Source organism: Cavia porcellus, unplaced genomic scaffold, assembly GCF_034190915.1.
Source record: "Cavia porcellus strain 051 isolate PalLab524CR breed Dunkin Hartley unplaced genomic scaffold, mCavPor4.1 scaffold_16, whole genome shotgun sequence".
NCBI classification, from domain to species: Eukaryota; Metazoa; Chordata; class Mammalia; order Rodentia; family Caviidae; genus Cavia; species Cavia porcellus.
In genome coordinates this window covers 34,353,988-34,424,853 of record NW_026947499.1, presented here as the reverse complement: position 1 = coordinate 34,424,853, position 70,866 = coordinate 34,353,988, and the positions used below count along the sequence as shown (strand labels likewise).

Genomic DNA, 70,866 nt, shown 5'->3' with positions numbered 1-70,866 from the left:
CACATCAAACAAGGGCCTCATAAATAGTTCCTTTTAAAGAGTTACAATTTGGTTAGAATCTTCAGAAGAAGAATTTATGCTCTATCAAAACATTAGGACAATCAGTTACTAGAGTTTAACAGCTAATGTGTTACACTCAGGAAAAGAGTATAAAAGAGCCCTTCCAAGCTCAAGTTCATCCCAGGGTGGTTATGGGCGTGCCCTAAGTACACTTCCAAGAGGAACAACGTCAGACAACGTCAACATTGTTCTTGTGAAAGTTGGAGGAAAGGACATCACTAAAATAATCCAGTCATCACTGAATAAATAAGCAAATAAGAAGAGCAAATTCCATAGGGAAGGGAACCAGTACCCAGAGAGGCTATATTTTCTAAAATCTCCATTTTACAACAAAATAAAAATGGAAGGCTCCTAAAGAAACAGGAAATTGTGACCTACATATCAGAAGCAGAATAGCTAGTAAGAAACAGCCTGAGAAGGATCAGATGTCAGACATAACAACAATATTTGAAAGTAGCCATTATGAAATGTTCACAGAAATAAAAGATAGCTGATTAAATAATGAAAGGAGGAAGACACTACCACACCAAACTGAGAAGAAAATGTGTTGGGCAATAAAAATAAGTAAAACTCTTGAAGACACGGGCATAGGCAAGGACTGTCTGAACAGAATCCCAAAGGCACAACAAATAATACCCAGAATCAACACATGGGATCATACCAAGTTAAAAAGATTCTGCACAACAAAAGAAACAACTGACAGAATGAAGAGAATGGGAAAAATTTGCCAGCTATTTATTGGACAGATTAATATCTAGAATATATAGAGGACTCAAAAAAATTAGACCTCCAACCAAAAACCAAAAGAGCCAATCAAAATATGGGCAACTAAAATGAAAGTCACTTCTTAGAACAAGTACATACTAGTGGCCCAGACATGAAAACATTTCAGCACCACTAGCCAGTAGAGAAATGCAAATTAAAACAACATCGAGATAGCATCTTACTCCAGAGAGAATGTTCATCATTAAGAAAATAATAACAACAAATTCCGGCAAGCCTGAGGGAAAATAGAAACTTCCTTACTGGGGATGGGAATGTAAACTAGTACACGCACTATAGAGATTCCTTAAAAAACTAAAAATAGAAATTCTATTTGACCCAGTTATTCTCCTTCTGGGTATCTTTCTGAGAGAGTTAAAGTTATGATGTTACAGTGATACATGCATACCCATGTTTATAACATTATTAATAATAGCTAAATTGGGGCTGGGGATTTAGCTCAGCGGCATAAAAGCCTGCCTTACAAGCAGGCAGTCGTGAGTTCTGGTACAGATAAAAAAGAAAAAGACAAAAAAAAATAATAGCTAAATCTTGGAAATGGCCTATATGGCCATCAAGAGATAAAAAGTAAAGAATAAGTGAATTTATACACAATTTAGTTCTATTCTGCCATAAAGAAAGATAAACTTGAGACGTTGATAGATAACTGGATGCACCTTAACGCCGTAATATGAAATGAAATAAGTCAGATGCAGAATATTGCATGGTTTCTCTTATATGAGAAACCCAAATATAGAGAGTGGAAGTAAAATAAAAGATAAATAGGAATAGAGATATCTTTTTCAAATGGATGGAAGAACAAGAGATGAAGGGAAGGGGAGAAAGGAGAAGGAAAGGAATGAAGAAGAAAGAATTGTAAGAAAAATGAAATAGGAAGCAGACCAAGAATTGGAAGGAGCACGGAAGGATGAAAGAGTTAGAATTAAGGGGGGTTATGCACATCTACCAATCCTCATGGTAAGTGTGATAATAATTATGTACTGCAAACATGTACTGGGGAAAGAAAGAAAGAAAGAAAGAAAGAAAGAAAGAAAGAAAGAAAGAAAGAAAGAAAGAAAGAAAGAAAGAAGCTAAATGGAAATTCTGGAGTTGGAAAAGTCAACAAATGAAAAGTTCATTATTAGAGATTCAGCACTCTTGAACTGGTGAAAGAATCAGCAAGATTGAAGGTGCAGTGATAGAGTTTAGGCAAATAGAAGAAGAGAGGGGAAAATACAATAAAGAGAAATAAAGAGACTTAAAGAAATGTGGGCAGTATTAAGTGCACCCAATATATGTAATAAAATATTAAAAGGAAAGCAAGGAAGGGAGAGAGACAGACGTATTTGAATAAACTATGGTTTAAACTGGCTCAAATTTATTTTTAAAAGCTACAACCCATATATCCAGGTTGTATTTTAAAATAATCAACTTCAAGTAATATAACCACAATGAAACCCACAAATAGCTACATCATAGTAAAAACGCTGACAAGTCAAAGACAAGAAAAAATCAGTTCATATATGTGCCAACTTTTTATTCACCATGGTAATTTCAAAAGATGCTTTAAAGCATATTTATAAACAGTAAATTTCCTTTATGTTGATTCAGAAAAAAAATCACTAGTAAGTAGAAATATATAAGGATGTTAAAATAAAATTGTAGAAAGTATGTAGTAACTTGGAAAAGCTTTATTATAAAATAAAAGTTCAAAAGCGGAATATAAATCACTAGCTAAGTAAAAAAACTGCATATATTGATATGAATGGAATAGAAAATGAAAAAAGGTATTTAAAAGGCACAATTGATTGACATGGCCAGACACTGACATTGTGGAAGACGTTTGTTTCTTATTTAACTTACCCGTATTTCTACTGCAATGTAAGGCTAGACAGGAAGATAAAAGAAATTAGGTAAAATGACTAGAAGAATTAGAATTTCCTAAAGCTCAAAACAAACACTTCCTCTCTTGCCTCATTACCAGTCTGACTTCCCACTGGATGTACTTAGATCTAAGTCTCTGTGAGAAAAAGTAAACAACTCAAACATCTGGGATAGTCGGCCTGGCCCTCACAGCTACCAGTCTTGGTGATCTTCCAAGGGGCACACAGAATTCCACAGAACATCAACATCAAATAAAGTCACCGTGACTGTGATACAGCAAGACAAATTAAGACCAATCTGTAGTCACCAAGGAACACAAATACTGTCTTAGCCACAAACGTGGCCAAGTACCCCCTACAATGGCTGATATGTGTAGCTTAACTTCTTTGCCAATCACAGCTCTAGCTTCGGTCCATTCTTCCTTCCTTCCAGATGAGATACATTAACATATTCAAAAGTATCCCACCGAGAACAAGACTCACTACCTCTCCAACATCATGTCACACAAAACCCAGGGCTTACAATAAATCCTTAAGCACACTTTTAGTGAGAGTCTTCACTATTTCGCAAAGGTGCACATTTTCCTTTGTTGTAATGAGTAATGAACCCAACACTTTCAGCAACAGTTATGTTTCCAGTGGGTTTTTGCAGAAGGATACTGATAATTAGAACAGTAGTTTGATCAAAGGGGCTCTTTGCACCCTTAACCTAAAGAGTCCATGTGAAGGATTTTACTCTCCCAGGACAGATACTAGACATTTCTTTTTACAAAAGATAAATGCTAATTTTCACGTGGTAGAAAAAACCAAAAGGATTTTCTGGAGAATTAGTTTTATCTTCCATGGTTTTGCTAGCCTAAATCACTATTAAATAGATAAAAATTTTATGGTAATGACTTTTCCAAGAGCCCCTTTCATATCCTTGTTCCTTAGGCTGTAGATGAAAGGATTTAGCATGGGAGTCACCACTGTGTACATCATGGCAACTGCAGTATCTTTCTCAGCTGAGTGAGAGGATATGGGGTTGAAATATAGAGATATGATGGTGCCATAAAAGAGAAAAACTACAGCCAGGTGGGAGCCACAAGTGGAGAAAGCTTTCCATCTTCTTCTCCTTGATGAGATCCTCAGGACAGCACAAACTATAAACATATATGACACTAGAATACAAATAAATGGGGCTATCACTATCAGCCCTGCTTCAAAAAGAATCATCATTTCATTGAGATATGTGTCTGAGCAGGAGAGTCTCAGGAGCGGGGTCACATCACAGAAAAAGTGGGGGATCACATTGTCTGCACAGAATGAGAGTCGAGCCATTAGCAAAGTGTGCAACAAAGCATTCAGATTGGCGACAACCCAAGATACAGCCACCAGCAAAACACAGAGCTGAGGAGTCATCTTTGCTGTGTAGTGTAAGGGGTGGCAGATGGCAACAAAGCGGTCATAGGCCATCACAGCCAGGAGGAAATTGTCCATCTCAGCAAACACACAGAGAAAATAAATTTGCATGAGGCAACCAGAGAAGGAGATGGTCTGGCTGCCAAGCAGATGATTGGCCAGCACCTTGGGGACAGTGGTGGAGGAGAAGCAGATGTCCATGAAGGACAGGTTACTGAGGAAGAAGTACATGGGGGTGTGTAGGCGAGAGTCAGTACTGATGGCCAGGATGATGAGCAGGTTCCCCAGGACAGTGGCCAGGTACATGGTGAGGAAGAACAGGAAGAGGAGCTGCTGCTGATGGGGCTGCCTGGAGAGGCCCAGGAGGAGGAACTCGGAGATGCTGGACTGATTGAGGCTTCTCATAATCTAAGTCCAGCTGCAAAGAAGAGAGGTTGAGGTCAGAAATGCAGAAACTGCATACTTAAATGGAACAAGTCACTCTCTAGCCATGGCCATGTTAGCCAAACCTTCATTAGAGTTGCAAGTCTTCTGTCACCTCTCAGTGCTGGATGATGATGGTCCCACTGGGCTCATTCTTTTGCTTTTACAAGACATGATGCTAAGACAACATATAGGAACACCCACAGCCTTTCACTGCAATTATGTAGATCTTTGTTATATTGATCTCTGAAAAGCTTTCTCCCACTTTTTGGCAGCTCACAGGGACAAGAGAAACAACTGATTATTGCTGTGTTTATTTTAAGTACTGGCAGATGGATTCACAAACCTTGCTATTGCTCCCTGGGTCCAAAGGATAAGCAAAGGTGGTTCCTCAGAGAACACCCCCCTTAGTAAAAAAGTATTGGTATCTCCAATATGATAGGACCTGGAGAGGCCAGTGCTGGTGTTGTAATGTGCCCTTCGCATTGGAGTTGTTGGTCAATTCTCTTTGTTCTGAGGATTGGAAAGTCTCAGACACACAAGTTCTGAGCCAGAGAAGAGCAGATAGTCACGTCCTTACCATTCTCCGCAACAAGGATGTTTGGGGAATCAGATAGTTATTGACAGTAGCATCCATAGCCACTGGGACTAGATCCCCGAGAGCCTCATTAGAGGCTTTGTGTTTACAAACACAAAGTAATTATTTCACCTTTTTCCTGATCCTTGTGGACCAACAATGGTCACAAAGCTTATCAACTAATTCCTGGGTCAGAACTTGCAATCTGATGAGAGACTTCTCTCAGCTAATATATCCTTAGACCTCAAAGTTGCATGGCTTACTGATCTCAGATTACATTTATGGGCTTGGATAGCCAACTTTTTTTTTTTTTTTTTTTTTTTGGTACCGGGGATAGAACTCATGACTGCACGCTTGCAGGGCAGGCGCTTATGCCACTTAAATCCTCGGCCCGGATAGTCAACTATTAAAAGATCTTTTTTCTTATTTTCCTTAGCCAAGAGACTGGGACTACTCCTTATGTTATCTGAGTAAACCACTCCACCTTGTTTCTTGTATCTTGTCATTTACTGCATAGTCGGAACCACATTTGCAGATGGGAGTTGGGAGGGGAAAAGTGAGAAAAGGGTAACGGTACAAGTTCAGCTTGGTTCTTTAAAGCATCTGATGTAAAGGGTGATCTTTCTATAATTAGATAGGGAGAGATATTAAGGAGTGCAGGGTGTGCCATGATTGAAGAACTCCACGCTCCTAGAGTAGACTTCTGGAATGTCTTCCCAGCTTGTGGTGGCTCACCTTTCTCTGCAGATGGCCCCACAATCTATAAACTCTAAAGTGCGGGGACTCTAGTCACCCAATTTATACTCTATTGCTCCCTTCCCAATGAGGGGTGCATTTTTGTTGTGTTTTTCACTGTGTTTGTTTGTTTGTTGCACAAGGGATGGAAACTGGAACCTTTGCATCAGGGCACATCCCCAGCCCTTTTATTTATTTTTCTTACTAAGTCATTAAATTGCCCAGGCTGGGCTTGAATTTGTGATTCCCCTGGCTCATTCTCCCAGAGTTCTGGGATTACAGGTCTCACCACACCCGGGCCCATTGGGAATTTGTGATTGGAGTAGAAACCTGGAGCTCAAACTGAAGGCTAGGAAAGCATTCTCAGTACGTCTTGGTTGATACATGTAAATCCAGAGGCTTGCAGTTTTCTCCTGAGTGACTCACAGATGAAGAAGCAAAAGTCTGTATATAAGAGAAAAAATGTGTTCATACAGGGAAAAGTAGAGATGAGCTAGAGAAAGGACTGCTGGCTGCCCAGCTCAGGGTTCAAGACATTTTCTGATGACTGACTAGAATCTAGCTTTGTTCACAATTTTATTTGCAAATAACAAAAGTCAAGTATTTGTCAGTCAGGCCACAAAAAAGTTTTATGGGAATGATAAAGGATATCTTTTTTTAAAAAAAAAAGTTGTTGGAGAACCAACATCAGAAAACCAGAAAAGCACACAGCAGCCACAGTGACCCACATCATGGCACAAACTGTTCTGTGCTGTAATGGAGGCTGCTGCCAGAAAAGTTCCTCTTGGTCTTACCACAAACTCTTGGTGGACATCAGTAGGTTTCCAAGATCTAATTCATACCAGTTGTGGTAGCACATGCCTGTAATTCCAGCTATTTGAAGGTTGAGGCAGCAAGACTGAAAGTTTGAGGCAAACCTGGCAGCACAGCAACTTAGCAAGACATGCTCAAAATAAAAAATAAAAGACTCTGGTATATAATTCAGTGTAAAGCCACTGGGTTCAGTCCTCAGTACAAAAAAATCTCATTCATGTTCCCTCTGTCTGTCACTGGTATCTCAACTGTTCTGTGTTGTTGGGGACTGGGAGTTGACCTGATACAGTAACCCCAAACTTTCATATCAGACATTCAATTTCCTTACAGTCCTACTGTATAACACTGTTCTCAGTTTTCATTAACTGCCATCACTGGACATAGCAGAAAGTCCAGAGTCCTCTGTCTGTAATTCTCTCTGCTATCTTTGTGAGCAGCAACACTATTTTCTATTGGTAGTCAAAGTCATGTGACATCAGAATCCTAGAAACACCTGTTTGATCAGTTTATCCAGTAACAAATAGAGCAGAAATTGGTCAGCAAGAAGCCTTTGCAGAACCCAGTGTTTCTAGGATGAGAAATAAAATTTTGTAAGTATTATGAGCTTTTTCTTCCTATCGTTTTTTTCTAGCTCAATAAATATTTGGATGGAAGAAATTTTAGCATGTATTTCCACTGGTATGGATCTCACACTATAGCACGTAAACAATACCCTAAACCTATAGGCTAGCCTCAAATGATACCAAAACTGAGCCTTTAAAAGGGCATTCCACTGTTACACAAGGTCAGCTGCTTCTGGTGACAATATACAAATAAATAACAATAATTCAATGGACACCAACCTCAATTCTTGTTTTATCTTTTTTTTTTTTTTTTGAGACAGTCTTACTATGTTGCCCAGGCTGGACTTAAATTCCTCTGAACTCAGCCTCCAGGGTGCTAAGATTATAGGTATGAGATACCATGCCTGCCAATTATCTATTATCAAAATAACAAATTATTCTAAAACATAGAAACTTTGAGTACTAAGCATTCGTCTCACATAGATGCTGTGATTCAGGGATCTGACGGTGGTTTAGCTGAATGGTTCTGGATGAAGGTGTCTCAGGAGGTTGTAATTGAGTTGTCATCAGAGGCTCAGTCATATTAAGACTTGCTTGAAGCTGGAGAATAAGCTCCCAAGATGGCATCTTCACATTTCTCTTGGCAGGCAACCTCAGGGCCTTACGTGGACCTCTCCATAGGGTTAGGGATTTGTTCTCACAAGGGATAGTTCACGCCCCACCTCCACAGCAAGTGATTCAAGAAAGCAAGAATGAAGACATAAAACCTTCTACAACCTAGCTCCAGAAGTCATAAACTATCATTTTGTTGTTTCTGTTATACTTGCCATGTTTATTGAACTATCACTTAGATTAAAAAGTGCATAGAGATGCCTCAAAAAAGGAGGGCTACAGGTCCCATTCAGCCTAGCTATTCCCCTTCTGTGTATTTTCCCAAAAGAATTAAAAACATCACACCACAGTGATATATGTGCACCCATGTTCAAAGCAGCACAATTTGCAATAGCCAGATCTTGGAAACAACCCAAATACCCATCAGCTGAGGAATGGATAAAAAAGATGTGGTTGACAGACTTTGGAGAACATGGCGGACAGATAGCAGCAGCTACGGAGGCTCTCTGAAAGACCCAGCTTAGAATTCAGGAATGGTGCGGAGTAAGGAATCATAAGCAAGAAGAGATATGCCCTGCTGACCCAAGAACGAACTGGGCTGAGAGAAACCAACTGGGAATGCAATCCTGGTGCTATAACAGGAATAGAAAAGCCTCAGTATGGAAGCTGGAGCCCGGGCCATTGGAAGCCGCGATTTGGGTTTCCCGCTGCCACTGCTGCATCTACATCAGCTCAGCAGGGAGAGAGACGCGTGAAAGCTCTAAGAACGGGAATCGGTGAGCAGAGTTGAAAGCAGGATGGACAGGGAGCTGTGCATTGACCTGCGGTGAGTGAGAGAAAATGGGACTCTTCCACGGTCTAGGAGACTCCAACAGAGGACATTCTGGGACCAGGCAGACTTGCGGGAACAGGGTGCTGCAGTGACTTCAGTCACGTATCCCCCTCTCAAGCGGGATTGGTGAGCAGTGCCTAGCCTATGTGAAGCTGCTGGCTGAGACCCAGTAGGCTAGCACAGCCCAGGTCCCAGCGCCTGAAGGTGACCTGGAGGGGCGGCCCTGCATAGGCTGCCTGGTCTGCAACTTCCTGGTGCGCTGCAGTGGGCGGTAACACCTAGCCGGCGCAATTCAATCAGACTGTGGCCAACAGGGAAGGAAGCTGGGCCTCCTATATACACTTGCATATATAAGGAACAAAGAATATGGGAAGAGGCAGCAACAAGAAAGGGTCCTCAGCCCCTAATCCTGAGAAAGAGGCAATAGCAGACACAGTACCAATAGATATAAATCACTATCTTGAGAGCCTCATAGACAAGTTCAGGAATGAAGTTGTTAATGACCTGAAGCTAGACATAAGCAGAATAGTTAGAGAAATGCTAAGCACCACCCAAGAAAAAACAGATGGTGGAATGGAAGAACAGAAAAAGAGGGGTAAATTGTTTGATGGAGAAAATAGAGAAAGCATAGAATACATGAAGCAGGTTCAAAGAGATTACCAGGAAACTAAAAACTCTATTGAAAACTGGCATAACAGCTTGAAAGAAACTAAGGATAGATTATCAGAACTGGAGGACAGATTTGTAAAGTGGGAGCATGAAATGAAAAACTTCTTAAAAATAACAAGAAAACAAACAGCAATAATACAAAGACTAGAAGATGATAAGAGGATCTATAACTTAAGAATTAAGAACATAAAAGAAGAAGTAGGGACACAAACAAATGAACTACAAAAGCTACTCACAGAAATAATCCAGGAGAATTTTCCTAATTTAGCAAAAGGTAAAGATACTCAGTTGTATGAAGCATTCAGGACCCCAGCCACCTACAACCCAAACAGAACAACACCCAGACATATAATCATCAAAATACCAGAAATCCAATATAAGAACAGAATATTAAAAGCCATCAGAGACAAGAAACAGATCACTTATAAGGGAACACCCATCAGAATTACAGCAGACTTCTCGGTACAAACCATCAAATCATGAAGAGCGTGGGGGGAAATAATTCAAGCTTTGAAAGATAATAATCTCCAGCCAAGATTGATATATCCTGCACAACTATCCCTGGAAATTGATGGAAAAACAAGGTGCTTCCAGGATAAAGAGGAACTAGGGGATGCAACCACCAATTCAACTCTACAGAGAATACTGCAAGATATTCTAAAAAAGAAAAATATGAAGAATCCAGAAATAGTGGCAGAGAGGCCACAATGAATGGAGCAGAAAACAAAGTGAAGAAGACAAACTGACAACTAGTGACAGAAAAAGAGCTCAACAGAAATGAGGCAGAGAAGATTGGATGATAGGAACAGCTATTTTGGAGAAAATGACATCTTAATAGGTAATACTGATTTAGTATCATCCTGTTTTGAAGTCTCATCAAGCTTTTGTTCTTCTGTCTCCATTGGTCTAAACAGGTTGTATCTTATTGGATTTTATTATATATGATAGTATAAGCAAAAACTTTTATAGACAAGGAGATTATACAGAAACCATTGTTCATTTTCTGTTAGTTGATTCTAAATACCCTGTAATACTGTCATTCTCTTAAATGGTTTTACATTGTTTTGATATGTTTGATGCTACAGCATACGAAGCTATACTCAAAGATTTCAAGGAAAGAGACAATATGGTAACTACTTTTATGTTGGGATTATCTTGTGGTGAAACACTATTTTGCTTAAATGGTTATGTTTTGATCTGCGCTGTTTTGCTGTTATGCCCTCTTTTATCTCAATCTCCATTTTATTATTTACTTTTTTATTTTTATCCTTTTAATTAAGGGAAAAATAAAAAATAGCAGGATATAGTATAGTAACCCACTTTGACTTTCCATTATCTTGATTTTAAGCCCTGTATTGCTCTCACCATCTTGTTTTGACTGATGTTCCTCTATTCTGTTTTGCTTGATAGTATCAGTTTCGAAAGTTTAGGCAACAGCTGTGAAGATAGTGGGATTCATTATGACGCCTATTCTGGTTGACTATTATCTACTTTTGAAGACCTATAATGTCTCCAATGTTTTGGTTTTGTTCTTTACTGTTTTGTTCAATTTTATTATAACTAATGATATAGGCAATTCTATTAGAGATAGCGGGAGGCATTATGGTAACCATTGTTGATCACCTAGTATTATGCTTTTACATTATCTATTACGTCCACCTTTTTAATTTGACTGACTGTTCTGTTATGTCACATTTGGTTCTATTCTCTTCCAAAAAAGTAATAAGAACTGTGGGAGCAACAAAACCCAAAATGTGTAATTGTCATTGTACAAAAAGAGAGGAAAAGAAAGTGCTCTAAACGATATAACTGCATGTATATTTAAGTGTATAAGATAGATAATGATATTACTGAGTTTTGTTAGATCATTGAACAGAACTGTTTGCAGTCTCACTGTTGGAATGTCCACTTTATAAGCTGTAATTTTGTAACTTGAACAATTATTTCTAAGATGACAATATGTAATCCATTAACTAGTGATTTCCTACTGTTTATTTTTTTCTGTAAATCTGTATAACTTGTACCCTTTCCCTGATTTTTTTTTCTCCTTAAATAAAATTTTTTAAAAATATCAAAAAAAGTATCAGAGTATAGGCAACTACTTTGAAGGCAATAAGATTCACTTGATGCCCATTCTGGTTTAACTATCATCCTCCTTTGAAGTTCTGTAAGGTTTACAACGTTTAGGTTTTATTAGACTTGTTCTCTACTGTTTTGTTCAACTTTATAATACCTAATGAGATGGACAATTCTTCTTAAGGAAGCAAGAGGCATTATGGTAACCATTGTTGATAACCTTGTACGCTGTTTTTACATCATGTGCTATGTTTATCCTTGGTTTTGCCTGACAGCTTTGTTTTATCATGTTTGATTTTATTCTCTTACAAAAAAAAAGTAATAAAATCTATGGGAGCAATAAAACCCAAAATGTGTAAATTTTGTTATAATAAAGAGAGGGGAAAAAATGACCAAAAGGATACAACAGCAAGTATGTTTAGGTGTGTTAAATAGATGACCATATTAATATTTTTGATTGGATCATTGAACACAACTATTTGCAGTCTCACTATTTGAATGTTCACTTTGTATGCTTTGATCCTGTGACCTGAATCACTGTTTCAAAGATAATAGTGTGTAATCTATTAACTGGTGACATCTTACTGTTTTTTTTTCTTTCTGTAGTTCTGTATTACTTGTACCCTTACACTGTTGTGTTTTGTTCTTTTTTTTCTCTTTTTCCTTTTAAGTTAAAAAAAAAAGAAGGAAAGAAAAAAAAAGATGTGGTCTTTTTATACAATGGAATACTACTCAGCCATAAAGGATAAACTTACAACCTCACACTTAACCAGGCAGGCACTATGTCACAGAGCTGTATCCCTAGCCAACATGATAAAGTTTTTTTAATTAGTTAAATTTATTGGTACATTTTAGGTACACATAATGATCACATTTATCATAGATAATTTGTACCTACACATAATACAACTTGGATTTTTCCCCATTCCCCTCCCCTCCTTTAGTTCCTCTTCCCCTCCTTATTTACAGAAGCTTCGCTTCTACTTTTTCCATCTTTTGTCATCTTTCTCCTTCCATGATAAAGTTTTAAAGAAATGTCATTTCTAGAAAAAAAGTTTGTCATCTGTTGATCTCTTGAAATAATTGTTCAACTATCTGTATTTATTAAAGAGATTGTTAAAAATTCAGTAAAAGAAATGAGTAGGCTGAGTAGGATGGTGCACACCTGTAATCCCAGTACTCGAGAGGCTGAGGCAGGAGGATTTCTGTGAGTTTGAGGCCAGCCTGGGCTTCAAAACCAGCCTAAACTGCATAGCAAAACTCTACCTTAAAAAGGCAGAAAGAAAGAAAAAAGGAAAGGAAGGAAGGAAGGAAGGAAGAAAACAAAAAAGAAAGGGAGACCACAAATTTATTTTCTTGGTTGAAAGAACTAGGGTACCTCACAACAAGATATCAGAAAGCACAGAACACAATTTCTCCTAAATGCAGGACACACCATCATTTCTTAACACACAATCACTTACACAGCATCCCAATTAGATGTGGGAAGAGAATACACCAGGCTAGGATCATGGAGAGACATCTAAGCCACTGGCTACCATGTCCATTTTAAAGTGAGTTCCACAGCTACAGACAGTGTTTGAGATGCCAAGTTATAAATAAATCCGTCACTACTAACCCACCTTCAGTCGGTGTTTCCCCCTCAGGTTGACTGAGATCCACCCTCGGTACATTAGGTCCCCTTTCTCCCTGCTTCTATGTAGTCTCAGGTACTGAGGTCACCATGGGACACCATGGTCCTAAACTGCCACTTTTGTTCTATCATCCTAATTAAGTGAAAAGGGATGCCTACGATGTCATAAAGACCTTGTACATGACTCACAAAACACAAACTTTAGTATCTCCACTAGGTTTGCAGGATAGGCTACTGCTTCTAAATACAAACACAAGCATAAGCATCGTCTCCTAGACTACAAACCTTGAAAAACTTAAAGTAGCAATGTGGAATCATTAACATGCACAGAAAACACCTGGCAATGTTGTTAAAATGAAGTTTCTGATTCAGGAGATCTGGGAGAGAGACCAAGATTATGAATTTCTAACAATCATCAGAGAAATGCCTGTCCTTGAGCCTTACTTTGAGTTGCTTAATCTGCTTTGCTTTTCTATAACATAATGTCTGATGCCACAGAAAGTCCAAAGAAAATGGGTTTATTTTGCTCAGCAACCAGAAAGTTCAAAACGCATGGTGCTGCCATCTAGTGAAGAACCCTGGCTGCATCATAAAACGGCTGACCGCACCGTGGAGACTGTGCACAAACGCGATAAGCAGCACGTGCAAAAGAACTCGTGTAGCAAGAAAGGGAGCGAGACACCCTGTAAGAGTCTGGTCCTGGTTCCTATCTGAATGTCAACTTCCTTCACCATTGCAGGTGGCTGGGCCTGAAGCTAGCAGAAGAAGGAGTCAACTTGCTGGAATGTTGCAGGTCTGTTCTGAGCGCTGCTCAACGTTTAAAGAAAAAGTAGGAGGTAGAAACTGACTTCCTACTAAGAGTTATTCTAGTTTCTGAAATGAAGTAATTATTATGTCTCACAAACTTATACTAATAAGAAAGAATTTTTTTAAAAGAAACCTCTTCTTTCCAAGAGACAACTTTGAATCAATTCTTCCTTTTAACCCAAGTAGACACAGAAAAGTCATTGAAAGAAGCCTCTAACACTAAGCACAAGACCAACTGATCAAGTCATACAGCTCAGACCATGTTGGACAGAACAGGCAGGAATATACCTGAGGAAACCAAACTGAAGGACCCCCATGTGTGACTTTCTTATTGAACATTTACAATTAAAACCAAAAAAATAATTAAAAGGACAGCTATACTATGTGTACAGCCCACAAATGAATATATGACACTCACGAGCCTCAGGCATAGATGATTCAGTTGGATAAGTGAGTTTTGGGATTCTCTGTCAACAAGCAGGAAACATAGGACTCAATGATAATAAAGGTCAGCTCAACAGGGCAGATATAACTAGACAGCGAACTCCTGTCCAGCCCTGCTGTTGAAGCACTACCACTGGTATCTACAGAAATGCTAATGGATGCAAATTTCCGTGAGCCTGATGTCTGCTGCTCTGTAGGGGTTATTGTTATGGGAAGTTCAACCCACTCAAAGTTAAGAATAAATCATAATCCATATCATCTGTACTGTGGAATATCAGACAGTCAGACACATTATAAGGTATTTGCAGACATGGGAAATGGTAGGTGGGAAAATCAAAAAGTGTAAAGACAACTTAAAGTCAATTTTGGTTAAAATTATTTTCATATATTTAGCAATAATTTTACATGATACTTTAATTTTCTTCCTTATATTTTGTGAAATTGTTTACAATGTGCAAATATCCTATTGTGATTCATGAAATATAATTTTTAAAACCTGTCACCCAATCAAGTGTGTCAAATTGAAAGATAGTGTTCATGCACTTACTTATTGGCTAGAAGTGGGTCACATGTGTAATTTGTTGGGAGTCAGGCTTTGCATAGGACACTCAAGGTATACAGCATCTGTCTGCAAGTCCTGAGCATCTTACATCTGCAGAAAATGAAACAGGAGTGGGGACGGATTAGGAGTGACAATTAGACTAGACAATCTCACATATACAGTGTGACTCAAAGAGGAATTTTCTTGGGGAACACAAGACAGGGATTGGAAATCTCAGCCTAGAAAAACTGACAAAGTCCTCAAAGAACAGGAGCCATTGACTTAAGTCAATGGCCATTGACTTAAGGATTCAAAGAGGCTTTGCTTCCCAGACAGAGAAAGACAAGGCCTGCTTGACAGACAGAATAGCAAATGTGGATCTTTTCCTTGAAAATCAAGGGCACATCTTATGCTAAATATACTGCCCTACAGCTAGGGAGACAAATTGGAGGATGAGGCACTAAAAATTATGATTCCGTATGAAGCTCAAGAATGCGAATTCTGGCCAAAGGACCAACCTGCTCAGCACAAGGCTTTAGCCCGAAGGAAGCTTCCAGTAGCTATTTCTCATGCACACTGGTTTTATTCACATTGGGCCTCAGATTCCTTGAGGGTTTCTAGGCTCACTCTTCATCATGAGCCATAAAGAGGGCATCCAAGAATAGGATGATCAGCTCAGCAAGTACATTAGAACCATGAGAAACTTAATGGGAAAAATAGCAATGCCTAAATCCCACAAAGAAATTGGTATAACAGGCCAAAATTTGGCCACGCATCCATATAGACAGTTTCAAATGTCCCCACGTGATACAAACAAGTATCCAGGATTGAAAAATAATGCTGCCAATTCTGAGAACATTTATTAAAGGGAAAGTGCAAAATATTTGTGACATGCAGACTTCCAAAGTGGTCAAAGAAAAAACTTGACTCTTCCATAAAGGTTTTTAATATACAGGAATTTTAAACAAATATCATCACATATTTAGATGGGCAGGGTCATAGTTAAAATTCATGTATAAGTACATGCAGAGGGTACTTATTCCGAGTTCCGTGAAGAAACTTCAACAAATAGATCACTACAATTCAGTGAGTTGGCAAAGATTTCTTTGCCTGCGAATGACTGGTCCATGGCACCTTCATCAGTAAGAGAACGTATTTCTAATGATCAGTTTTCTTAGAGCCTCTTTCAGGTCTCTGTTCCTCAGGCTGTAGATGCAAGGGTTTAGCATGGGGGTCACCACTGTGTACAGCACAGTCGCTGCAGTGTCCTTCTCAGCTGAGTGAGAGGATACAGGGTTGAAATACACAGCAATGATGGTGCCATAGAAGAGAGAGACCACAGCCAGGTGGGAGCCACAGGTGGAGAAGGCTTTCCACCGTCCCCTTGTGGAGGGAACCCTCAGGACAGCACAAACGATGCACAGGTAGGAAGCCAGGATGCAGACAAATGGGGCGATCATGATCAGCGCACCCTCTGTAAGGATCATCATTTCATTGAGGTATGTGTCTGAGCAAGAGAGTCTCAGGAGCGGGGTCACATCACAGAAGAAGTGGGGGATCACATTGTCTGCACAGAATGAGAGTCGAGCCATTAGCAAAGTGTGCAACAAAGCATTCAGATTGGCGACAACCCAAGATACAGCCACCAGCAAAACACAGAGCTGAGGAGTCATCTTTGCTGTGTAGTGTAAGGGGTGGCAGATGGCAACAAAGCGGTCATAGGCCATCACAGCCAGGAGGAAATTGTCCATGTCAGTAAGCTCAAAGAGAAAATACATCTGTGTGAGACAGCCAGAGAAGGAGATGGCCTGGCTGCCAAACATATAATTGGCCAGCACCTTGGGGACAGTGGTGGAGGAGAAGCAGATGTCCACGAAGGACAGGTTGCTGAGGAAGAAGTACATGGGGGTGTGTAGGCGAGAGTCAGTACTGATGGCCAGGACGATGAGCAGGTTCCCCAGGACAGTGGCCAGGTACATGGTGAGGAAGAGCAGGAAGAGGAGCTGCTGCTGTTGGGGCTGCCTGGAGAGGCCCAGGAGGAGGAACTCGGAGATGCTGGACTGGTTTGGGCCTCCCATGGAACTGAGCCCAGGTGAATAGAAGACAGAGAATTCAAAACCCAGATAGGATGGTTAGGATATGATCTGGCTCCAGGAAGTATCACATTTGCAAGTCTGTTGACAGATTTGCTAAAGAGATTATAGCCACTCCACCCACATAAGTCTACCACTTAGTTTTGATGCTTTTCTTACTTGAATATATGTCTCCACTTATACCTCTCTCATCTCCCTCCACCTCAGATCTCTCTGACCCCTTAACCGCTCATAAAAAGATAGGAAAAATGGTTGATTATTACTGGGTTTATCACAATGACAACCAATGGTTTCATGACTCCCAGTGTTACTTACCAAATTTGAAAGATATAGCAAAAGAGGTTCCTTTTTTTTTGTCTTTTTCGGTACCAGGGATCAAACTCATGACTGCCTGCTTGCAAGGCAGGTGCTTATGCCGCTGAGCTAAATCCCCAGCCCCTATTTTTATTTTCTTATTTATTTATTTATTTATTTATTTATTTTTGCAAAAGAGGTTCCTATAAAAGAACTTCACATCAACTATTTATGTCTGCACTTGATATAACCATACCTGAGGAGGCTGGCACTTTCACTGTTCATGGCTCTTTACTATTGCACACTTGGCCAGTGCTTCTCTATTGCAGCATTAGGCTGACTTGGAAACACGGGCAGGTCCTGAGTGAATGAATGAGAAGCGGGTGATTGCAGTCTTAATGTTCTGTGTAAGAAGGATATTTGGCACAATAAGGAGCAGGCAAGAACAGGAGCCTCTTTGGCCACTGGGACCAGACTCCCTAAGAGCCTCATTATAGGCAAAGAGAATAATTTTTAACTACATTTTTGGCCCCTTTGGACCATACGGTGATGACAAAGAATATCATCAAAGTTCAGATCTAACTCTTAGGTCAAAATTTAAAGCTATTAGAAATAAATCTATATTAAGAGAGGCAAATCCTGAATAAAATCTCTTGGGACTTCGAGTCTCGTCACCTTAGTGATCTGGCCCTGTATCCATGTGTATGGAAATGCAGTTATTATTTCCACTTTCTTTGTTTAGATCAGAGAGTACTCTGTTTTCTGTGTAATCTTTGCTTTCTTATATCTGGTCATCTTCAGAGAAGATCAGGGATGCATATATTCTCTAGTGTACAGGTAGGAATGTTAACAGTATGTGATGGGCTTAATTCATGAACGTGTTTGGGATAAAAGGTGGCCAAATTCTAAGGGAGGTTTGCCATGACCCATGTGGCTCTAAAGGTTCTTGGGGTGAAGGACCATGAGAGGATGAGAAAATAAAAAAGAAACAAAGCTGGAGTCAGCTGGAGCCCTTACCCTCCTGATCCGAAGAAAGGAACTGCTCAATCACTAAGCACATTTACTTATATGCAACATACATTCCTGAAAAAGAGTGTCAATGTCAACCCCACTTCCTAGCAACTTGTTTGCCTGACTCTCCTGGGCCCCTTGCCTTTGGTGCTGGAATAGCTTGTTTACATAGCTTGTTTTGGTCTGTCTTTTTTTTCTGAGCAGGCTTTGCTTTAGTCCCACTCATGTGATCAATATCCAGCTGCAAGGGCTCCCTACAGAGAATGGCTCCAGAACAGCCTGAGGTGCTGTGGTTTACAAATTCCAGCCCACTAGGGTGGGTACCTTTCGGAATGTCTCTTCAACACTTTTGGCATGGAAGCTCCTACCGCACATGGCCTTTATGTGGTGGGGCCCAAGGAAGCACTTTTTACTACGTCTCATCCTCCTAATTGCAGCCAGTTGGACAAGATTATTTGGATGTAGGATCAGAGAACAGCCAGCTCATATTACTACGTGGCTTGGACAAAATGTGTAAACCCAACACTCTTCTGCTTTCCCCTTCTTATCTGAGAAGCAAGAAGGGGTTAAAGAAGCAAGCAAAGAAAGGAGAAAGTATTATTTGGAGAAAGTCATGGTTTCCCACTTCTGGCTTTCAGTCATTTCCTGATGACTGGCTGCATTCCATCATGTTTCACTCAGGTTCTCAGCTGCAAATAAAGAAACAAGTGTGGCGAATTTTAGTAGACAAAAAGTTGTACTAAAAGCATATTGAAGCTGAGCTTGGTGATACAAACTTCTGAGGCAACAGGAATCTTGAGTTTGACCCCAGCCTAGATCACTCAGTAAAACTCTTGTCTCAAACAAACAAATGAATGAAAAGAATATTGAGTCTTCCATGGATGAGTAGATAAACAAATTGTACAGTTGGGGCATAGTCAGCAGTGATGTCCATGATAGCTGCATCAGAAATGTAACCTACATCTCCTTGTGCTTGGTGACCACAGCACCAATGTCCTCACTAGAAGGTGCTAAGGTACAATTACAGGTCTAGACCAGATGAAGGGTCTTCTTAGATTGAATTTCTTAGATCTCCAGATAAACAGAACCAACAGAATATACATATTCAACAGAATATAACTGTGTGTGTGTGTGTGTGTGTGTGTGTGTGTGTGTGTGTGTGTAGCTTTGCATTACTCTAATGAAATACTGAGGCAACTAACTTTCTCAATATAAATAAAAGGTTTAGGAGGTTCAAAGTGCAAGACTGGAGGAGCCCCACTGATTTGCCTTCTAGTGAGGCCAGTGGGTGGTGATGGCAGGAGCACATCAGAGCAACCAGTCATATCGTGAGACAGGAACCGGAGACAGTGAAAAAATGAGGTCTCACAATGCTGTTGAAGGCCATGTCCTCAATGGATTAAGGACCACGATGAGGCCCCATCCCTTCAAGTTCCACCTCATCTCCCAATAGCCCTATTCTGAGGCCAAACCTATAACATATGGACTTTTGGAGGACACTATTCATAGTCAAACTGTTATTGGAATCTCCTGGCTTTTGAGTCTCCCGTATGGCTACCAAAAGGTTATCAGGTAGCTCCTTCTAAAAATGGCTCACCAATTACCACGTTCTGGCTTGCTCCCCTCTCCTTCTGGACTTGGATTCCAGTTTCTTCTCATCTCAAACAAAGACTGAACAAAACTAGCAAAAATCAGTAGCAAATTTTATTTGAAAAATTAAAAGTGAAGAATGAGGGCAAAACTGGCTCTGCAGAGTGAGCTTGGGCTGAGTAAAAGAGGGAAAAAGTAAGTTAAAAGAACACTGTAGTGAGCCAGGAGGAAAACCAAGAAGCCAACCTGTACCCTCCCATGAGCCCAGGCCAGGAGATAAGAAGAGCCCTCCCTCCTCTAGAAACAGTCAATTGATTTAGAAGAACAGAGGCTGAGGTGATAGCAAATGAAGTTTTAAAAAATGCTTGAATTGTTTTACTGATTTTGCAGACCTAAAGCTAATAATCTGAACATCTATTTAAAGGTCAACAATATGCAATCAGCAACTATGGGGAATTTCCTTCTGTCTTGTTTTTGAAATCAATATTGTTCTTACTATTTAGTTTTGTTCCATTCTGTTCTTTTGTTTTATTCCCTTAAAAAAAAGAACACTGTGGAAGAATCAGGGCTTGTTACAGTGAAGAATGTCAAATAGCAAGCTCCTCTTGGAGTCTGTGTCCTTTTATACTATCCAAATCTCAAGGAAATCCATGGGAATTTATATATGTGGGTCCTGAGAGGCAATGCTGGGATCCCACACCTCAGACTAGGATCAGGTCTAGGTGATCCTACTGAAAACTTGTTCAAGTTCTCACAAGAAGTCCATGTGCAAGACTTTGGGAACTATTCTGTGCACGCATTCCTGTATCGTTCTAATTAACAGGTCATGCCTACTTCCCCAACTAGCTTTACCATGTCCTAATCTCCTATATCAAAAGCACTGGGTAGGGAAAAAAGGAGGAGACAGAAAGACAGACAGAGATTGAGTTTATATTCTGAAGAATTTGCTCATGTAATTGTGGAAGCTTGGCAAGTCCAAAATCTGCAGTAAACCAGCAGACTAGCAACCCAAGAAAGATACCCAAACTGATACTGCAGTTTGAGTCCAAAGGCAACCTGCTGGCAGAACTCCCTCTTGCCCAACAAGTGGATATTTTCAAATGATTGGATAAGGCCCACCTACATTATGGAGGGTAAACTGCTTTACTAAAGAGCTACTGACTTAAATGTTAATCAACTTGCTACCACCCATCCTCCTGCATCCCAGAAATCTCTCTCTCTGTGTTTGCCCAACAATGGAAACAGTTCTGTGGTTGGTCTCCCTTTCTCTGTGTCAAAGGATAGAGCAAAGGTGTATCTAACGAGGACAACTTGTCATTTCTCTTGTTCTAGCTGAAAGAGGATTTCGGAGCAGGTGTCTGATGTATTTACTTCTACAGTGGAAAGTAGTCTCTCTTCCCAACAAAAGCCATAGAGTGGATAATTCATAAACATTGGTAGTGGGTTCACTGACATCATCATCTGGTTTCGAATATTAACATAAACAACTCATCCCACTGAAAAAATACCCTCCTGAAGAAAGTCTGCCGTGCACTAAGATAATGAAAGTATCTGCCACAACACTGAAAGCCCCACTCGCCCATGTTCAAGGGAGGGCTCCTTTCAAAATCTCTGAAAGGTATCCTGCCAGGTCCTACTTCAGAACCTCCCTTACTCACATCCAGTCCTGACTTCACATTCTGTCCTCTCTGAACAAAACTTCAAAGTCATCCACTATCAGCATAGCCTATGTTAAACAGAGAAAGGAAGATGAAAATTAAGTGATACATACATACATGGCATTACAAGGACAAAATGTGGAAAGATAGACAAAAAATTAAAAAATTTCAAATGATGATGAGTTACTTCTGATGCTGCCTTAAGGAAGTAAATCCCAGAGATGATATGGATCTTGAGACAATGGGGCTTTGTATATGGTCCTTAACCCATTGGGGACACGCCTTTGAAAGTGCAGAGACAGTTGAAAGGAGAGATAAGCAGGTATATAGAGCATGAAGTGGCCGACATGGCGTAGTTGACATACATGGCAGACTGTTATAGAAAAGACCACCTACTTACTAGTAATTGCCTTTTGTGAATCTTTGCAGGTATGGAGCAATTACTTTTAGGGATCAGCTTACATGGATTTATAGAAATCCCCTACATCCCCATGATCCTTAGCTCACCCAAGCAACAGCTCACCTCAGCAACAAAGGCAAGACTCTGATTGGCATAGAAGCCTTATAAAAATGAGCAGAGCAAAGAACTTGTTTTGAGAAGCTTGAGCTCTCCCTGACAAACTGCTTGCTGTTCAGTAGGTTTTTTTCCATGTTTGTCATCGTATGAATAAACCTGTCACATAACTGTCATTCTGAATTCTTCATTCTCTGCTTGGGGAATCTTCAGCTCTGAGTCAGCCTAGCCACATTCTTGCATTCCTTGCTGGAGTGAGGGCACAAAGTCAAGAAATGGGGACCATGTCAAGGGAAACCCTTAGGTCCCCAGACCCCCGCTGTGACATTACAAAAGAGATTGTGGAACCCCATTTTTGCTCTCTCTCATTCAGCAGACATTGGAACCGTGTGTACAGCCAAATGCTGTTGCTGAACATATACAAATACGGTTTTCTTTGCAGGTTGGCTTCCATTCAAATAGGGCTTCTGAAAAAAAAAAAAAAAAAACAAATAGGGCTTCTGGAATGGAGATTGGCTTGTGACACCTTTATTAGGAAGAGTTCTTGCAAGCAACAAGAAGAGGAAAAAGAAAGTTGGGGCAGAAGGTGGCTACCATACGTCCACTCACTCTCTGGGGGCAACAAAGCTAAAATGCACTTGCATTGCTCGGCTGGGTCGTGGGACCTGGGCAGATCACCCCTTGCTCAATCACTCAATCACTCGTTGGGGAAGAACATGTGACATTAGATTAACAAAGACAATATCCAGACTAGCCTGAAAGTTGAGGATCTTCTACCAGCAACTATCCCAGCAGCCAAGGAAAATGTGAAAGAGAATCATGCAAAGGGGCCTTGGTGGCTGTCTCTGCTTCTTCACTGTTACAAAATACCTGAGAAAATCAATGTAAAAAGGAAAGATTTATTTTTGCTTCACATTTTTCAGAAGTTTCAGTCCAGCATGACTTGGCCCTGTCACTTTGGACCTTTGGTGGCCAAACATGATGATGGGGAGCACATAGGGGAGCAAAGCAAAAGATGGGAACAGAGGAAGGAGTGAGGACCCCATTCTCTCTTCAAAGACCTGCCTCTAATGACCTGCCTTCTAACAGATCCCATCTCCTAAAGCTTCTAGTACCTCCCAAAAGCACCATCAGCTAGACCCCAATGCTTCAATAAATGAATCTTTGGGGGACTTTTAGGAACCAACCATAACCAAGGAGCATTACAGTACCCACCACAGTGCCATTTTTCAGAGTATGTCGACCATCTGCTCCCCTTGGGGTACGTGCAAGCAGGTAAGGAAAGATTTGAGTTGGATCTTAAACATTAATAGGTAGTTTCCACAAAGCGGATATGAGAGTGAGGAGGAAAATGTGAGAGGATATTCCATTCAAAGGGAAGTAATTGAGTCCATAAAACACTTGGCTTCTTTGGGAAGAAGTAACCTCTATGTCTGGAATTAAAGCAAAGAGTATAGGACAAGGATGAAAGACAGAGTGACAAAAGGTCCCATTATAGCAACCTGTGGACAGAGCAATCTCACATTCACATTTGCTTAGAATAGTCTTGATTGGTGTCTATTGTCCTAGCATACTTTTAATATCTCCCTCTTTTCTACTCAAAAATATTCTTTTTTTTAAAATTTTATTTAAGGAGAAAAGAAAAAAAAAGCAGAGAAAGGGTACAAGTTATACAGATTTACAGAAAAAAAAATGAACAGTAGGAAATCACTAGTTAATGGATTACATATTGTCATCTTAGAAATAATTGTTCAAGTCACAAAATTAAAGCTTGTAAAGTAGACATTCCATCAATGATACTGCAAACAGTTCTGTTCAATGATCCAATAAAACTCTGTGATATCATTTTCTATCTTATACACTTAAATATACATGCAGTTATATAGTTTAGAGCACTTTCTTTTCCTCTCTTTTGTACCATGACTATTACACATTTTGGGTTTCATTGCTCCCACGGTTCTTATTGCTTTTTAGGAAGAGAGTAAAACCAAATGTGACATAACAGAACAGAATCGGTCAAGTCAAAAAGGTGGACATAATAGATAATGTAAAAACATAATACAAGGTGATCAACAATGGTTACATTAATGCCTCCTACTATCTCTAATGGAATTGCCTATATCGTTAGTTATAATACAATTGAACAAATCAGTAAAGAATAAAACCGACAAAACCAAAACATTGGATGACCGGAGCCGCGGGAGACAGGAGACCAAACTCGAGCAGGATCAGCTCTCAAACTTTATTACGTACAGCGAACCGGACCTGACAAGGTCCGCCACCCTCGGTGTTGATTCCTCTTCCGCCGTTGGGGGCAGGAACAACCTCTTATAAGGGGAAGCAGTATCCAATCACAGAGAAGCGCGCCTAACAAGCTGATAGGCTAGCGTCACGGGTAACTGGGCAGATATGACAATTTGGCGGGCTTGTTCAGGCCGGGAAGAACCCGGAAGCAGGAAATGGGCGCCATTCATAGGCGGCTTCCCACAATTGGAGACATTGTAGGTCTTCAAAAGTAGATAAAAGTCAACGAGAATGGGCGTTATAATGAATCTCATTATCTTCACAGCTGATGCCTAAACCTTCGAACCTGATACTATCCAGCAAAACAGAATAGGGGAACATCAGTTAAAAACCAGATGGTGAGAGTAATACAGGGCTTTACATCGAGGTAATGGAAAGTCAAAGTGGGTTACTATAATACATCCTGCTATTTTTTTCCCTTTAATTAAAAGGATAAAGATAAAAAAGTAAATAATGGAGTGGAGATTGAGATAAAAGAGGGCATAACAACGAAACAACGCAGATCAAAACATAACCATTTAAGCAGAATAGTGTTTCACCACCAGATAATCCTAACCTAAAAGTAGTTACCATATTGTCTCTTTCCTTGAAATCCTTGAGTGGGACTTCATATACTGCAGCATTAAGTATATCAAAACAATGTAAAACCATTTAAGAGAATGACAGCATTACAGAGTATTTAGAATCGACTAACAGAAAATGAACAATGGTTTCTGTATAATCTCCTTGTCTTTAAAAGGTTTTTGCTTATACTATCGTACATAATAAAATCCAATAAGATACAGCCTATTTAGACCATTGGAGACAGAAGGACAAAAGCTAGATGAGACTTCAAAACAAGATGATACTAAATCAGTATTACCTATTAAGATGTCATTTTCTCCAAAATAGCTGTTCCTATCATCCATTCTTCTCTGCCTCATTTCTGTTGAGCTCTTTTTCTGTCAGTAGCTGTCAGTTTGTCTTCTTCATTTTGTTCTCTGCTCCATTCATTGTGGCCTCCCCGCCACTATTTCTGGATTCTTTGTATTTTTCTTTTTTTAGAATATCCTGCAATACTCTCTGTAGAGTTGAATTGGTGGTTGCATATTCCCCTAGTTCCTCTTTATCCTGGAAGCACCTTGTTTTTCCATCAATTTCCAGGGACAGTTGTGCAGGATATCTCAATCTTGGCTGGAGATTATTATCTTTCAAAGCTTGAATTATTTCCCCCCATGCTCTTCATGATTTGATGGTTTGTGCAGAGAAATCTGCTGTAATTTTGATGGGTGTTCCCTGGTAAGTGGTCTGTTTCTTGTCTCTTACAGCTTTTAATATTCTGTTCTTGTATTGAATTTCTGGAATTTTTATTATTATATGCCTGGGTGTTGCTCTGTTTGGTTGTAGATAGCTGGGGTCCTGTATGCCTCATACATCTGAGTATCTTTACCTTTTGCTAAATTAGGACAATTCTCCTGGATTATTTCTGTGATTAGCTTTTGTAGTTCACTTGTTTGTGTCCCTACTTCTTCTTTTATGTTCTTAATCCTTAAGTTATGGATCCTCTTATCATCTTCTTGTCTTTGTATTATTGCTGTTTGTTTCTTTGTTATTTTTAAGAAGTTTTTCATTTTATTCTCCCATATTACAAATCTGCCCTCCAGTTCAGAGAGTCTGTCCTTAGTTTCTTTCAAGCTGTTATGCCAGTCTTTGATAGACTTCTTAGTATCTTGGTAGTCCCTTTGAACCTGCTTCACGTATTCTATGCTTTCTCTGTTTTCTCCATCAAACAATTCTCCCCTCTTTTTCTGTTCTTCCATTCCACCATCTGTTTTTTCTTGGGTGGTGCTTAGCATTTCTCTAACTATTCTGCATACTTCTAGCTTCAGGTCATTGATAACTTCATTCCTGAATTGGTCTATGAGGCTCTCTATATGGTGCTTTATGTCTATTGGTGCAGTGTCCACTATTGCCTGTTTCTCAGAATTGGGGGCCGAGGAGCCTTTCTTGTTGCTGCCTCTTCCCATATTCCCTGTTCCTTATATATGCAAGCTTATACAAGAGGCCCACTTCTCTCCCAGTCAGCCACAGCTTGATCGAATTGCGCCGTCTAGGTGTTCCCACCCACCGCTGTGCACCAGGGAGTTTTGGACCAGGCAGTCTACACGTCACCCCTCCAGGCCACTGTCAGGCTCTGGGATCTGGGTTGGGCCAGCCTACCGGGTCCGCCGGCAGCGTCACGCAGGCCAGGCACTTTTCACCAATCCCGCCCGAGAGGGGAATGTGTGGCTGGAGTCGCCACTGCGCCCTGCTCCCGCAGGACTGCTCGGGCCCAGAAAGTCCTCCACTGGAGTCAAACTGTGGTAGAGTGTCAGTTTCTCTCACTCACCTCACCACAAGTCAGTGCACGCCTCGCTGCCCTTCCTGTTTTCGACTCTGTTCGCAGATTGCTGTTCTCAGAGCTTCCAGGCGTCTCTCTCCTTGCCAAGCCGAAGTAGAGGCAGCCAGCCGCTGCGCAGCGGGAAACCCAAATCGCGGCTTCCAGTGGTGCGGGGTCCAGCCTCCACACCAAGGCTTTTCTGTTCCTGTTTTAGCACCAGGACTGCATTCCAAGTTGGTTTCTCTCAGCCCAGTTCGTTCCTGAGTCAGCAGAGCATATCTCCACCTGCTTATATCTCCTTAGTCCGCACCATTCCTGGCTTCTGAGCCGAGTCTTTCAGAGAGCCTCCGGTAGCTGCTGTTATCTGTCCGCCATGTTCTCCCGGAAGTTCAAAAATATTCTTATCGGAGTGACAAAAAAGTGTCATTTCTCAGTCATTTGACTAAGATCAATTGTGGAAAGATAAATATATTATCTCTCTACACTGATTCATATTAAAAATTTCAGATATTTCCCCCTGGGCCAATCAAAGTACATACCTTCAAATACTATAAATAGAAGGGTGATAAAAACCAATATTCATTTTACAAAGGACACTGGCTGTGGGGTGGAAGAGGGAGTTGACTAAGGGAAACTCCATGGTCAAGGAGGTTTTTTTGACTTCCAGGAGAATATGGCAGGCAGACAGCAGCAGCCAAGGAGGCTCTCTGAAAGACCCAGCTTAGAATCTAGGAATGGTGCGGAATGAGGAATCCTAAGCAAGAGAGGAGATATGCCCTGCTGACCCAAGAATGAACTGGGCTGAGAGAAACCAACTGGGAACGCAATCCTGGTGCTATAACAGGAACAGATAAAGCCTCAGCGTGGAAGCTGGAGCTCGCACCATTGGAAACCGCGATTTGGGTTTCTTGCCGCCGCGGCTGCGTCTGAATCGGCTCGGCAGGGAGAGACACATGAAAGCTATGAAAACGGGAATCGGTGAACAGTTGACAGCGGAACAGGAACGGGCGGGGAGCCGGGTATCGACCTGCGGTGAATGAGAGAAACTGGGACTCTTCCATGATTTAGGAGGCTCCAACAGAGGACATTCTGGGACCGGGCAGACTTGCTGGAACAGGGCCCTGCAGTAACTTCAGTCGCATATCGCCCTCTCAAGCGGGACTGGTGAGCAGTGCCTAGCTTACATGACGCTGCTGGCTGAGACCCAATAGGCTAGCACAGCCCAGGTCCCAGCACCTGAAGGTGATCTGGAGGGGTGGGCCCGAATAAGCTGCCCAGTTCTTAACTCCCTGGTGCGCTGCAGTGGACAGGAACACCTAGCCAGCGCAATTCAATCAGACTGTGGCCACAGGGAAGGAAGCTGGGCCTCCTATATACGCTTGCATATATATGGAACAAAGAATATGGGAAGAGGGAGCAACAAGAAAGGCTCCTCGGCCCCCAATCCTGAGAAACAGGCAATAGCAGACACTGCACCAATAGACATAAAGTGCTATCTCCAGAGCCTCATAGACGAGTTCAGGAATGAAGTTATTAATGACCTGAAGCTAGACATAAGCAGAATAGTTAGAGAAATGCTAAGCACCACCCAAAAAAAACAGATGGTGGAATGGAAGAACAGAAAAAGAGGGGTAAATTGTTTGATGGAGAAAATAAAGAAAGCATAGAATACATGAAGCAGGTTCAAAGAGATTACCAGGAAACTAAAAACTCTATCGAAAACTGGCATAACAGCTTGAAAGAAACTAAGGATAGATTATCTGAACTGGAGGCCAGATTTGTAATGTGGGAACGGGAAATGAAAAACTTCTTAAAAATAACAAAGAAACAAACAGCAATAATACAAAGACTAGAAGATGATAAGAGGATCTATAGCTTAAGAATTAAGAACATAAAAGAAGAAGTAGGAAACAAACAAATGAACTACAAAAGCTACTTGCAGAAATAATCCAGGAGAATTTTCCTAAATTAGCAAAAGGTAAAGATACTCAGATGTATGAAGCATTCAGGACCCCAGTCACCTACAACCCAAACAGAGCTACACCCAGGCATATAATAATCAAAATTCCAGAAATCCAATATAAGAACAGAATATTAAAAGCTGTCAGAGACAAGAAACAGATGACTTACAAGGGAACACCCATCAGAATTACAGCAGACTTCTCAGCACAAACCATCAAATCATGAAGAGCATGGGGGGAAATAATTCAAGCTTTGAAAGATAATAGCCTCCAGCCAAGATTGATATATCCTGCACAACTGTCCCTGGAAATTGATGGAAAAACAAGGTGCTTCCAGGATAAAGAGGAACTAGGGGAATATGCAACCACCAATTCAACTCTACAGAGAGTATTGCAGGATATTCTAAAAAAAGAAAAATACAAAGAATCCAGAAATAGTGGCGGGGAGGCCACAATGAATGGAGCAGAGAACAAAATGAAGAAGACAAACTGACAGCTACTGACAGAAAAAGAGCTCAACAGAAATGAGGCAGAGAAGAATGGATGATAGGAACAGCTATTTTGGAGAAAATGACATCTTAATAGGTAATACTGATTTAGTATCATCTTGTTTTGAAGTCTCATCTAGCTTTTGTCCTTCTGTCTCCAATGGTCTAAATAGGCTGTATCTTATTGGATTTTATTATGTACGATAGTATAAGCAAAAACCTTTTAAAGACAAGGAGATTATACAGAAACCATTGTTCATTTTCTGTTAGTCAATTCTAAATACTCTGTAATGCTGTCATTCTCTTAAATGGTTTTACATTGTTTTGATATACTTAATGCTACAGTATATGAAGTCCCACTCAAGGATTTCAAGGAAAGAGACAATATGGTAACTACTTTTAGGTTAGGATTATCTGGTGGTGAAACACTATTCTGCTTAAATGGTTATGTTTTGATCTGCGTTGTTTCGTTGTTATGCCCTCTTTTATCTCAATCTCCACTCCGTTATTTACTTTTTTATCTTTATCCTTTTAATTAAAGGGAAAAAAATAGCAGGATGTATTATAGTAACCCACTTTGATTTACTATTAACTTGATTTGAAGCCCTGTATTGCTCTCACCATCTTGTTTTGACTGATGTTCCTCTATTCTGTTTTGCATGATAGTACCAGGTTCAAAAGTTTAGGCAACAGCTGTGAAGATAGTGGGATTCATTATGACGCCCATTCTGGTTGACTATTATTTACTTTTGAAGACCTGTAATGTCTCCAGTGTTTTGGTTTTATTGGTTTCGTTCTTTACTGTTTTGTTCAATTTTATTATAACTAATGATATAGGCAATTCTATTAGAGATAGTGGGAGGCATTATGGTAAACATTGTTGATCACCTTGTATTATGTTTTTACATTATCTATTATGTCCACCCTTTTGATTTGACCAACTCTGTTCTGTTATGTCACATTTGGTTTTACTCTCTTCCAAAAAAAGTAATAAGAACTGTGGGAGCATTAAAACCCAAAATGTGTAATAGTCATTGTACAAAAGAGAGGAAAAGAAAGTGCTCTAAACGATATAACTGCATGTATATTTAAGTGTATAAGATGGACAATGATATTACTGAGTTTTGTTGGATCATTGAACAGAACTGTTCGGTCTCACTGTTTGAATGTCCACTATACAAGCTTTAATTTTGTAACTTGAACAAATATTTCTAAGATGACAATATGTAATCCATTAACTAGTGATTTTCTACTGTTTATTTTTTTTCTGAAATTCTGTATAACTTGTACCCTTTTTCTGCTTTTTTTCTTTTTTCTCCTTAAATAAAATTTTAAAAAAATTTTAAAAAGGAGGTTTTTTAGGAGCCTTGCAAGAATTTAACAACAACAGCCAGGTGTGGCGCACACCTTTACTCCCAGCCCTCAGGAGGCTGAGGCCAGAGAATTGCTGTTCATTCGAGGCCGCCTGGGCTACACAATGAGTTCAGGATCAGCTTGTACTACATAGCAAGATTCTGTCTCACAAAACAAAACAAAAATTTAGCAACAATTAAGTCCTAAACAAAATTAAACCCTGAACTTAAGTAAAAAGTCAGGACAGTGAGAAGGAAAGATTTGTTGAGGTGCTGAGGGGGAGGTGTGTAGACTTTAGTTGTACACAGTGAGTGAATCCACAGTGATGCCCAGGTTCTTCCCAGAGTTACTCCCTGGTGCCTAGTGCTACTTACAGACATAGAGTGAAAGTGAAAAGGGTGTGTGTGTGTGTGTGTGTGTGTGTGTGTGTGTGTGTGTGTCAGAAGCAGTGTGTGTGACTCAGAGATGGTTGGTCCCATTTAGGTAAGTTGTGTTTGAAGCCCTATAAGGACAGCAGGGTGAAGAGGGTCCTGGAAACAAATGCTTGGGGTCTGTGGCTCAGGGAAGGGTCTGGCTGCACAGGGTTTAGAAGTCACCAACACAGAAGTTTATCTAGTTGTGAAAGCGAGGACAGTTAGGGCTGCGGATTCAGTTCAGCAGCACAGCACCTGCCTGGCAAACATGAAGTTCTGTGTTCAATTCCCAATACCAAAAAAAAAAAAAGTGTGTACAAGTGTCTAGGAAGAGAGTGTGGAAGGAGGAGGACACCCAATAATAAAACTCCTAAAGACAAAAACATAAAACAGTGGTAGAAGACAGGCCAGCAAATATGACCTACAAAGAAAGATGGGAGCCAGGGAACGAGAAGATAGGGGCATTGCAGAAGAAAAGGCCCCAGTTTCAAAAAGAACAGTATCAATATGTGTTACTATAGTGACAGTGCATACAAATCTCCCCAGCCCCTGTGGCTTGCAAAAGCAGTCACTTCTCCTCTCCTATGCGCAGGTCACAGAGCCAGGGTCACCAGGGTATGGCACAGGCTGCTTGGCACTGACCTTCTTACATCCCTCCTGGGTCTCTGGATGGAGGAGCTTAGACAGCAGGTTCTCCACGGGGAGCACTAGGGAGCAGGAGGGCACACCCCGCCACATAAGCCACTAGTATTGTCACCATCACCAACACGCTCCCAGCCAAGTCAAGTGTCAGAAGAGCATTTGCCTGCCCTGGATACCACAGAAAGAACCTACCTGGAAACATAATTTTACTACGGGAGAGTGAAGGATTGCAAGCCATGATTCAGTTCCCTGTGAGAACTAAAGTGCTACCCAATGACAACACATCCAGGAAGAAAAGAGCTGTAGAACACCAATTACAAGTCATGAAATTGTTTCGTAAAGAAAACACCAAATGGTACTTTCAATAAGTAATATGATAAATTCAACACAACTTGGTAGTTAAGCACACCAGTCAATCAACAAGGTTTAGCTGCTCTTACTTTGACAGAGTACCGTTTTTAGGATTTTGTTAGTGGATAATTGTAATACATAGTAGTGATGTTTGTCTCGGAAACTGGATGTATGTGGCATGTCTTAACCATTTCCAGTCTGTTTCCTTTCCTATACCGTTCCCCTTCCTCTTGTGCCATCTTATTTCCTAGCATCTCTGTCAGAGTCCCATTAACATTAAAATGTTAAACAAAAAAAAAATACAAAAATATTTCAGGTGCAGAATAACTTCAATTTTGTAAATTCAGAAATTTACAAATGGAAATTGTAAACTGTAGTGGAAGATTTATATCTGGATATAACAAGATTTTAAGTTATATCTTCCTCGCTTTTTACCTCCCACCAAAAGTTCTATGATGACAAATACTCTTATTCATATTCGCACACACCATTCACATCATCATCACTGTCAGTAATAATAAAAGAAACACATTTTAATGCCTTAAGTGAAATCTTTTTAATAACTTAAATAAAACATAAGTAGAGTGAGAATATTTATCTAAAGGAAGAAGAGTAGAAGGAATGTATACAAATTATTCCTAGAGTTTTCACTGAGAAATGAGTTTTTAGATATTCTTTTCTTCTTATTTGTAACTTCCTGCATTTTTCAAAATATTTCTTTCAACTATCATTATCAAAAAATATGAAAAGCAGGAGCTGGGGATTTAGCTCAGCGGCATAAGCGCCTGCCTGGCAAGCAGGCAGCCATGAGTTCGATCCCTGGTACTGATAAAAACGAAAAAGACAAAAAATATATATATATATATAAAGCCTCAATTTACTTTATTTTAATTTTCATGGCACTGAAGATTGAAACCAGGGTCTTTGTACTGAGTTGCATCCCCAATCTGTCTTCCATTTTTTTATTTTGAGAAGGTGTCTAAAAAGCTACCCCGGCTGAGTCTGAAATTGTAATCTTCCTGTCTCAACCTCCCAGAGTGCTGGAATTACAGGTGTGCATCACTGCACTCAGAGTCTCAGATTTTACTTTACCTACAAGTAAACAAGTTAGCCTGCTGGCTTCACAGTGGCAGAAAGCACAACACCTAGAAACAGAGAGCAATTTATTACAGCACAAGCAGCACTCAAAACATCAGTTGTTTGTTAGTTTGCCAATTCCATGAGACCTAATTCCACCAAACAACATGAAAAAGGTCAGGTGATATTGGTATCCACTGAGGTTCATGTTATAGAGGAGGATCTTCAAGCTTGGGAAACTGAATCTGTGTGTGTGTGTGTGTGTGTGTGTGTGTGTGTGTGTGTGTACACACGCATGTGCGCGCACGCCAGGGATTGAATTCACAACCTCACATTTGCCAGGCAGGTGCCTGTGCTGTTGAGCTAAACCTCATGGTCCAAGAAACTGAGTATTTTATAATTATAAATTTACTTTATTATCCTGGGTGGTACTATCCTATTATTGCTACTGAAAGACAAATCATTTGAGTTGGGCATACTAGCACATGTCTGTAGTCCCAGAAATCAGGAAGCTGAAGCCGGTGGATCTCTGAGAGTTGCAGGCCAGGCTGGACTACAAAGTGAGTTCAAGGCCAGCCTATAGTACCTAGTGAGACTCTGACTCAAAAAAGTGAACAACAACAACAAAAATATTAACCAAATAGTGCTTCAAGAGGAAAAAAAGGTTAAAGAGGACAAAAATCATTCTGCTACTAGGAGATAAAAATTCACAATGACTATATAACATTCACAAATATCTATGCTTTCCCTAATCCAAAAAAAATCCAAAAGTAAAAGCTATTAACATAGAGATAAAAAATAACAGAAATGTTCATTGTTAGACTCAATAAATAAAGTAAATAAATCAATTAAAAACAGTAAGTTTCTGAATGTTATAATTTTCATGTATACCTAATTGAATTTTATAGACACAGCTATATCATGGAGAAATTTTTTTATTGAAATCTATTTCACATATAAAGACCCCAGTGACTCAGAGAGAATCTCAGAGGAAGAAAGGTGAATCTGAACTAGTGTGTTCTAGAGAGATCTGGCTGGACTAATTGGGGCTGGAAGCTCTGGTGCATATATTCATCCATCATGGCCCAGAGTCAGATTTTAGCAGCAAAGAGGATTTGATTGCAGACAACCATGACCTGACATTGTGACCTTCAAAGTGAAGTAGATTATGAACATCAATTCTGTAGCAAGCCGGCCACCAACAAGTTCAAGGGTTAGGAGGGACACTGTGTGTAAACTGTCATCCAGTCATGCCAGTGAGTACATCCAATCAATTTCTCCCCCCTCAACTCCCGTCATTCTATTGAGTTCTGACATGCTCTAGCACCAAGAGAGAAGTGCTGAACCCAGATAGTAATGGACAGAAATAAAGACAAAATGAAGTAAAGCCAGCATTCATGTTAAATTGAAGCAGGAGAAACAGTTCACTCAGACTATCGGTGTCCAGAGGACACAAAGAAGAAAGGATACAAAAAAGTGAGCAGCAGTATTTTCTTTCTTCTCTTTCTTTCTTTCTTTCTTTCTTTCTTTCTTTCTTTCTTTCTTTTGTTCGTTCGTTCGTTCGTTTGTTTTGGTATTTTTTGAGACAGGATCTCACTGTGTAGCCCAGACTGGCCTCAAACTCACAGCAATAATCCTGTCTCAGCCCCCCAAATGCTGAGATGTCAGGTATGTGCCACCACACCTGGAAAAATTGATATTTTTTCAAACAAAGAGAAAATTTAAATTCCTTCTAAAGTAAAAATCTCTAAATAAAGGGTTAAAGCAATATTCATTTATCCATTTTTTCTGTCTTTTGCTGGAGTTGATTATCACCTTTGGTCTAGGAGCCAAGCCAGGTACCCAGAAATACAAAACGAGTACCTTGTGGGTCTAAGGAGCTCACTGGAAAGGTTCTTGTAGAGAAGATCGTGTAAATTAAAGAAAAAGAGAGCAGTGAACAGAAGAGGGAGTCCAGAGGTGTCACAGAGAAGGTGGTACCACTTGATCTGGCTCTTGAAGGCATGGGAGTGGGGGTGCCAGAGAAGAGTGCAATACTGTTGTTGGTCTGGGCAGAGAAAACAGAAAATGCTGATTTACTTCCCTGATATCAAAGGTCTGACCCCTAAGGTCTGGAAGCCCATGGACCCTCCTGAGGGATTCCCGCACCTCTGTGTTTCTCCACCTCTTAATGCAGGGCCGCATACCCAGCAGACCTCTGAACTGCCCCTACACTGCCAGTCCTCTTTAGTCCTCATGGTTCACTCCGCTGCCCTTTGATGTGAGCCTCAAAACTAATTTGTGTTGGCCACAGTGGCACATGCCTGTAACCTCAGAAACGCAGGAGGCTGGGACAAGAGAATCATAAGTTTGAGACATATCTGGGAGATTTAGACTTCATCAAAATAAAAAGTTTAAGAAAAAGCTGAAGCTCTAGCCCAGTAGTAGCATTGTGAGGCCCCTGGATTCAATCGCTAGCTTAAAAAAAAATAAAAAAGAAAATAGAAAGAAACACTAATTTTATTTTATAACTGACCATTGTAGAAGACAAAAAAAGATGGCTGAGGCCAGCCTTCCACCCTGATTGCTGCACATCACAATCACCTGAGATGTTTTTCAAACGTCCCATTATTGGGATCGTACCTTTAGAGAGTCTAAACTATAAGGGATGATGGAAAACTACAGTAAAGGTTTAGTTGTAAAAATGTGTTATTGGGCTGGGGATTTAGCTCAGTGGCATAAGTGCCTGCCTTACGAGCAGGCAGCTGTGAGTTCGATCCCCGGTACTGATAAAAAGGAAAAAGACAAAAAAAAATTAAATGTGTTATAGCAAAAGACATGTTGCTGAGAAGATGGGTAATTATGTGAAGCAAAGGGGAGGATTCTGAGGGGGATTAATGGCAATGTGTCTTCTACTGTCTTCTACTGTAATAAGTTTTTAAAATTTTAGACTTTCACCTTATTTTCAAATCAAACTGTATTTGCTCTGTATCAGGGCCCATACACTAGCTTCATCAGTGATTCCAGTATTCAAATGCATACATATTCTCCAAACAGACCATTTAAAAGGAGCAACCTGAATTGGGTGGGAAGTAACCCCAAATTCAGCCCTTGAAAAGAATCTCAAACTGAGAATGGTGGAACACAGATGGTTACTCAGAACTTGGAAGGCTGAGGCAGGAGGGTCACTGGGATTTTGAGGCCAGCCTGGGCTATGTAGTGAGTTCAAGATCAGCCAACGGTACATAGCAAGGCCCTGTCTAAAAAAAAAAGTCTCATTATGTGATGTATACAAAGGCACCAAGCGACTCAGCCCACTGAGGAATGTGTTATGGTTACCTTTCACCTTAACTGGCACCAGTGTTCCTTGTTTGTTTCGACACTAACATTGGCTAAGCTACTGTTGCATCATATTCAGTTAGTGAAAAGAAAATTTGCTTGGGAACAAGATTCAGTCATGACTCTTTCATCTCCTAAAACATATTCTCCTACCCACCACTTTTCTTAGAGCCGCTTTCAAGTCTCTGTTCCTCAGGCTGTAGATGCAAGGATTTAGCATGGGGGTCACCACTGTGTACAGCACAGTCGCTGCAGTGTCCTTCTCGGCTGAGTGAGAGGATACAGGGTTGAAATACACAGCAATGATGGTGCCATAGAAGAGAGAGACCACAGCCAGGTGGGAGCCACAGGTGGAGAAGGCTTTCCACCATCCCCTTGTGGAGGGAACCCTCAGGACAGCACAAATGATGCACAGGTAGGAAGCCAGGATGCAGACAAATGGGGCGATCATGATCAGCGCACCCTCTGTAAGGATCATCATTTCATTGAGGTATGTGTCTGAGCAGGAGAGTCTCAGGATCGGGGTCGCATCACAGAAGAAGTGGGGGATCACATTGTCTGCACAGAATGAGAGTCGAGCTATTAGCAGGGTGTGCAAGAGGACATTCAGGTTGGCGACCACCCAAGATCCAGCCACCAACAGGGCACAGAGCTGAGGAGTCATCTTTGCTGTGTAGTGTAAGGGGTGGCAGATGGCAACAAAGCGGTCATAGGCCATCACAGCCAGGAGGAAATTGTCCATGTCCACGAACATGAAAACAAAATACATTTGTGTGAGACAGCCAGAGAAGGAGATGGCCTGGCTGCCAAACATATGATTGGCCAGCACCTTGGGGACAGTGGTGGAGGAGAAGCAGATGTCCACAAAGGACAGGTTGCTGAGGAAGAAGTACATGGGGGTGTGTAGGCGAGAGTCAGTACTGATGGCCAGGATGATGAGCAGGTTCCCCAAGACAGTGGCCAGGTACATGGTGAGGAAGAGCAGGAAGAGGAGCTGCTGCTGTTGGGGCTGCCTGGAGAGGCCCAGGAGGAGGAACTCGGAGATGCTGGACTGGTTTGGGCCTCCCATGCGGCTGGGAGCCTGGGCCCAGGGGCAAAAACAGCTAAATTCCAAAGCTGGGGAGTGATAGTTAAGATAAGACAATTAAGAAGACTGCAGGGTAGGAGGACATGATATTTTAAGTAAGTCAGTAGAGCTTTGCTCCCTGTGGCTGGTGCTCTTTGGGCTTCCATTCCTTGTTAGATAAAGAAGATTGTTTGAGCTTGGTATGGTGGTGCATGCCTGTAATTCCAGCACTCTGGGAAGCTGGAACAGGAGGATCACAAGTTGGAATCCAGCCTGGGAAATTTAGTGACAGTGAGACACCATGTCAAAAATTTAAAATGCAGTCCAGCATGAAGGCCCTGGGTTCAATCTTCAGTACCTAAAATAAAGAAAACTGAGATGCTTTGCTTTGCATACGATAAAAAAAACTCTGAAAGGACACTAGAAAGGTTGGACAGTCAGTTTATCCGCCAATTTTTGTACTGTTTGACCTTTCTATTATTATGTTAAATTTTTAAGAAGTAACTATAGGGGCTGGGGATTTAGTTCAGTGGCATAAGCACCTGCCTTGCAAGTAGGTGGTCGTGAGTTTGATCCCCGGTACCGATTAAAAAAAAAAGGTAATTATAATAAAACACTACAGAAAGAATATTATTCATAGACACTTTAGTGTTTATAATCAGTACCAGAATATATATGTAAATGGTTACCATAGGGACAGACCTCCGAGATTTTACCACTGAGCACCAGTGTCATCAGTATCCTTAAATGCTGTTACCTTGGCAAAAACGTCTCTGCCTCATCTCCAGCCTGGATGCCACACACTTCTGGCTTCTTTCCTCTGATCATGATCAAAGAGTAATTGTGCACAGAGTGATGATATTGCAGCTGCTGTCTATGCTCCTCATCACAGAGCCCTTTACCGAGGTCTGAGCCAGTCCTGTTGACTACATCTAGACCAACTTGTAAAATTTAAAGGGAAGCCATCCAGAAGTATGGGCAGAAACTCAGAGAGTTTGTGTTCCCTACTCTCAGGGTCTCAGATAAAAACAAGGCAAATGCTGGTTGTGCTGGGTTGTCACAAGGGATTGCCCATGATCTTAGGACAATTTTAGTGATGCCACACGATAGACACTGAGGAGTGTCCCTATAAGGGTTCACTCCCAACCAGTGGCTAATAGTGAAGTCCCACTGTCTGATTCTTTTTTTTTTTTTTTTTTTGTCTTTCTCTTTTTTATCAGTACTGGGGATCGAGCTCGACCACACACTTGCAAGGCAGGCGCTTATACCGCTGAGCTAAATCCCCAGCCCCCACTGTCTGATTCTTACCCAGAAAGAAGGCAGTCCTTACTATCCCCGGAAGTCCTCAGCTGGCTTTATTTTATCAGATCTGACCCAAGGCTATTGGTCTAAAAGAGAAGGACTCATCTTTGGGATTTTCAGGCTCAGTCCATGTGAAGGATGCTCATACAGAGACTCAGCCCCTGCTATAAGAAAAATGTGTGGGAGAGTCTAAGGGCCAGCTCTTCACAGGAGACTCCGTGGCCACGAGGGCCATATTCCCTGAGAGCCTCATTAGGGAAAGCAGAGAATAATAATTGTCCCTTCTCCTTGGGTTCTTTGGAATCCAACACTAATAAGAAAGACCTGTCACTGAGTTGCATAACTACCATGCTAGGACTTGGTAATGATGTAAGTTTGTGGATGAACCCTGGCAACAACATCTTGGCCACAGTGGGCTCACAGTCCTGTATTTTTTCCCCTGCTCAAGCTGGGTTGGCTGCTTGTTGAGAGATATGTGCAAAACCAAACAGGGACTAAGAAATAAAGTTCAAGTTCTAACAGACCTATACACAGAGATCCATTGTAACCAGTTGTGCGATCTTGGAAAACATAAACCACCTCTGAATCACAAAATTTCACCCTCTGTGAAGTGGAGAAATAATAGTCACTTTGCAGAGGTGTGATGACTAATGAAACACTTTGTGTTAAACATCTCATGACTCCTGAACTCGTCAATGCCCTGGGCACCTCCACTAGGTGAGACCACAGGTGTTAATCATATTCACGGGCTTGGCTTGAAGAGGAAAATAAAAGGTTAATGTTTTAGCCTGCCTGGCAAGCGTGAGATTGTGAGTTCGACCCCCAATACAAAAAAAAAAAAAAAAATTAACTTTTTAGAGATAAATTTCTGAGCAGCTAGCAGATTTATCTTCTTGTCTTCCATCAATGCCTGTTACATATTTCCCTTATCTAACTAACTACACCCTGACCTTGTATATTATCTCAAGCACTTGCTTCCCACAACTCCGAGCTTACCCTTGTCCTGAACCGGTGTGCTTCCCATAATTCTTGCCTGGAATTCTAACCTGCCTTAGTATGCAATATAAGTAATATAGTTTTATTTTAGGTCAATTAGTAATAATGATACAAGATATAACCAATCAATAACCACCAAATACTCTGCTTCTGTACTTCTTGCTTAAAAACCCTATATACACCCTAGACTACCAGAGATAGGCTCCTGATACTTTGGGATTGAATTCTATCAGAGCCCATTGACATAAATAAATCTGCCTCCAAATCCTGGGTGACATTTCAACGTTTCTGTTTACCGCGGAGGACTTCCTGCTCAGTGATCTGTACTCTGGATAAATATAATTTGGAAGTAGCACTGTATATTTATAATCACATGTTAATAGTTATTCTTATACGGGGCCATATGATAAATCTTTCTATATTTTAATGTTGGGTTAAGTGAGAAATGGAAATCACTGATGTCTATTTATAAAGTGGTAGAACATGAACTCCAAGCAGAAAAAGAGAATTCTTTAATTCAGTGAGTATCATTCTTCAAGAACTTTCCTCTATAACTGTTTTGAAAGCAAGGATATTAGGCGCCTATAAAGCCTTTGCTTTTGTTCATCTTAAGGTTCACTTGCATGAATCGATATTAAAGCATAAAAACCATAGAACTTAGGGCTGGGGATTTAGCTCAGCAGCATAAGTGCCTGCCTGGCAAGTGTGAGGTCCTGAGTTTGATCCCTGGTAAAAAACAAAAAACAAAACAAAACAAAAAACCCCATAGAACTTAAGTTAGAAGTGGCAACTGAATCCTCAGAATAGTGTCCTCCAGAAACCATACATTCCTCTAGCTAATATTTCAACTCAAGTTGCTTATAAACTGTTTTTTGGTGGTGGTGCTTGTTTGTTTGTTTGTTTGTTTGTTTGTTTTGTGATAGGGTCTTGCTATATAGTGCAGGCTACCTGGGCTGTCCTCAAACTGGCAGTGATCTTCCTGCCTGGATCTCCCAACACCACCACACCTAGCAAACTCCTTTTCTGACTGTGGTGGATTATTGTTTTGTATGTTGTTTGTTTGTTTGTACGTTGTTTGTTTTGTATGTTTAGTTAGTTGGTTTTGGTTTTTTGAGACAGGGACTTATTATGTAGTTCAGGAAGGCCTTGAACTCATTATATAGGCTGGTATGGAGCTCAAAGAAATCCTCCTGCCTCAGCGTCTCAAGTGTTGAAATTAGTGCCATGTGCCACCATAACTGGCTTGACTAACACTGGAAAATGGATGGGAAGAGGAAGGAAATAAAAAGAATCAAGGTGTATACCTACTCCCTAAGATGAATGTAAAGATCATGTCCTGAAAACTATACTAATAAAATTTTGAAACTAATGAATAAATTCAGGAAAAAATAAATAACATTCACCTACTCTCAATAATGCAAAATTAAAACCCCAATGTTATAATGAGTCCCTACGTCCCCTTCATATAAGTGGTTAGAAATCAAGTTCTGTTTACTCTAGCTCAAAAAATAGTCCAAAGAGAGGGTTCACTGAGAGTACTTGCCTATCACAGATGGGGCCCTGAGTTCCAGCACTGAAAAAAAAAGCTAAAAAACAAATAACTCACAAAGCCAAATTATGAAAGAATGTAGCAGGGGAAACTAGTCATTGAGTTAATAAAGCTATTATTCTTTTAAATTTTATTTTAAAAGGGAAAAAATTAAACACAACAAAACAGACCAACATAGGACATAAGACAGAACAAAGTGAGGAAGGCGTGTTAGGTCTTCAAAACCAGACAATAGGGAAGTCACTAGTGACTGTCGTAGAGTCTCTTGTTCTCTTCAAAATAGCTGTCCATACTTTCGTGTATATTGAAGTTCAACACAACAAAACAGGCTAAAATAACACCATTAGTTAGAACAAAGCAAAACAGCAATAGAAGTATTTGCCTTCAAAGAGATGGTAGAAGGAAATCCCCCCTATTTGCTACATTGCCTGTGGTCAGCCTCTCAAGGGATGTCCAGATTACTGGGTCCCACTTGCTAACGGGGAGGTGGGGGGAGATGTGATGTTTGATTCTCAGCTGGAGTGCTGGCAGGCTCACAGCCCCTCACCAGGGAGAGATGGGATTGCTTGGTTTCTCAGCACTCCAGGTCCCAGCATGGCGCAGGTCCCTGTAAACACAGGAGTTTGGAGGCTTCGTCCTGGGCCTGCCACACTTACAGCTGCTCACCAGGCAGGGGAGGGGTTGCTTGGTTTCTCCATAAAGACATTATTTGCAAGTGATAGAAAACCAATGCCTGAAAAAAAAATAAAAAAGAAAACCAATGCCTGCCAGTCATGGTGGCACACATCTGTAATCCCAGCACTCAGGAGGCAGGAGGATTACCAAGAGTTTGAGGCCAGCCTGGGCTATACTGAGTTTAAGGCTTGCTGGAGCAACATAGCAAGACACCTGTCTCAAGAACAAAACAAAACATCAGTTCCCATCAGCTCAAGAAGAAATGGAATCTTCTTGGTTTATATAGTTACAAAGCCCAAAGTTTCTTTTTATAAATCTTGAGTGTTTTGCACAGGAATATTCAGTGACCCAAATAATGACATCATGACTATGTGATTTGTCATCTCTGTTTCTTTTGTTTCTTCTTGTTTTCTCTTTTTTTATTCTCTAGACTGTCTCTCTCCACATGGCAACAGATGATCACCAATAGCTCTGAACTCACACTCAGACCCTCTGTCACAGGGCATATAGAACTTCTCTCCACCGACAGATTCATTAGACCCAGGTAAGCCTGTGAGCACCAAGCCATTATCACCAGCATTACACAGAGGAGGAGAGAAGCTCACAAACAAGCCTAAGAATGGAAGTGGTGGGGAATGTCATGAACCAAGCCCAAATTCCATGATCCAAGTAGTGTCAAAGTTGAGGGAAAAGAGTTGGAGAAATAATCGAAGATACAAAGATAAACTAGTAGGCTGTTTTTTAAAGTTTTTACTTTTATTAGTACGTTTGCAATACATAATGATCACGTTCAATGAGGAGAGAGTTGGTACATGTACACAGTGCATCTTTTTTGCAGAATAGATTTATTTATATATTTTTAAATCTTTATCAAGACAATTACTATAAACATAAATTAACAGCCAGACTAACAGACAATAAAACATATAAAACACATAAAAAAATAATTGTACTAAATCAAGGTAAACTTTTAGATACACTGAGCATGCTGGATTATAAAACCATTTTTGGCTCTTTTTTTTCCAATTATCTGACTTTTATTTTGTACTTTATTTATTGGGTTTCTTTTACAAGAGAAAACATGTGATATTTAAGCTTGTGTGTCTGATTTACTTCATTTAACATTATGGTCTCCAGACAAATCCATTTCCTACAAATGACTCAAATTTATCCTTCTTTGTGGCAGAATAGTACTCCATTGAGTGGAAATACCACATTTTCTTTTTATTTTTTTATTTTAAAGAGATTAAGACAAAAAGGACCGTAACAAAGGGGGACATAACAAAACAGATCAGATCAGAACAATGTAAGCAACACAGTATTTCACCACAAGACAACCCATAATTAACAGTAACTACTATTATGCTTCTTTCTTTGAAATAGTTGAGCATAACTTCATATGCAATAGTATCAAACATAACAAAATAGTATAAAACCATTCAAGAGAATGAAAGTATTATAGGGCATTCAGAACCAAATAACAGAGAACGAACAATGGCTACTATATTATCTCAATTTCCATAGAAAATTTGTTTATACTATCACACATAATAAACCCCAGTAAGGTAAAATATGATAGAACCAATGGAAACAGAAGAACAAAAGCATGGTAGGACTTCAGAGTAAAATGATATTAAATCAATACTGGCTATTATAATGTCTTGTTTTCTTCAAAATAGCTGTTCATACTACCACAGATAATAAAATCAAACAAATCAGGATAAAACCATTCCAGCTAATGAATGCAAACATTATAAGTCTTCAAAGCAATGTATGGGGAATCATGATTACCATAAACTCTTATGTACTCTTACCATTTCTTACACTAGGGAAACTATACGGTATTTATACATGTGAGTTTGATTTATTTTGCTGATGAGTATGGTCTCAAGTTGTGTCCACTTATTTATAAATATCTCAATGTGATCATTCTTTATAGATAAGTAGTACTTCATTGTATAAAAATACCACAACTGGGGCTGGGGGTTTAGCTCAGCGGCGTAAGCACCTGCCTTGCAAGCAGGTAGTCGTGAGTTCGATCCCTGGTACCGATAAAAAGGAAAAAGACAAAAAAAAAAAAAAAATACCACAACTTTTTTATCCATTCCTCGGTTGATAGACACTTAGGCTGTTTCCAAGATCTGGCTATTACAAATTGTGCTGCTATAAATATGGATGCATATATATCACAGTGGGTATGATGTTTTCAGTTCTTCTGGGAATATGCCTAGAAGTGGAATAGCTGGGTCAAATAGGACTTCCAATCCCAGCTTTCTGAGGAATCTCCAGACTGACCTCCACAGTGGTTGCACCAGTCTACACTCCCACCAACAGTGCAGGAGAGTTCTTTTTTCCGCACAGCCTCTCCAGCATTTAATACCACATTTTCTTTATCCATTCTTTTGTTAATGGACATACAGGCTGTTTCCAAGATTCAGCTAGTATGAATTGTGCTGCTACAAACATGAGTATGCATGTATAACTGTAATATAATGTCTTGAACTCTTCTGGAAGATATCTAGAAAGGGACTATCTGGGTCAAAAGGAATTTCTAATTTTAGGGGTTTTTTTTGGGGGGTGGTACCAGGGATCAAACTCACAAGCTCACACTTGCCTGGCAGGCATTTATATCACTGAGTTAAATCTCCAGCTCTAGCTTTAGTTTTATGAGGAATCTCCACACTAATTCCCATACTAGTTATGCCAGTTTACATTGCCACCAACAATGAAGAAGGGTGCCTTTTCCCCCACACCTCTCCAGCACTTATTATTATTTGATTTCTTGAAGATAGCCATTCCTTTGGATCTAAAGGTCTTGGAAAAAAAAAACAGAAGATAGCCATTCTTTCTGGAATAAGATAGAATCTCAGGGTTGTTTTAACTTGCACTTCTTGAATGACCAGTAATTTTTAACATTTTTTTCATTTATTTATTGGCCATTTGTAATTCTTCACCTGAGAATTGTCTATTCTTTTCAGATGTCCATTTTTTATTGTCTTTGAATTTGACGAGGACTAATTTTTTGAGCTCTTTATATATTCTAGATATTAGTCCTTTGTCTAAGGAGTGTCTGCAAAATGTTTTCCTATTCTGTAGGTCATCTTTCACTGTGCTGGTAGTTTCCTTTGCTACACAGGAGCTTATTAATTTGATGTAATCCCATTTGTTGATTCTTGGTATTTTTTGTGCAACTGGGATTCTGTATGGAAAGTCTTTGCCTACACCTATATCTTCAAGAGTTTTACATATTTTTTCTTCCAGCATATTGTTTCTTTTTTAATATTTAGATCTATTTTGATTTTAATTTACTGCATGGTGAGAGATATGGGTCTGTAGGTTCAATCTTCACATGCCTTCTGTAGGTTCAATCTTCCTAGCCTTATTTGTTAAAGAGGCTATCTTTTCTCCAGCAGAAGTATTTGACCCCTTTGTCAAAGAAAAGGTAGCTGAGTGTGCCTGGAGTTGTTTGTGCTTCCTCTATTCTATGCCATGATCCACAAGGCTGTGTTTTGTTTTGTTTTGCTTTGCTTTGCTTTGCTTTGTTTTTTAACCACTGTAGCTTTGTAACATAATTTGAAGTCAGATTTTGTGATGCCCCCCATCTTGCTCTTGTTGCCCAGAGTTGCTTTTGCTATTCTAAATTTCTTCTTGATCTAAATTAATTTTAGGGTTATTTTCTGTAGGTCTTTGAATGTTATTGGTATTTCATTTGGGGTTATTGGTATCTTAATGGTGTTTTTATTGGGGTTGTGTTAAATATGTATAAAAAGTTTTGAAGGTGTGCTCATTTGACCATATTAGTTCTGCTTATCCCAATGGAACAGGAGGTATCTTTCCATTTTCTGATCTCTTTAATCTCCTTTTTCAGGGTGCTGTAGTTTTCATTATAGAGAACTTGCACTTCCTTGGTTAGGCTAATTCATAAGTATTTCACTTTTGTTGATGCTATTGTGAAAGGTATTGTTTCCTTAATTTCTCTCTTAGTGAGTTTATTATTGGCATACAGGAATGCTACTGATTTTTGAATGCTGACTTTATATCCTGCTACACTACTGAATTTAGTTATTAATTCTAAACTGCATATTGTTATCCTCTGAATAGTTGCTCAGACTAATGGCTTTAGGTTTGCAAAGTTAATCAAACAGTACAAGCATCAGGTTGTTTCTGTACTTCAGTTGTTATCATCCCACCCTGTGTTCCTCCAAATCAGTTGCTAATGGCCAGGGAGTGGGGATCCTTCTTCTCTCCCTGCCTGCACATGGCTGGCTCCCGGTGAAGGGTAGGCATGGCTTCCTTCTTGAGTGCTGTAACTTTCAAAACTAGAGCAACTCTGGCTGACCATAGCCTCCGGCTGTGGAGGCAAGGCCTGTGTCCCTTAGCTCAAATCCCTTAGACAATCTCTTTCTGGCCCACTCCCTGACCACAGCTGTCTCCCACGGCTGTCTCTCACCCATTCACTGTGGGAATGTAAAACTGGGAGCTCCAAAGTAAAATCATCATGTGGCTGCTCTGAGCACTAGGTTCAAACAATCAACCCTTCCAGGTGTCCCACCAAGAACTCTTTCCAGGATTATGGGGCTTAAACCAGGGTCACTCACTAGCTATTGCCTGTCAAAGGACTCTCATGGGAGCAGAATCCATGCTCTCCCTGCAGATCATAGCAGCTTCCAGTCCATTCTACCTGAATTTCTCCCTGAGGCCCTCAGGAGTCCCCAGATTTCACTTTGTCTTGGTAGATTCAGTCTCCCTTTGCCATGAACCACAAGCCAAGAGCTGGGGAGAAAATGTAGACTGTCTTTTCTTTCTCCATGTTGTTGTTCTATTTCTTCAGCTTTTTGGTAGGCTTTCATTTTCCTCTTAACTCGTTCCTAGTTCTAGTGATCTATGTCTCTCTTTTTCTTCCCCAAGTATTTATTTTCCAGTATCTGGATTCTGAATCTCAAAGAGGCTCACCATTCTGCCACTTTCCCAAAAGACTGTAAGCCATTTTAAAAGTTCTTTGAGGAACTAAAAAAACACCTGTAGCCAATGATGGTCCAATGTCAGGAAGCAACCTTAGCATCCAGATCTCAATTTCTAAACACTGTTCTTTGCAAGTCAGTGCCACAGGACCACCACTAGCTGCAAGGGAGCCTGGAAAACACAAACTGTTAGATCCTAAAGCTTTCATAGGAGGGGGCAGAAGGAAAAGGGGCTAGATTAAATGTTATCTGACCAAATGTAGTCTGATGCCTACAGCCTGCCAAATTTTGGTCTGCCAAATCATGATAAAATTATGATGGCAAGTCTGTAAATCATTGACACTAGGCAGAAAATAACTGAAGATCTTCAAAGTGAGTAAAAAAAAAAAAAAAGAAAGAAAGAAAGAACAAGAAAAAGAACTGTATCCAAAAGAAGAAACCAAAGACATACAACAGTTGATAAAGTTGATTTTTGTACTGGAGATACAGCAGTTAACAAAATGGATTTTAAAACATAAGAAAGGGGGCCAAGGTCTGGAGGTGTAGCTCAGTGGTAGGTCAGTGGTAGAACATTTGCCTGGCATGTACATGGCTTTAGGTTCCATCCCCAGCACCACTGGCGGGGAGGGGGAATAAGGGGTAATTTGATCCCCCATCAGAGGCAATTGTAACTTATTATTTCTGTTCTTTCCTCTCTGGCCTGGGGTTAAACTGAGCAGATCATTTAATCTGAACACAAACCACACTAACCCTCCTTTTAGGATCAGTTCTCTCTCCCGTATTCCAATAGTCATTCCATTCCTTAGAAAAAGAATGGGAAGGAGGTCCAGAGGCACCTGGTGTGAGTTGTGGTCCACTAGAACAGGCCTAGCCCCCTTCCTATAGCCTGGTTACCTTCTTGTTCCAAGGACACAAGGCCTTCTGCTACCAGTGTGCACTGAGTCACAAGTTAATTTGGATAGTGCGAGGTAGATCCCCAAATCTTGTACCAAGGCTAAGAGAAATTACTCCCACCACCCCCACCCTCAGTGTAGTCTCTGCTTGCTCTGGAGAAATTATAAAAACGTCACAGAAATAACAATATTAAAATAGAAACCCAAGCAGGAAACCACCTATCAAGATGTCCTTAACGTTTACCAACAACACTCCACTGAATCTGCTTTGGACCTTTGTGACTCAGCCTTAACCTATGTGCTTTCACATTTCTACATTCTGATCACCTTCTAAATTAAAGTTGTCAATTGTTCAGTTAACTGAGAAACACACAAAACATACCCCCATCCCATAGGGGAATACAGCTTTCTACCCCAGGTGGGACTCGAACCCACAATCCCTGGCTTAGGAGGCCAGTGCCTTATCCATTAGGCCACTGGGGCAGCTGGTTAACACTTCACCTGAAGATATTAAGAGGCTTAAATCGACCGGAAACTGGTTTAAACCCCATTCAAGGAAATCTGGTTAACACCTCCCCCAAAACATTCCAGCCTCTGCGTCTTCTCCGCTCGTTCTCGCCGCTGGGTCTCCACTCCTGCAGCCCTGCACCGGGGCAGACCGCTCGAGGGCCGGGGAAGGGAGTTCTGCGTGCAATGGATTCTCCTCGTATGACTGGAGAGCAATGGGGCGGGGAGATGTGCTCTGGCCGGCTTGTCGGTGAAGCACTGGACCTAAAACTCTTAAGCCACCCTCCTGCGTGATACTCCTGGGCCCAGTGCTTGACCAAGACCACGCAACGCAGAGATGGAGAGGGACAGGCACACACACCCCCGAGGTAGGGGGCGCCCCACCGAGCCCGCATGCAGAGCTTCGCGAGGGGCTGTAGAACGCCAAGCAAAACCCCTGCCCAGAGCGACGTCCTCAGTGGTCGTGGGCACAAACTTTGGATTACTCTCCAAACTCGCCCTTCTGTATTCACCGCGACTTGTTATTTATCCCATGGTGAACATTCATCAGAATCTGGAGAGCTTCAGGGATCTCCGGACACCACGCGCCGTGTGCCCAGTTACTCCTGACGCTGGGAGGAATCAGCGAGCGCGCGGGAGGCCGAGTTCGTGCCGGGGCTCCGCGTTCGGTCTCCGCCTGCGCCTTCTGCTCGGTTAAAATCGACTGCATTTTAGCGGAAGCGGAGAGAGGAGGAGGCTCCAGCTTCGGCCCCCAACCTTGACGAGCTCTTGGTAGTCTCGGGTCGGGTTCTTGTTTCCTCTGTCCCGCCCCGGGGCCCAGAAAGATGCGAGAGCTGCAAGCTAGCCCGAGGAGGCAACTGGCGTCCATTGGCACGCGGGGATCTAAGAATAGCCGCCGACTGAGCTGGCGCGGCAAGCCGGAGCGAGACCTGAGCGTGCGTGTCTGTGTGTACGCGCGCATGTGTGGTTTTTAGGCAGAACCTCTGCGCCACCTTGCCTGACTCTAATTTCGGATTCCTATTAAACAGTTTTGGCAAAAATTCTATACAGTACCATGGCACTAGACACATTTTCTTTATGCATTCATCCTTCAGTGGACACTTAGGCTCAGACCCTGTTCCCAACTCTTATGAATAATACTGCAATAAACATGGGAGTGTAGATGTCTTTTCTATATTTGGATTTCAATCTCTTTGGATATATACCCAGTATTGGGATTTCTGGATCATACATCAACTCTATAGTGTTGTTTAGGGCTAGTGTTTTTTGATGTTTTATTTGTGGTGCTGTGTATTGAACACACAACCTCCCCACTGAGCTACATCTCCAGCGTTTGTTTTTGTTTTGTTTTGGTTTGGTTTGGTTATTTGTTCTAATATTGAGACAGTCACTTTAAAGTAGTAAATTGTCTAAGTATGGCTCTATTATTTTTTTAAGACAAGAGCTCACTATGCAGTTCCGGTTGGCCTTGAATCACTATGTAACAATGGCTAGTCTCAATTTGCACTAATGCTCCTGCCTCAGCCTCCCAACTGCACCACCATTTTGTTCTTCTTCCCTTAGTCTCTCAGAGTGTAGGGACTGTAAATTTGTGCCACTGGGTCAAGGTTATTGTTTTTAGAAAAAAGTTGCCTGCTAATAGGAAACTCTCAGTGTTTCAAAAACAGTCATTGCAATTTGGGTAAGATAGTATCTCACCGTGGATTTGATTTGTATTTCACTGGTGATTCGAGGTCCTGAGCTTCACATTCATGTGAGAGTCATCAGCTAGCTGGCTATTTGTGTTCTCCCTTCGAGAAACATCTCTTCAAGTAATTTGCCCGTTTTAAAACAGATTATTCAGCTGATACTTTTTCAGTTGAGCTATTTGAATTTCTTGTGTAGTCTGCTGGATTAACAATTTGCAGATATTTTCCCTTACTTTATCGGCCATCTCTTCACTCTGGATTTTTTTTTTTTTTCTGTACAGGTTTTAATTTGATATAATCCCATCTGTTAACTAATGTCTTGAAGTATTTCCCCTATGTTAACAATTACTTAAGTCAACAAATATATGTTCTTCCTTCCTTCTCTTTTTCCTCTCTTCTCCTCTCACTTCTCCCCCTTCCCACTCCTCTTCTCTACTAACTTTAACCCCAGGATTAACCCCAGGAAGAAGTCAATGTGGGGCAGTAGCTCTAATTCCCTTAAGGAATTAGAATCCACCACTGCCTGAATCCCCCTCAGCTGCCGAGGAATGGGCCTCCCCAGACCCACCTCCAGAGGGCGCGGCACCCATCCTGACTGCCAGGCGCCCAGGGTACAGCCACGGTTCCAAGGACCCTTTACTGCCTGGGCATGCAGGCCCAGAACGCACTTAGGAAACCCGAGTGAACGACGACGAGGAACTGAAGTGGGAAGAGACGGAGAGTGTCTGGGGAAAGTCCAGGAGACTTCGCCGCTGCCACCCGCCGGAGTCAAGGCGCTGGACTCTCTCTTAGCGAGGGCTCGAGTCTCTAAGTGCTCGGCCTGGGGAGCGTTGCCGGCTGCGGACTCCGGTCCTTTCTGGTCTCAAACTAGTTCCTCTCTGAGTGGCAGGGTCCTCCGCCTGGGGATGCCTGCATCCCTTCATACCCCAGGGCTACAATGTGAAGACGTCTAGAAGTGGTTTGAACCTTAAAGAAAACCTTTAAGGCTTTTTTGTTTCAATGTCTTTCTTGGGTGTTGGAGTTTTACGCCTAGAAGTGAAGGTCCCAAAACATAGGGCTCGTCCGGGATTTGAACCCGGGACCTCTCGCACCCTAAGCGAGAATCATACCCCTAGACCAACGAGCCACACGTCGGAAGTTGCTTGTCACTTTTTATAGTAGAGGGTGCGTCCACGGTGGGGCGCTCAGAGGGAAGACAATTCGAATTTTATACTCGCCTGGAAGGGATAATGGTTGAGAAGTACAGAGAAGCCCAGCAACGTGACCCTGCCTGGTCCTCATAAAGTGTGGAGAAACCCTTGCCATCCTCAGTGCAGCGGCCCCGCAGTCCCTGAGAGCGGAACTTCGTTGCCTGGGGGGAGGAGGTTCGGTGGGTCACGCAGCGACTCTTTAGTTATGTCGCACGCCAAAAGTACACGAGGGGATTTCCTCAATCGCCAGGACACACAGACTTCCTAACAGAGGGGACAAGTAAGTCATGGGGGCTTTTTTATTTGTTTGTTTATTTTTGATAGAAGGCCATTTGCAACCCGTGACACAGCACTCACTAGGTTCTCAGTAAGCCTCTGTGAGTAGCTCAGATCCAGAGCAAAACTTCAGGTCGCCCAACGTGGGGCTCGAACCCACGACCCTGAGATTAAGAGTCTCATGCTCTACCGACTGAGCTAGCCGGGCACCACGTAGAGAGCTGAGGAGGGTGTAGGGATTGTAAAATGGCCTGAGAATGCAGGAAACTAAGCTAAGTAATAAATCAAACTAAATGGAGCGTGACAGCACACGCTCATAATCCCAGCACTCCAGAGGTTGAGGCAGGAAGATTGCTGCGAATGCTAAACCAGCCAGGGCTACATAGTGAGTTCAAAACCAGCCTGAACTACATAGCAAGTCCCTACTCAATCACCGTCATCACCATCATAGTCATACGCGAAGCGAGCGCCACACTTCCTGATCCCACTGGAAGTCTACCACCCCTGGCCTCCGAGGACCTGCTGTGTCTTCCCTCACCGCGTGGCGACCTTGGACAGCCATGGCTCAGGGTGAACCCGAGGGGCCCTCCAGGCCCTCGAAGGAATTTTCCTGGAGAGGAAATCGTTGAGGGCACATTGAAGGTTCTCAGACTGCCCCACCCCTCACCTCTCCTTGTCTCCACCTGGGGCAGGATTCCCCACTCCACCTGAATGGGAGGCTGCTTACCTTCTCACACTCTGTCCCTCAGTCTCAAGGCACAAAACCAACGACTCAGAGCCAGTACCACAACCTGCTCCAGTCACACCCCTGATCATCTACACAGCCACCAGTGGACAGAACCCAACGCACCGCGCTGGAGAGCGCAGTGGAACACGGACGGTCACGTGGGGTCAGAAGCGGTGCCCAGGAGATTCTTACTGTCTGCCCAGAAACCAGCTTCTCCCAGTTCAACAGCCCAGTTTCCCCAAAACCAAGCCTAAACAATAAATGGATGCCGCTTGTAGGACCAAAACCCCCACTAAAAGCCTTGTGGTCGCAGACTGAACCCACCCTGGTGTAATAGAGTCTACAAATTGGAGATAGGGGAGTCCCTGGGGCCAAGGTGGGTAAACTAGACTCCAGCTGGCCCTCTAGCTGTGGGTGTTCAGAGCCTACCTAGGTGTTTGAACTGAGTCTCCAACATGCCCTAGGGTATGGAGGGGGGCCCAAAATCAGGGGTCCCCGGTGCTGGGCTGTCCTCAGATTAACACTCACATTCTGAGGCTCCATTCCAGGTCCTTTCCCACCCAACATAAGCGTAGGAGGACACAGGAGCAAGGTATCACCACACCCCAGGGAAGATCTGAGAGGCTGAGGGTACAGAATGGGAGCAGCATGCATGTCAGTCTGTCTCCCAGTGTGTCCTAATCTCTGAGCCTCAGGTGGGTTGAACCGGTTCTGTGCTCCAGGGCCTGGAGCTTTCAATGACTTTCCTTCATCTGTGACAAGTCAAGACATCACCACTGGAGAGAGGGAAGGCAAGAACCTACAGGATGGGACCAGCATAAATTGTGTTCTCTGCCTTCTGAAAGCCCTATATTTCAGAAAGAGGAACAAAATGCCATGGTTTTACAAAAAGAGTGGATCATAACATCTTTTCTGAGGCCACCCAAATTTGGAGACAGGACAGTTTGTTGTTCTGCATATTGGCAAAGTTATTCCAGACAGAATGTCTGAGGCTTAACTAGGAGCTCCTTGACATCCTCAAAGATGAAGCTCTATGCTGATGTCTTCTGTTTTAAACTGCAAAAACATAGCTGGGAGTATGAAAGGGAAAAGTATATGATAGGCAGAATAATGACCCCCCCAAAATTATTGATGCCCTAATCCCTAGAATTTGTGGGGTTTTTTTTTTCTTTTTATCGGTACCAGGGGTTGAACCCACAACTGCCTGCTTGCAAGACAGGTGCTTATGCTGCTGAGCTAAATCCCTAGCTCCTGGTTATTTTAAGTTCCAAACAAAGGAGAATTAAATCACAGGTAGAATTAAGATTGTTAAAAAAAAAAAAAAAAGATTGTTAATCAAATGAACTGAAAGGTTATCCTGGATTATGCAAATTGGATTAACATAATGGTGAAAGAGGGAGGCAGAAGAGAACAGGGCGGCAGCATGGGAAAGATCAATTGTCCTTACTACCTATGTGGGGTGTGTGTGTGCATGTTGCTTGGGTGAAAACCAGCATCTCAATCATGCTAAATCCTCTACTACTGAGTTACACCCCCAGGGCCATCTGATTTTTAAATTTAAATTGGTTAGTGTTGTTTTGTTTTTGTTTTTTATTGTTGTTACTTTTGGTACCAGGGAATTGAACTCTTGACCTTGTGCTTGCTGGACAGGAGTTTATGCCACTGAGCCACGTCTACCGCCCTTAGCTGGTGTTTTTATACCTAAAATGTTTTGTTCTTTTTGCAGTCTGGAAGCTTGAAAGAACATTCAAATAGCTCTCTGTTCTCAAACATATTTTCATCTTCTCTTTCATTTTAGACAGTGTATAATTCATGTCTGATAACCTTAGCATATGAAATCTACAGTTTTGTTTTGCTTGCCTGTTGGTTATGATTTTCTGGCTTTCTTAAATTTTATTTTAAAAAGATAAAAAACAAAATTTCAAAACAGGATAATAGAATAACAATGATTTACATGTTGCTGTAATATTACCTTTAAATTAGTCACTCAGGCCAGGGACATACAGCAGCAAAGTATCTGCCTGGCAAATTCAAGGTTGTGAGTTGATCTTTGGTACCAAAAAATAAAAATAAATAAGTTAGTTACTCAGAGTATAAGATATAGGCATTTAGTTGTCCAAACAATAAATATATATATATATATTGTTTTTCCCTTCTTTCTTTTCTCCGTTCCCCCACCCCAGTTTCTTTCCTTTTGAACAATTTCTTCCCATTTCACTATATCTATTGTACATTTTGGATCTTAATTTACTCTTTCAGCTTCTCACATTAGGGAGATAATACAATGTTTACACATGTCAATCTGATTTATTTCACTTATGAGTATAGTCTCAAGCTGCATACATTTACCTATAAAAGTCTCCAGTCTATCATTCTTTGTGAATGAGTACTACACCAGTGTATAACACGGCCACATCTTCTTTACCCATTCCTCAGTTGATGGGCATTTGGGTTGTTTTGCCTGTTGTTTATGGGTTGTTCTCATACTACTTTGTTTCCTTCTTTTTTTTTTTTTTTTTTTTTAACAGGTGAGCTGTGGTTTTCATTTAAATTTCATTAATACACTAAAAAGTGTATTTTTCCATCAAAAATAGGTAAATAGATGGTTAGCTTCTACCAGAGATCAGATCCTAACTAGTCATGGATCACTGTCACTTAATCTTTTGTTTCTGCTTTTTTTCTCTCTCTCCCTTTTTCTTTTTTCACTTGATCATCAAAAACATAAAATCAAATTATTCACAATCCTTGGTTCATGGCATATTCTCAAGGTTACATTCCAAGCGGAATCAAGACCCTGCCAGTAACATATCCTCTGAGTAGAGCAGGGTAGGCCTCAGGCCTGTTGGGTCAGCTTTCCTTCTTCCACTGAGACAGAGAGGAGCCCAGCGAGGCTATGCCCAAGTGAGTAGTGATCCAGGAGCCGGTACCGCGAGGAGAAGACGGTAAGACCCCAGGTCAGCAGCTACAAAAGCCATTAACTTGTACTTCCAGGGTCCCACTCCATCAGTTCTGCTGATCCAGAGGCTGTGGGTGGGAATCCCAGGCTGAGGTCTCAAAAGGCTTCTGTTGTAAAGAGGACTCAGCTTTTCACATGGGCAGGAAGAATGCAAACCCAAGCAACTTGTCAGGCCTGAAGCTCCAGTTCAACTTCAACAAGCAGCAGCGGGCAGCTTCTGTCTGAAACCTTTTTAGCGGCTGACTTCTAGAGGTTGGACTTGGATGTACAGCTCTAACTTGTAACACAGAGCCCAATCGGAAGGAAAAATGTAAAACACAATTGTAGAAAAAGGTAAGGACACGTGAGGGACTGGAACCCAGAACATCACACACCCTAAACAAGGCTCATACCCCTAGACCAACAAGCCACACAGATCACTGTTTTTGTTTCTGTATATGGCCATCATGATGTCCTTGGGGCAGGACCCAAGAAGCTAAACCAGTAAGAGTCAAATTTCAGACTTGCTCAGAAAACTAAATTCACAGAGACACCCAGCGCCTCTGCCCTCTCCTTGAACAGCAACCCCTGCGCCCCGCAGTTGGGTGACCCCTGAACCCTGGCCAGCTACTGGACTCCGCGGCGCAGCTCGAGCTAGAGTGAAGTGAAAGTTACTTTGGCGGAGTAGAGAGATCTTCAAGAATGGGGTCGCAGCCCCGTGAGTGATTCTTGGAGCAGGGACCACCAGCGGCCCGGCCGGTCTTGGTCACACCAAAGCCCCGTGATGGGGTGCCTGGGGCTCCCTGTCCCGCCCCCGCACAGCACACCCTCCCCCACGTTCCCATTTCCGCTCCTGCTCCGTTGCTCCTGCCTCCGAGGCTTGGTCAAAACCAAGAAAAGAGCTATTCACCTACAACTGGGAGTTGGTGGCACGCAGGTCCTCGACTCCAGGACTCACCCAGGTTTGCAGGTCCAGCTTTGGGGACACTGTTGTCCCTGTGTCCAGCTTTGACCTGCTCCCCGAAAATTCACCGTCACAGATTTCGTTGCTTCTGCTGGGCAGAAAGCTGAGAAGTCCAGTAAGGCTGAGACACCCCCCCCCCACCTAGATGGGGGGAAGTGCCTAGATGGAGCCTGGAGGGCCTATTGGGGATTTGGACTTGGGACCTCTCACTCAACGTGAGAGCCATACCTTCAAACCAAAGGGCCTTCTTCATTTATTTTTAAGTATATAGTGTTCTGTCCTGTAGCCCAAATTTTCCCCAATTACTCATACTGCTGTGATCATCCTGCAGGTCTGTGGCTTGGATTCGCAGTCCTCGAGTTCCATTTGTTATGCTGCATAAACTGATGAGGTGACCAGCTGGCAAATTTTCCATTCTTGCAAGTATCTAGTATAAAATACACATAGATATACATATCATTAAAGGGGGATACTTTCCCCAAATGATAATCACGTCAGAAATCACAGGAAAGGTGCAGATCTTACACAATTTTTAAAAATGGTAAATGACAATTCAAACTAAATACAACATAAATGACAAACCAAAGGTTTATCCTTTGGCTACATAGTTTTAAAGCCTTAAAAAAGAAAAACAGAAATTTCTTAAGATAAAACAACCTACAACAACCACTACTAGACATGGATCACAGTCTATTGTCTTCGCCTTTCTTACCAGGTCTGTAGTTGTCTAGAATAAGTATGCAGCTTGCCCCAGGCTTGATTGTAGGCCTGCCCCAAAAAAGCCTTCATGTGAGTCCAGACAAGAGATTAACCAACAGCTAGCACAGGAGTTTCAAGATCCAGAAACTGGAAATGTCTGTAAAACAAGGTTTGCTGAGTAGCAGTATATGGTAGCATGGGGGGTACAGAAGCTGCTCATGGCTTAAGGATAAAAGGCAGCCATGCCCATCAGCGAGGCCTCGTCCAGCTCAGTGAACATGTAGGGTGTGATCCAAAATGCACTGAATGGTTAAATTTTAAAAGATTTTATAACAGTAAAAGACACATTAGCATTAACACCCCTCAAAATGCTCCCTTTTACTTCAAACACATTTATGTCATGTTTCTTGCCACTTCTGAAGCAGTTCTGGAACTATTCTTTCCATGACTGCCTTGATGCTCTGAATCAGTTCAAAATATTGACCTTTTGTGGTTAGTTTAACTTTTGGAAACAGCCAGAAGTTGCCCAGTGGCAGGCCCCATGAATAAAGTAGATAAGGACATACCATCACATTCTTGTAAGACTGTCTTTCTGTTGGAGGCAGTTGGTGACAGCATTCACCTTTTTTTTATTTTTGTTTTTCCCTTTACTTGGTTATAGGTAGAGAAGATGGACAACATGGTCGAAGAGAGAATGCACAGGGCACCTGTGAGTCACAGGCTGTTTCAGCAAGTGCCACACCAATTCTGCAATGTGGTACGCAGAGCAGGTTTTCAGAAATTGAACTCTGTGTCCTGAGAGGTGTTAGATTCTCATCCTCAGGGCTACTCCATGTGGTAATTGGTGAGCAGAGGGCTCACCATTAAAAACATTTGTTGCAGCCGGGCGTGGTGGCTCACACCTGTAATCCCAGCACTTGGGAGGCTGAGCCAGGAGATTGTTTCGAGTTCAAGACTGGCATAGGCTACAAGGTGAGCTCAAGGCCAGCCTGAACTGCATAGCACACAAGAAAAAACATTCGTTGCAGCATTCACCACTTTTTGTTTTTTGTTTTTTGAGACAGAGTCTCACTATGTAGTTGAGGTTGAACTTGAGTTCACTGTGTAGTCCAGGCTAAATCTGAATGCTTTGTGATCTTCCTGCTTCAGCCTCTCCACACCCAGCCATCACCATATTTTTTTGATCACAAAAACACACTCATGAAAGAGGACTCCAGAAAGACACTCATGAAATAGGACTTCCAGAACTGCTTCAAAAAGTGGAAAGAACTACAAAAAAAAAAAAAAAAAAAAAAAAAAAAGTGGAAAGAACAATGAGATAAGTGTGTTAAAGATGAGGGGGAATATTTTGAGGGAGATCAATAGCGATGTATCTTTTACTGTAATAAATTTAAACATTTACTTTATATTTCTATCATATCTTGTATCCCTTCATCAGACTACCAAGAACACCAACTTTAATGATTTCTATGAGTTAAGGGGAGCCCTACCCACTGTCCTATGTCCATGTCATCCATATGGCCTCTTTTTTGACTGCTGGGAATAAAATAAAAGAGAAGACAGGAAGGTAACAACAGAATTCAAGATGGGCATAATGAGACATGCCTGTAGTCTCAATTACTTGGAAGGCCAGGGTAGGAATATTACAGACAACTAAGTTAGGTAGAAGTATTATAAGTAGCCAGACAGGGCTAGGCCCTCGAGGGAGTTATACAGAGGATGGGAACCCTTTATAGCTGCAACTGGAAACTCGTGTTGAAAGCCAGGCCTCCAAATAGAAAGGGAATGGCCAAGCCTGCATGCCTTCCCAAGAGATAAAATAATATCACCTGGTCCAATAAAGTAGACAGGCATCAGTCAACCGGACCCATCTCTTCCTAAAAAGGTCCCTGTTCTTTCCATGTACTCTTGCCATATGACCTGCTACTCCACTGGATCAATATTACCTAAGCACTATACTTGTAATCTTATTGGCTGATCATAGTTTTGACCCACATTGTACTCATCTCATGATCTTGCTTTATAAAACTTTCTTTGAAAAGAGGGCTCGCTGGCAACCAACCTTTGGGTCCCTTCCTATCTCTTTGGAGTCTTCTCTCCCAATAAACTTTTCCTACTCCAAACAGGTTCTAGGGCACCTGTTGGGAGGTTGGGAGTCACATTATTTCCTGTATATCAAAGATGATTGTCTGAACCCCACTTCCCTTGACTGAACCCGGATCAGACTCTCTCCCAACACAACTCCATGGGGACTGGGCTCTGGACAGTGTTGCTGAACCAGGGTGGAACCTGGCATAAGGATGAACAGAAAAATAAGATTGTATGAGTGGCTCGTGATTCCAACTTGAGATTTTTGCTGAGAATAGAGGAGGGTCAAATGCTGGAGGAGCCACATTACCAGAATTTCTTGTCTTTTAATGAGGGACAACCTTGCTATGTTGTGCTCCCTGGGAAAGAAAACCCTTGTAGGATTCTTCCCTAGAATCTTTGCTAACTTGAATAAGGAGGCCTGGGGTGCTGGGCATTGGTTATTGCATTTTCCTGCTATTGCCTTGGCTTCCAGGGTGGCAAGTCATCAATGGGCCTATGGGAGGCAGGTGGCAGTACTGAACACAGACATTTTTGAGGGCAGTCACCTCCAGTATTGCTCCCTGAGATGAGGGTCACTGACTTTTACAAACAGATGTCTCTAGCACACATAAACACAGAGGGCCCTTGTTAGGCTGGACCAGGTAATTAACTAGACTGTGTGGGACCAAAATCCACAGCAGAATGGGACTCTACAATGTCATCCTTGGAGGTCAGATGCTGTAAGAGACATCCCATCACCCTAGTAAGAATCTCAAGGTTACATGGAGCTAGCCAGGTGACTAAGTGCCAGTCGGATCTACCTGTTCTTTGACCTGAGGGCTCAAGTATCAGCTGCTCCCAGAGAGCCTTCTCAGATCCCAAGTGTTCTCTCAGCAACATAGGGACTGGATCTTGGGGCTGACCTTCCAGACACCCCAGAAATTCTAGGGCTGCAACTAGGGGAAAAGGAGGCTGGGCAGCAGGGCTTCAACCCCAAGACTATAAGGGATTAACTGAATGAACTGCCACAGGTAAAGAACTGTCCCTTTCTTACAACCTCAGACAGGCTGGGGCGCTAAGGGCTCCGTGGAACGGTGCATCTAACTTGATGACCATCCCCCCACCCCCCAAACCCTTGGGCTGGCAACAAAGCAGCTTTGCTGCAAGATACCTTCTCATTCAAGGCCCCTCCACTCATTGCTCCCTCCCCCCCAACACACACCATTTATGCTCCCCACTACTTTGGGCCAGGAATTAACCATCCCTGCCTCTGTTAGAACCAAAGCCCTGCTTCGAACGGGGCGGATTCCAGGGATTCTCTGTCCAGGGCCTGGCTGCAAGGAAGGGCTCACTCAGCTCCTTTGGGAATGTGCCCCAGGCATGCGGAAACAGGAGATATGTGAAGAAAGTATTGGAGAAGCCTTTGTAAACGGACGGCTCGTTGGTCTAGGGGTATGATTCTCGCTTCGGGTGCGAGAGGTCCCGGGTTCAAATCCCGGACGAGCCCAGGAGTGCTGGTTCCTTTTGCTTTTTTAACTCAGTGCTGCAAGCGTCCCAATATATTGATTAGAAACAATGAATGAAGATAAAAACCACGCCCAACGTGGGGCTCGAACCCACGACCCTGAGATTAAGAGTCTCATGCTCTACCGACTGAGCTAGCCGGGCTACCCTGAAGAGCTCCCTTAAGCACCTGTGGTGACCATTGTCCTCAAGTAACTGTCACCGTTACTGAGAGAAACTGCCTTGGAGTCTGGGGTTTGGAATCAGCGAGGGGTTGGGTCTCCCTGCGAGGAATTCATGGACGTGGATGGAAAGAAAGCAGCACACGCCCACTCACAAGGACAGACCGACAGAGGCCCGGAACCCTCCCGCTGGGTCCGCACCTGACCTAGACGGTGGCCCTAAACTACCTGCTCCCAGCCGAGCTCTGGAATCCTAGCAAGCTTCCGTCCTGCAGTCCCTGTCTCGTGGGGTCGCGAAACTGAAAGTAGCTTTTTAAGGCAGCGAGAGTAGGGGCTCCGGGCCCAGATCACTAGAAATAGATGGGACGAGGCGTTCCTGCCTACAGTTGCTTCTAACAGTTGAGTATCCGCTAGGCCTCCGAGAGGTTCTGGGTCCAAACTCGGATCGGCTCGCACTTACAACCCTCAACGTGCCCTCCGCGACGCCCGCCCAGGCCTCCAGCCCTGATATGGCACCCAGGGGACCCGGAAGGCTCAGAGGCCGCCGCGGCCCTGTGACGCCCTGCGGAGGGAGCAGCGCCGGGTCGGGCGGGACGACCTTCGTTTCTGCCTTGGCGTCGGTTTCGGCACCTAGGTGAGCGGAAGCCGGAGGGCGGGAGCGGCGGGAGCCGGCCCAGCTCAGGGACCCCCACGGGGACGAGCTGGGGGCGGGGCTGGGGTCCAAGAAAGACCCAGAATCCGGGGGAGCTGGCACTGAGGTGAGGACAGGGCACCCCTGGCGGAGGCCAGCGCCCACTGGGTCCGCCTGGCCTTCAGAAGCGGGCGGAACTCGCGTGACCGAGGCGAGCGTCTGGTGGATGGAAGGGTGAGAAACCTAATATATTCTTTTATTAAAAGATACTCTACTGGATTTACTAGCGTTTCCTCTCAAATTCATGTCCACCTCAGAACATAGGCTCATTACAGCTAGCTATAGTAAGTGGAGGCCAAAGAACACCCGGAAGGTAAGTGCCTGCTTGGCAAACGCTAAGTCTTGAGTTTGATCCCCCGCGCCAAAAAAAAAAAAAAAAAAAACCACGGAAGATTGCTGGAAACACCAGAGGCTGGGAGAGGTGAGAGAGGGGATGCCTCACTGACACACTGTTGGCCTGCAGAACAGACAATATGTACCCAGTTTTTGACATTTTGTACCCAGTTTATGACACTTTGCACCCAGTTTTTGAGAATTTATGACAGTCGTGGCAAAAAAAAAACTAATGCAGGTACTACATTAGTAAGACTTTTTTTTCTTCAAAACGTACACAGGTGTATGCAGCTAACTACCCAGAGCACTATAAGTTCTTTCTTTTTAATTTTTTTTGCTGTCTTGCTAATTTTTTAAAAAAAATATTTATAGTAATCACATGAATGTTTCTTATACATAGTGATTACATTCAGCTTGAAGGATCAATACATATGCATATTGCATCCTGATCATTTTTACTCCCACACCTCTTTTCCTGTGCCTCCTTATATCCCCTTTCCATCTCTACAGTCTACCTCCCAGTGTCTTAACATAACCTTTTATTTTATTCTTAAATTATTTATATTTTGGATCTCTCCTATTAAAGAAAGCATGCAATATTTAACCTGTGTCTAATTTCACTTAGTGTGGTCTCAAGACCTAGTCATGTTGAGTTATTTTACTCTATGAAAAAGTACTGAGACTACCTCCAACAGCCAGACCCTGCATCTGAGTTTCCAAATCCCACAGATTGGACAGAAATAGGTTTAAAATCCCGGGACCCCGTTTGAAAGGTTTCCTCGTGGTTTAACTTTATTAGGCGTACCAAACGCTTTTGTAGATATCAAAACTACCCGCCCAACGTGGGGCTCGAACCCACGACCCTGAGATTAAGAGTCTCATGCCCTACCGACTGAGCTAGCCGGGCAGATACAATGATACTCTTTCTGTCTCTGCTGTCTAGGATATTAAAGGCAGATGCTTTGGGAAAAACAAAGGCACAGTTGAGTCTGGATTTAGAGAGATGCCACCGATGGCATTCTGGCATTCAAACAGGTGAACAGTCTCTGATAGGGGATTCCTGGCAACTTAGTACTACACCTTCTGCTGCCCAAATTTTAGCTGGCTAGCAGTAGAGTGAGAATCTTTTCACCTCAGAATTATGCAGTCCACTCTCCATTTGTTGGAGTTTTTAGTCTGGGACCTGTGCTCTAGGTCAGGACCTCTCTGGGACTGAAATGGTGTGGAAGTGGTTGAGAATATCTAAGCAGAAAAAAACATCTAAAGGCCGTGGCTCGTTGGTCTAGGGGTATGATTCTCGCTTAGGGTGCGAGAGGTCCCGGGTTCAAATCCCGGACGAGCCCTCCTGTTTTCCAGCTGCGGATATTAGTGTCCAGCCAAAGAATCCAGTGGAAATCCGGAGACCGGAGCTCCGCTGCAGCAGGCGTGGGTCCAACCTTTCACAAAAGCGAAGCTGATGCTAATGGCCGTCGCCTCTCTCGTTTTACCAGCCCTCCTTGGTCTCTAATCTCCGACTTCTCAGCTGAGGCCCCAAATTGGGTAGTTTGAGGGATAGGGGTGCAGCCTCTGCCCGGAACACGCCGCGCTCCGCCACCGTGTATGGCTACCACGCTGGCTTCCCTCGCTTCGGCGACTGCGGAGCCGTGGGCTGGGGACGGCTCGGCCCCAAACTGCCCTGCTGTTTCTAATAACCTCCAGGGGTGCTCAGCAGGGCTCTCGGACTCCCTCAAAATAGACCCCCTCGACCTCAGCCCAGGTTCTCTTCACTTCCCCTGTCACTTCTTGAGATTTGTGCAGCAGGTCCTGAGGCACCTCAGCCTGCGAGTTCCAGGTGGCTCTAAAGGCGAGCTCGGTTCAGGTTTCTTTGTCCGCGTGGGAGCAGGCACAGGCTCCCCTTTTACACCCGACCGGGAGTCGTCAGTGGAGGTCTGGCCATAGTAAAAAAGCTGGGAAATCTCAACTTAAATAGAAAAGATTATTAACAAATACGCACACAGATGGTTTATTTTATTATTTTTTGTAGTATTGGTAGATTGAACCCAGTGGTGCTCTACCACTGAACTACACCCCCAGGGCTCCCCCCCCCCTTTTATCTGGAGACACCATCTCAGTAAATGGCCCAGGCGAGACTCCAATTTATGATTATCCTGCCTCAGCCTCAGTCTCTTAGTACAAAGGTTACAGGAGTGCACCACCACGCCCATTAATGTTTTAAAATCTAAAAATAAACTGATTTTAAGTAATTCAAAGGAACCATATGTGGATTTTCCGTAAGAAAAATCGGAATGTGATCAAGGAGTCATAATAATATAAACCCAAGGGACCTCCCTTTCCCCATTTGGGGCATGTTGGGCTCAGCTTGCACGGATTTATCCTGAGTCTTGTTCATGGAACAGGGCTTTGTGACTAAATTTCCTCTGCCGGTTCCTCGATTTGTGTAATCCCGACCCCCAACCCTACTCCACACTGTCCTCGAGTCCCCTGCGTCGCAGCCAGGCAGCTGCCAGCTAAGGACGCCGAATTCCTAAACCCGTTTCCGCTAGCAGCACAGAGGAGTCTAAGTCCACTTTCAGGGCACACAAAAAGTTGCATCAAGATAGCCACATCTGCAACATTTTTTTCCTGGAGCTTGACCCGCGTTATCATTTTGATTAGCTAATAGCCAAGTGACATGTACAAGTGTATTACAGTTGCCTGACTAGCTCAGTCGGTAGAGCATGAGACTCTTAATCTCAGGGTCGTGGGTTCGAGCCCCACGTTGGGCAGAGCTGTGCTGTTTTGACTTCTGAATCCCTTGTAGCCCTGATGAAAAGACAAGACTTACAAGTTGATGACGATTGTGTCCTGTTGTCTCTCACCATTATCCTATCAAAGGTCACATATCCAATTTCCTTGTGCTGCTGCAAAGCTTTAGAAAAAAGTTCATTATAAAAATGCCATAGTGATATATGTGCATCCATGTTTATAGCAGCACAATTTGTATTAGCCAGATCTTGGAAACAACGTAAGTGTCCATCAACTGAGGAATGGATAAAAAAGCTGTAGTATTTTTATACAATGGAGTACTACTCAGCTATAAAGAATGATCACATTGAAATATTTATAAATAAATGGACACAACTTGAGACCATACTCATTAGCAAAATAAATCAAACTCACATACCGAATAGTCTCCCTAGTGTAAGAAATGGTAAGAGTACATAAGAGTTTATAGTAATCATGATTCCCCATTACATTGCTCTGAAGCCTTATAATGTCTGCATTCATTAGTTGGAATGGTTTTATCCTAGTTTGTTTGATTTAATTATCTGTGATAGTATAAACAGCTATTTTAAAGAAAAGAAGACAGAATAGTCAGAGCTGATTTAGTATCATCTTACTCTGAAGTCCTACTATGCTTTTGTTTTTCTGATGCCTTTGGTTATATCTGTTGTTATATCTTGTTGGATATTATTATGCGTGATAATATAAACAAATTTTCTATGAAGAATGAGATAGTATAATAGCCATTGTTCATTCTCTGCTATTTGGTTCTGAAAGCCCTATAATGCTTTCATTTTCTTGAATGGTTTTATACTGTTTTGTTATGCTTGATATTATCATATATGAAGTTATGCTCAACTATTTCAAAGAAAGAGACACTATGGTAGTTACTGTTAATTATGGGTTGTCTTGTGAAATGCTGTGTTGCTTGCATTGTTCTGATCTGATCTGCTTTGTTATGTCCTCTTTTGTCTTAATCTCTTTGAAATAAAAAAATTTAAAAATAATAAAAAATTAAAAAATAAATAAAATAAACTGTTTACTGGGGGGCTGGGGATTTAGCTCAGCAGCATAAGTGCCTACCTTGCAAGCAGGCAGTCGTGAGTTCGATCCCTGGTACCAATAAAAGAAAAAAAAAAAAACCCAAAACAAAAACTGTTTTTACTGCCCTGCATCTGCAAAAGAGCCCATCTACAGTCTAAAGAGTAAGTTTTGTTAGGCCTTCACTTTCTCGGGAACAGATTATGCAAGCAACTCCCTGGCCTCATACAAGTCTCCACTGCTCAACATAAGGATGGAATTCACTGGCCTGCCCTTTCCAGAAGGTGAAGGCAAAGCCTTTTCTACCAGAAAGCATCTCCTAATAAAAGCTGGGTCTTTGTCTCAGGATGTTTGTCCTTAAAACTAGGGCCTGTCTATGATTTGAATTTGGAACAGGTTATACCGTTAAGTGAGAATCATACCCCTAGACCAACAGGCCAGCTCTTGTTACCCTAGGTGAGTTTACTCAGGTCCTACTCTCTTTGATCTGCAATTGTCAGTTTCTATTTCTTTTCTTGCTGCTGTCAGTCTACAATTCCCTGGCAGATGGAAGGTCCCTCCAAAGTCTCACTCTGCTCCCCAGCCACTTTCATCTGGCCCTTCAGGTGTAAGGACCCACCTCCAGGAATACAACCTTATATGGGGCTTAGGTGCCACCCAGGAGGGCCCTGAAGAATCTGGGAACTTAAGTGGAAGAAACTCAGGCAGCTCTTTGAAAAGACACCCTCTCTGTCCTCTTTGTATACCTGTATACCTGATCTCAGTGCCTAGGCCCAATCTGGCCACTGAGGTCCAACTCTATCCCCCATCTATCCCCATAGGCCTGTTGAGGACTCTATCCATGGCATAAATTGACCAGAAAAGCAAAAAGTGGCATCTCTGGACTTTGAAGCCAAATGGAGCATAAGATCTGCTCCCCACGGACCATCTTCCTCTGTGTAATCTATGCCCTGAACTACCTGCTTTTCATTCAGTGGACAAATAGTGGCCAAGCCTTGCTGGAGCCAGGCTCTGACTCAAGGCTAGATATAGAGAGGATAGAACCCAGCAGAAGCCTTGTGGAGGGGAATTAAGTCTTAGGTAAAGGTATAATGCCACAGATTTGGAAGTGGCACTCTCTAGCTAATGGGACTGATAATGGTTTTATCTTTTTTTGAATGTAGTACTTGAACCTTTATTCAGGGGTATTGGGCAAGAAAACAGGAATACGAGTAAGGAGAGGAAGAAGTCAAATTATTCCTATTTGTAGATGATATATTCATTTACATAAAAGATCCTAAAATCTCCACCAAAAGACATTTTTTTAAATCCTTACAATAGTTGTTCTTTCAGTCACGTATATCAAAATAAAATGAAATACAGAACATTATAGAACTTATCAAAACAGAATATTGAATAGAGTACCATTAAATAGAATAGAGCAAAACAGTAATAAAAATATTTGCCTTCAAAGAGATGGTAGAAGGAAATCCCCCTTATTTGCTATGGTCAACCTCCCAGGAGATGCTCAGATTTCTGGTTCCCATTTGCTAATGGGGGTACAGGAGAAAGGGGTAGGGGAAGTGGGATGTTTGACTTAGGCTGTGCACGATAATGGTTTTACCTTAAGGAGCAGGAGTCTTAATATGTTCTGGCTCAGGAAAATGGTGTGGAGGGGAGCCTGGGTAGTGTTTGATCACATTGGGCCTCAGGGCCCAATGAGGGCTTCCCAGGCAACTTAGTGGGTTCAGGTTCCAAGCAAGAAATCTGACTGGTTAGGAGCATGAAAGGCAGGAGCATGAACCCTTTCTTCCCCAGCACATAGGACCCTGAGATAAAGAAAAGAGATTTATGCCACATATGGTGTACATGCCTATAATCCCAGCACTCAGGAGGCTAAAGCAGGAAGATCAACGAGTTCAAGGACATCCTGAGTTACATAGCAAACTCAAGGCCAGTCTAAACTACATAGTGAGATCCTAGAGACACAGACAAAGAGAGAGACAGATAAACAGACAGACTGGCGGACAGACACAGAGGGAAAGGGAGAAATGTGTGCTTAGGCCAGAGACTATTTTAATACAAATTTATATATTGTAATCCAAATATTTTCATCTCTTTTCCAGTCCTCTTTATAATCCAGAAAGTTATATTTCTAATCCGATTAAAACATTATTGAAATCCTGGCAAGTTAATTCCAATTTACCACCTTCAATGCACCCTATGGTGAGAGTAAAGACACCAAGATATATTCAAAGTTATGGGCAGCTAAGGGGTACAAGTCCAATCCAAGAAAAGATATACAGATTATCTCCTGAAGAAGAGAGTGGTTCAAGGATGGTTGTATGTGAGGATGGCCGGAATATATGAGCAAGGTGAGATAAGCTAGCCAGACAGAGAGCAAGCACCTCTGCAATGTGCAGGGAGAAAGATATGCAGAAGGACCAGTCTGCATAATTCAATTGGGATAGCATATGAATGAATTTAGGAGGCTGTTGCTTTGGTTTCTGGTATGTAAACTTTTGTTCCTGGGAAGTCTTAGCTTCTTATTTTGAGGCTCGAACCCAGCTGAGTAGGTATGAGCTAACTGGCTCTACTATCCCATGGTATTCAACAATTCCCCGGGAACACAAGGCGAGGAAGCAGGAAATGTTGGTTGCTCCTAAAGATTACTTATCAGTACTTTAGCCAGCCCTATTTGCATTGCTTAAAGCCAGTTAAAGGGAGAAGAAAATAGCACAACCAACTCTATACATATGTACTGACATGGAGACAGGACCCAGTTTAATAATGCAGAGATAATAGTTCTGCATTCTAGGAGAACTTGGTCTTCAACAAGAGAAAATGCCAGGTTGGGGATTTAGCTTGGTGGCAAAAGCACCTGCCTGCACCAGGTCCTGAGTTTGATCCCCCATAGCAAAAAAAAAAAAAAAAAAAAGAAAGAAAGAAAGAAAGAAAGAGTAAGAAAGAAAAGAAAGAAAGAGTGCCCACTGGTGAGGTGGTATGGTGGATTCACTAATGGTCAGTTGTAACACCCAGCTGAACTGAATTGGTGTGGTGCTAGATATGGAAGGCCTACCTGAGAATCATTGCCAACAGCATAAAAAAGAACTGGAGGGAAAGATTTTGAGCTATTGATTCTCCTGAAGAAGCTCATCATGCTGGCTTTCCAGATATGAACTCAGCTGTTATCATCTGAGGTGCTTGGGACCTCACTGTCGCTGAGGATGGCTATGGATCTCTTCGGAGGAGCTCTGGCCCTTGAGTGTCACTTCCTGGCTCCAGTGTGTATTCTTCAACCTGCTGACACAGCTCCTTCATTCTGCTGGTGCAGACTTTCTAGCTCCCACTACAGACCTTTGGACCTTCCCAGTGCAGATCCTTGATAAAGACTTGCATGAGACGTTGTCATAGCTCTAGGCCTTCAGATGGACTCATGGAGGACATTACCACAAACTTAGTCTTCAGCTGGATTCGTGCAGACATTGCCATGAGATCCAGGCCCTTAGCTGAATGATTTGGGTCACTAGTATGGGGGCAGACTTTCTGCACTTTTTTTTTTTTCATTTTTTAAAAAAACTTTTATTTTGGCACCAGAGATTGAACTCATGACATCACACTTGCCAAGCAGGTACTTGTGCCACTGAGCTAAATCCCTGGCCTGTGTGTAGTTTGTTTTGTTTTGTTTGGGTTTTTTGCCTTTTTGAGACAAGGTCTGGCTATGCAGTTCAGGCCGGCCTTGAGCTCACTTTGTAGCCCAGGCTGGTCTTGAATTTGCAATAATCCTCCTATTGCAGCCTTTTCTGCACCCTTAAGCATTTGACTGAGTGACTATTATAAAATAATCCTATGAATTTTGTGTCCTGTATTAAATCCTTTCCCTTGTAAACCCTGACTATAGGAGATGGATACATGCCCTGCATTTCTCTCCCTGTGCTCAACTTGATTGGCAGGGACCGTAATCTCTGGACCTACTTGATTCTACAATTTAGATTGGATCATTCTTCCCAGCTTGAGAGGCCCAAAAGTTTCTGCCATAGCCCTCAATACTTGCTGGTATTAACCATCTCTTATTTTCTACATTCTGATGCTTGACCCTGGAAGCCTCACTGGCGGTGAGGAAACCACACCTCCCAAGTTAGTTCCCAGAGACAGAAAACAACTCCTCTGGGATTGCATATCTTCAAATGCAAACTCACCAAATCAAAATCCACTATTGCCTATTCACCAGTAACCTCCTTTATGGGGTCCTCTCCCTTTGGCTACTGTCCATATGCCCTAGTCACCAAAGGCCAGCTACCTGACAGCTAGGAACAGCCCCCTTGATCCAGGTATGCCGAAATTACTCAAACCAACCAATCCTAAACTTACTTACTTCCCGGTCTGCTCTTTCCAGGAAAATCATAGGACAGGCTCCTGACTATCTCTCCCCTAACATTTCTACCCCCACTTTTTGTGGAGCCTATGATAGCATGTCCCAATCTTTTAGAATTTGGGAACAACACATTTTTCTTTCTTTCTTTCTTTCTTTCTTTCTTTATTTATTTTTTCAACAGCAGTTGTTTTCTCCTACACTGGCCTCACCATATTGGAACTATAATAAAACCTACTAAACCCTTGCTTTTCTTCCAGCGTGGAGAAGAGACCTGTCTGGAGGACAGGACCCTGGTCTGCCATGGATTACCAAGGTGACTCTCATCTTTGGTAGTCCCTACATTAAGGGTACAGCCTCAGTCTCCTTTCCTCTCCTTTGTTGTGGAAGGCACCTCAACAAAATAAAATGAGCCGGGCACGGTGGTGCACGCCTGCGGTACAAGTACTCAGGGTGTTTGAGAGAAGAGGATCACAAATTGGAGTCCCCCCCCCCCCGATTTAGTGACTTGACGAGACCTTGTCTCTTAAGAAAAAAGGGGTGGGGATGTGTAGTTCAGAGTGTAGGTCATGGGCTTGATCTCCAGTACCAAAGGCAGAGGGAATGGCTTTGAAAAGTTGGGCTCATCCGGAATTTGAATTCATGACACTGAAAACTATACGCCCAAAGCAAGTGCCACCCCGAGACCCCAGAATTGCCTGGCATGTGTCACCTACGTGTCCAAAGGGACAAGAGAGGGGTAAAAGGGGTTTGGCCTCCTCATGGTTCCTAGCGGCGAGTCCCACACACCTTGTCTGAGTTCCCTCCCTCAGTCTGAGTTCCAAGCCTCAGTTCGGCTCCTGCGTCTGCCCGGGCTAATCAGAGGCCCAGAAGGGGAGCAAGCAGAACGCGGCCAGGAATTCCAGGCGCTCGAGAGTCTTCACTCAGAAAAACAAGCGTCCATAAAAAGGCGGGCTCGTCCGGGATTTGAACCCGGGACCTCTCGCACCCAAAGCGAGAATCATACCCCTAGACCAACGAGCCGCTGCGAGGGGAAGGGCTGACACGAGTCCTTGCAGGTCTGAGCAGGAGGCTCCTCCCCGGCCCGGCCGGCTTCTGGGTCCCGCCGCGGGGGAGGGGCGCGGCGCGTCTCCTTGTCGATTCCAGGAATCCGGGAATAGATGCCGCGCCTCGGGTGCTTTCCCAGAGAAAAGACAACTGCCAGACCCCGGCCCAGCTCGGAGCCATCGGGAGGACCCTCGCCCACG

General features: G+C 42.3%; 3 protein-coding genes and 9 non-coding genes across 13 annotated transcripts; 3 read left to right on the top strand and 9 right to left on the bottom strand.

Moving 5' to 3' along the window:
• Positions 1-3,572: 3,572 nt before the first annotated feature.
• LOC100713974 (olfactory receptor 1361-like) lies at positions 3,573-6,655 on the bottom strand. Of its 2 annotated transcripts, XM_023560750.1 has the most exons (2): positions 6,639-6,655; positions 3,573-4,488 (listed from the first exon to the last, which is right to left on the bottom strand). In XM_023560750.1, exons 1-2 carry the CDS (start codon positions 6,653-6,655, stop codon positions 3,573-3,575), a joined length of 933 nt encoding a protein of 310 aa, XP_023416518.1. The 2 variants fall into 2 exon arrangements, with proteins under 2 accessions (XP_023416518.1, XP_003477752.2); XM_003477704.2 differs by lacking the exon at positions 6,639-6,655 and having other exon boundaries at positions 3,573-4,511.
• A 9,315-nt stretch (positions 6,656-15,970) lies between these two features.
• On the bottom strand, positions 15,971-16,909 carry LOC100715645 (olfactory receptor 1F1-like). The gene has a single exon (XM_003478133.2). It carries the CDS (start codon positions 16,907-16,909, stop codon positions 15,971-15,973), a length of 939 nt encoding a protein of 312 aa, XP_003478181.2.
• Positions 16,910-30,659: 13,750 nt separating this feature from the next.
• Positions 30,660-37,326, bottom strand: LOC100713415 (olfactory receptor 1F1-like). Its single transcript, XM_003477702.2, has 2 exons — positions 36,418-37,326; positions 30,660-30,728 (listed from the first exon to the last, which is right to left on the bottom strand). Exons 1-2 carry the CDS (start codon positions 37,324-37,326, stop codon positions 30,660-30,662), a joined length of 978 nt encoding a protein of 325 aa, XP_003477750.2.
• A 10,783-nt stretch (positions 37,327-48,109) lies between these two features.
• Trnar-ccu (transfer RNA arginine (anticodon CCU)) lies at positions 48,110-48,182 on the bottom strand. Its single transcript has one exon. It is a non-coding gene; the product is annotated as a tRNA-Arg (tRNA).
• Positions 48,183-50,948: 2,766 nt separating this feature from the next.
• Trnap-agg (transfer RNA proline (anticodon AGG)) lies at positions 50,949-51,020 on the bottom strand. Its single transcript has one exon. It is a non-coding gene; the product is annotated as a tRNA-Pro (tRNA).
• Positions 51,021-51,495: 475 nt separating this feature from the next.
• Trnak-cuu (transfer RNA lysine (anticodon CUU)) lies at positions 51,496-51,568 on the bottom strand. The gene has a single exon. It is a non-coding gene; the product is annotated as a tRNA-Lys (tRNA).
• An 8,622-nt stretch (positions 51,569-60,190) lies between these two features.
• On the top strand, positions 60,191-60,262 carry Trnap-cgg (transfer RNA proline (anticodon CGG)). The gene has a single exon. It is a non-coding gene; the product is annotated as a tRNA-Pro (tRNA).
• Positions 60,263-60,350: 88 nt separating this feature from the next.
• On the bottom strand, positions 60,351-60,423 carry Trnak-cuu (transfer RNA lysine (anticodon CUU)). Its single transcript has one exon. It is a non-coding gene; the product is annotated as a tRNA-Lys (tRNA).
• A 1,875-nt stretch (positions 60,424-62,298) lies between these two features.
• Positions 62,299-62,371, bottom strand: Trnak-cuu (transfer RNA lysine (anticodon CUU)). The gene has a single exon. It is a non-coding gene; the product is annotated as a tRNA-Lys (tRNA).
• Positions 62,372-62,735: 364 nt separating this feature from the next.
• Trnap-agg (transfer RNA proline (anticodon AGG)) lies at positions 62,736-62,807 on the top strand. Its single transcript has one exon. It is a non-coding gene; the product is annotated as a tRNA-Pro (tRNA).
• A 1,349-nt stretch (positions 62,808-64,156) lies between these two features.
• Positions 64,157-64,229, top strand: Trnak-cuu (transfer RNA lysine (anticodon CUU)). Its single transcript has one exon. It is a non-coding gene; the product is annotated as a tRNA-Lys (tRNA).
• A 6,341-nt stretch (positions 64,230-70,570) lies between these two features.
• On the bottom strand, positions 70,571-70,642 carry Trnap-ugg (transfer RNA proline (anticodon UGG)). Its single transcript has one exon. It is a non-coding gene; the product is annotated as a tRNA-Pro (tRNA).
• Positions 70,643-70,866: the final 224 nt, after the last annotated feature.

Coding starts and splice junctions, on each gene's coding strand:
- LOC100713974 (XM_003477704.2), bottom strand. CDS start 4,511: ATGAGAAGCCTCAATCAGTCCAGCATCTCCGAGTTCCTCCTCCTGGGC.
- LOC100715645 (XM_003478133.2), bottom strand. CDS start 16,909: ATGGGAGGCCCAAACCAGTCCAGCATCTCCGAGTTCCTCCTCCTGGGC.
- LOC100713415 (XM_003477702.2), bottom strand. CDS start 37,326: ATGGGAGGCCCAAACCAGTCCAGCATCTCCGAGTTCCTCCTCCTGGGC. Junction 30,729..36,417: donor TGAAAGCGGCTCTAAGAAAA/GTGGTGGGTAGG, acceptor CCTCCCCCTCAG/CACCTCAACAAATCTTTCCT.